This window comes from Saccostrea cucullata, unplaced genomic scaffold, assembly GCF_032062105.1.
Source record: "Saccostrea cucullata isolate Sc308-1 unplaced genomic scaffold, CSIRO_AGI_Scuc_v1 ctg127, whole genome shotgun sequence".
Classification (NCBI taxonomy): Eukaryota; Metazoa; Mollusca; class Bivalvia; order Ostreida; family Ostreidae; genus Saccostrea; species Saccostrea cuccullata.
Genome location: NW_026940370.1, coordinates 266120 through 338208, shown reverse-complemented (window position 1 = coordinate 338208; position 72089 = coordinate 266120). Strand labels below are relative to the sequence as shown.

The window sequence follows — 72089 nt, the reverse complement described above, 5'->3', positions numbered from 1 at the left end:
GGCACCTGATCTCACCTCTGTATGCTGCTCCTGCTTTGTACAGTTTGAATTGATCATGTTATGACACCTTATCAGTACAATATATACCCTCTATTCAATAACATTCCAAAATCATTTTTTGTACTAAGTGTTTTTATCATCTTTTAGTGTAAATGGACGTAAAATATCATTAAATAACGGTAATTACATTAATGAATTTTAAAAATATGTCAATTCGTAGTATATTTGTTAAAATATGTATCAGGGATTAAACAAATTAAAACCAATTTACTTTACCTTTGTAATGTCATTGATCTTGGTTCAAACTGCGAGTTTTGAGATTTGCAAAATGATTTCCCCATCAAAAGAAGATTGTTTGATATGTTGTTTTCTATTTCTTTCTTATTTTTCATGAAAGGCACTTCGACGACACCAGACTTCAACCCTGATTTACAAAAAAAAAAATTAAGATTATTGAAGCAATATTAAATAATATTGAAGCAATATTAAATAAAATTGATATGAATTTTTATATTTTGTAAAAATGTTCAGGTAACTTTTCTTTCTCAAAGCAAGAATAAAACATCGAACATTACGACTAATATTTGAAACTTGATGTACACTGTATATTTTTAAATAAATCTTGGAATTACAATGAACTTTTTTTTATCTGAAAAAGACGATTCTTTTTTTAGACAGTTAATGCTTCATTTTTTGTGATTCCATTTCTTTTACCTGAAAAATCTGATTCTCTTTTTCTTCTGCGTTCCCAAATACACGTGTATCCACCATCTTCATTATAGCAAATTGATTTAGCAGGACACACATTCATTTTACATTCATTTCGGTCATTCTCGCATTGCATACCTATGTAACCACCATGACAGCGGCATTCGAAAGTAGATTGATTCATAAAACAAGTTCCATTGTTTTGGCATGGACCTGAAAGACACTGATCAAACTTTTCACACACTTTTCCTAAATACCCCGGCTTGCAAGAACAGAGAAATGAATCCTTTCCACTCTGACAAGTTCCATTATTACGACAAGGTAAATTGAAGCAGTAGTTGTACTCTTCACAATTTCTCCCCTTCCATTCTCTTGGACAATCACAACTGTATGATGTATTTTTGTTATTGCAAATACCGTTATTTAAACACGGTAGTGTGTGGCAGTAGTCTTGTGTTTCACAGTTTTTGCCAACCCAACCTTGTGGACATGTACAGATATAAGAACCCAACTGATTTTGACAAATACCACCGTTTAAACAAGGATAATCAAAGCAATAGTCAAACAGTTCACAACGTTCTCCATACCAGTTGATGGGACATGTACAATGAAAGGAAGAGTTTCCGTTTCTACAAGTACCATTGTTTTCGCAAACAACTGTTTCACAGTAGTTTTTCTCCTCACAAAAGGTTCCTTTCCAACCAGCCTGACATTCACAGTAGTATCCAGCTCCGTTTTCGACACATTTTGCATTGTTTTTACATGGAGAACTTTTGCAAGCATGATATTCACAAGTGTAGGCGTTTTTAGTATTAATACAGATCTGGAGTGATCCACATGGATTGTCTTTGCAAAAATTTCGTTGACCGCAATTAATGCCTGTCCAGTCCTGTGAACAATTACATTTGGGGCCAGTGTCTGAATCAACGCACTGTCCACCATTAAGGCACCTATATGTAGAACAATCTTTGCATTCAAAACCATTTATTTGGTTTACACAAGTAGTGTTTTTTGGGCAAGGATTTGTTAAGCACTCATCGATATCAACGTCACAGGTCTTGCCACTCCATCCTGCTGGACACATGCAGTAGAAAGACCCATATATATTTAAACAAGACGCACCGTTTTTGCAAGGTGAACTTGTCTTGCATTCGTCGACATCAATATCACAGTGTCGACCTGTAAAGCGATTGTCACAAGTGCAAAAGAATGTATCTTCTACATTGAAACACGTTGCATTATTTTTACATGGTTGAAGAGAACATGAACTGATGTGATTTTCACAGTGACGCCCTGTCCAATTTGGAGAACACAAACATCTATAATCACCATAAGTGTTCACACAAGTTCCATGAGATCCGCACACAAAGTACTGACATTCATTGACATCTTTGTCGCACAGCTCTCCATAGAAGAACGAAGAGCACGAGCAAGTATATCCATCTACGCCATCGAGACATGTACCATTGTTATGACATGGGTTGGAAGCGCATTCATTTATATCGACATCACATTCCGAACCAGAAAACCCATTATCACAGTTACAAGTGAATCCACCGTTACTATTTATACAAAAACCGTGACCGTGGCAAGGGTTTTGTTTCTGGCATTCATTTATATCCGTCTGACACGTTTTTCCTTCCCATCCTTTGGCACATCTGCACGCTCCTGTTGCTTGTAAATCAGATTTGTACGAAATTAACGATGAATTTGATTTTGAAAACGGTTTATGTAAGGTCACCTGACATTGTCCTCCATTGGTACAGTTCAAAGTATTACAAGGATCTATGATATTACAATCATGTCCTATCCAGCCAGAATCACAGTCACAAGAAAACAAAGCATTCTTGCTGGCGTGGCAATATCCATGAAGACAAGTGTTGTTTTCGCAGACATATGTTTCACAATTTTTACCCGTCCACTGTGGATCACACTTACAAGAATAGGTATCTGCCAAATTTTGACAGGTTCCCATTGAACCACAAGGTAAGTCATAACAGTAATCTTTGATTGTGCAATTTTCTCCCATCCAACCTGATAAGCAAGAACACGAAACTTGCGATCCGACTTGAAAACAGTGAGCATGGTCTCCACATGGCTGCCTAGTAACACAAAGATTTTCGATCTCGCAGTGGAGTCCTGTCCACTCTTTTGGACATAAACACGTAGAACTGTTGAAATGGTTATGGCATGTTCCGTTGTTGAGGCATTGTTCAGTGAGACAATGGTCAACATTTTCACACAATAAACCATAAAAACCCTTTCTACATGTGCATGTAAAATTAAGCGCATTATTTTGACACAAAGCACCATGTTTGCAAAGAGAATTAGCGCAGTGATCAATATCGATGCACAAAGTACCTGTCCATCCGGAGAAACAAGAGCAGTTGTAACCAGTGTTTGTATCAATACAGTTCCCATGACTTCCACATGGATGACTTAAGCAGTGATCAATTCGATCACATTTGTCTCCAGCTAACCCATATGGACATACACAAGTATAGCCCTTCGCATCTTCTTTACATACATGTGGGGCAACACAAGACGATGCTTTGCAAAACTTAATAGATTCACAAAATTCCCCAGAAAATCCATTATCACACACGCAAACAAAATCATTATTCCCGGTAAAACATTTCCCGTGATTAGAACAAGTTATATTATGGCAATAGTTGTAAGACTGACATTCCAAACCCGACCATCCAGCATCACATTTACAAGTAAAATCCTGATAATTTGATTCTACTACCCTGTGACACACACCATGACCGTTACATGTTTGTTTAAAGCACACATCTTTTGTTTCACAATTTGGTCCAAGAAATCCGGAGTTGCATTCGCAAGTGTAATTATGAGGGTTGTTTATACAACGGCCATTAAAAGAGCAATTTTGATGAAAACAATAATCAACTAATTCACAGCTAATGCCTGTAAAACCATCAAAGCAAGTGCAGGTGAACTTTGTTCCATTATTGCTACAAACACCCTGCAAGCATGGACTGAACTTGCAATAATCAATTAATTCACAGTTTTTTCCGTAGTATCCATCTTGGCATTGACATGTATAATCATTATGGTTGCTTTGACATGTGCCTTTGTTGGAACACGTCTGGTTGTAACAATAGTCTATTTCGTCACAACTCTTACCCTTGAAACCGTCGTTGCATTTGCAAATAAATCCTGTTCCATTTCTACTGCATATACCATTAAGGCAAGGGTTAAATTGACAATAATCGATGAATTCACAGTTTTTTCCTTCATATCCTCTTTGGCATACACAAAAATAATCGGAACTATTTCTTACACATGCGCCATGACCATTGCAAGATTGTTGAAAGCAATGATCTATATTCTCGCAATTTCTTCCCATGAATCCTCTGTCACATTGGCAGTAATAACCATTTCGTGTTACGTTACAGGTACCGTGGCCACTACATGAATGCCCATTACATGGATCTAAAACATCACAGTTCTTCCCAATAAAACCATTTGTGCAGGAACATACATAGTCTAATCCAGTGTTGGAGCAATTGTTAGCGTTTGCACAAGGGTTATACAAGCAAAAGTCCACAACTTCACAATTCTGGCCAGTGTATCCCTTTGCACAATGACATTTGTAGCCGTGACCGGTTGATGAGCAGGTTGCGTGATGTTTACATGGATCGGAGGCACAAAAATCGCGCAAGGAGCAATCAGTTCCAGTAAATCCTCTATTACAAGTACAGACAGCGTGTCCGTCCTTGACCTGACAGGTTCCATGGTGATGACACGTGCCTGCTTTACAGTGTGAGGATGTCAATGTTTCACAGTCTTTTCCAGTCATTCCGCTTTTACATAAACATTCATAACTTCCAATTTTGTTTTGACATATGCCACCATTGCAATTTTGAAATAAGCATTCGTCTTCATCAAGTTGACATCTAATTCCGTATACTGAGGGCGGACAAGTACAATGAAAACTACCAACTGTGTTCGAGCAATTCCCATGGCTACAAAATGCAGGTATATTGCATTCGTTTATATCCTGATCACAGTTTACACCATTCCAACCTTCAGAAAAAATGACAGGAACATTTTCAAAGTTTTAATTGTTTGGCCTTGACTTAACATAAGTTACATACGTTTTACAATCTTACCCATTTTACAGTAGGTATGACCGTTGACGACACACTTTTTTGGATTTCCGGGACAATGTACAGAGCAGTCAGATCCATAATAACCTTCAGAACAGTATGCTTTGTAGGTTATCTGGATACTGAAACAATTTTTTTTTTAAATATTCAGCTTCATTTTAGGTGCATTGCACTTAATAAATACATTTTAGTGACATTAAAATTATCAAAATATGCAACTTTTTCGATATATATCTTTTCTAGATATATTATTGATTTGTACTAACCTAAAACTGTTTTTGTCGATGAAAAAAGTAGCTTGTAGTTTTCTCTGACGCCAAAATTGAGACAACATATTGTCACCAATATGGAGGTCATGATCCGTGAATTCTGATTTCAACAAAAGGGATAGAGTTGAAGACTGTATGTCATACACTTCCAAAGAAAGTCGATCATGATATTTATCCTGTGTTAGGAAAACCAGACGGGCATCAACAAAAGTTTCTTATTTAAATATTGGTAAAAAAAGTGACTCTTTTTTTTTATTCTGCAGAGATACATTTACCTGTTACATGTTCCAGATTTTTTAAGTGTTTGACCTATGTAAAATTGTCATATTGCACTGCTTATCTAAGTTTGTCACAAGACATGATTTATTGTGAAAAATATAAAAATATATTTATTTTTTTTTAATTTTCAAAATACATGTCCATGTATTTCCATACTATATTTAGATTTGACATCCTATCTTAAATGTTCAACAAGGTCAAATTTACATGATTTAGACTTACAAGTAAAAGTGTCTTTGAAGTAAATGCGATTTTGTATACGTTTTTTCTTGATAAAAAATATTTCTATGTTTGATATTTTCCCTTTTTGGATTCTCTCAAAGATTTCCACAGTATTTGAAAATAAAACGTTGCAAGTATGAAATGGTATAACACAACAATAATGCATATTACTGAAACTTACAAGGGTTGTTCGTCAAGTTCGTGGACAACATTGATAATTACTGACAAACATTACAAAAGAGATTCACATTCATACCCGGAGCACTTAAATGAAAATTCTTAACGTTACCCGACGTAAAAAGCTTAATACGAGTACATGTAACTTTTCTCAACATAGTCACCGTTTAACTCAATATGTTGCATATGTCGCTTTAACCAGTCATAAAAATGTGCACAAAATGTCCAGGCTTCATACTTGAAATAATACTTACATATGTAACAAATTAATGCCTGTTTCATATCCTGCAAAGCATCCAACCTCTGTCCGCGTAACAGCGATTCTATTTACGGAAATACGACAAAGTCTAGTCACGTTACAGAATTCATTTTATACAGCTCTATAAGCTCGGAAAGATCATCTTCCTTCACTCACGCCATCCTGTAAAATGTTCCTTCCGTCCAAAGATATTATATGTCACTTAAATACTAATGAACGGCTTCTTTTACTATGTTTTCCCGATTGTTTATAGAATTAAAGGGTCTCTGTAGGTGTTTTTCCGATGTCTACGCAGAATTTTATCACTGCTCACTGCTCCAACTATCCCGAAACGTACCTTTTTTGAGCAATTCCGATCCTGTCTTAATTTTTTCTAACTTTGATTGCTCAGCCATTTTGAAATTTTGAACGTTCATATTTTACAGGTTTGACGTGATAACTTATGTCATCCTCATAATGTAAAAGTCATCCAGATTTCCGCGGAATTTTATAAAATACAAATGAAATTTTTAAAGTGATTAATAATTTTTAATTAAAATTTTGCCGTGCTCCGGGTCTCCATTCCAAGTCTAACTATGAAGCCATAATTGTAATTAAACATTTGAAATTGAATACAATTTTACATTTTTCAATTCTCATTTAGTAAAGGATGAGGTATATTCTAATAATGAATATCAATGACACAAGTTTTTATTCAATTTTTAGCTTGTCCAAGAACTTTACGGACAACCCTCGTACAAGAGAAAAATCGTTAATGCATCCTTTAAGTTGAAGTATTACATGTAATACTATCCTCTTTTCTTCGTTTTCTTTGATTTATGTAATGCTGATTTTAATTCAACAGAAGCTGTTATTGACATAGCAGGGTCAGAATGTATCCTCAACTTTGAAGTTGACTACTTCAAAAATAAACGATGACAATGGCTTATTTCCCTATAAATCTGTTATATGTGAGTTTTTAATACTAGTCTCGCATAAAGGTGGACAATTTTCTCCCTCAATTAACATAAGTATGATTCCTTCATTCTGCCATCATTCTGCACTAATATTAGTAGAATTGTTTTTAATAAATGTGAAAGGGGGCATTATCCATAATCAGTATTCTGTACGTTATCAAAGTTCAAACACTTTGAGAGTAGACTATTCAATCTCATACAATCATCTTCTGTTCGCAGTATTTAAAATATGTTATCTAACTAGTAATGTATATACAATAGCATCTATAATTTAGAATTTCTGAACATAAAAAACATTTTTGTGCTTAGTTAAGGAACTAATATGTCACTTCTTACCCAGCTGTCTACTTCAAGCAGAATAGGATTAGTGGTGTTTCCAATCACGGAACCGTAAATGACGTCATTCCTTTCCAAGTGAAGAGTCGTGGTAACATCATCAAGGCATTGCTTTGAGGAATCTCTGCAAAATGATGGAACCATGATTAAATGTCTCCCTTCATATTCACCCTATCGTCCTTTATTTAACCATTTTCTTTTTGTTTTCTTTTTAACCATAGTTTTCTTTTTCGTCCCCCTCTTTGTCTTCTTGTCTTTTCTAATCAACTCCTCTTAAATACCATTTATTTGAACCCTATTCCTGCACCTACATGCATCCCAACATTAGCAATATATAAAAACAAGAGGCCCATGGGCCACATCGCTCACATGAGAAGCTTTGACCACTACGTTCTTTACCAGATTACCCCCTTGCAATACATATTGTGACCCCACCCTACCTAACTGATCAAAATTTAGACAATTTGAAATCTACACTACCATAGGATGCTTTGATTCAACATTGTAAAACTTTGATTCCCCATTGTGGCCCCGCCCAACCCCTGGGGGTCATGATTAGAACAATTTAGAATCTACACTACCCTGGGATGCTTCCACTTAAGTTTCAACTTTTCTGGCACAGTGGTTCTTGAGAAGAAAATTTTCAAAGATTTTTTATACATATTTCTATGTAAAATTTTGATTCCCCATTGTGGCCCCGCCCAACCCCCGGGGGTCATGATTTGAATAATTTAGAATTGACACTACCCAAGGATGCTTCCACATAAGTTTCAGCTTTTCTAGCCCCGTGGTTTTTGAGTAGAAGATTTTCAAAGATTTTTCCTATATATTGCTATGTAAAACTTTGATTCCCATGATTGTGGCCCCGCCCAACCCCGAGGGTCATGATTTTAACAATTTAGAATCTTTACTATCCCAGCATGCTTCCACATAAGTTTCAGCTTTTCTGGCTCAGTGGTTCTTGAGTAGAAAATTTTCAAAGATTTTTCCTATATATTTCTATGTAAAACTTTGATTCCCCATTGTGGCCCCGCCCTACCCCCCGGGGTCATGATTTGAACAATTTAGAATCTATACTCCCTCAGGATGCTTTCACATAAGTTTCAGCTTTTCTGGCCCCGTGGTTCTTGAGCAGAAGATTTTCAAAGATTTTTCCCATATATTTCTATGTAAAACTTTGATTCCCCACTGTGGCCCCTTCCTACCCCCGGGGGTCATGATTTTAACAATTTAAAATTTGCACTAGGATGCTACCATGTAAGTTTCAGCCTTTCTGGCCCAGTGGTTCTTGAGTAGAAGATTTTCAAAGATTTTTCCTATATATTTCTATGTAAAACTTTGATTCCCCATTGTGGCCCCATCCTACCCCCGGGGGTCATGATTTTAACAATTTAGAATTTGCACTACCCCAGGATGCTTCCACATAAGTTTCAGCTTTTCTGGCCCAGTGGTTCTTGAGAAGAAGATTTTTTAATGACCCCACCCATTTTTTGTCTTTTCTTGATTATCTCCCCATGTGAGAGGACTTGGCCCTTCATTTTAACAATTTAAATTTCCCTTCACCCAGGGATGCTTTGTACAAAGTTTGGTCATAATTGGCCCATTGGTTCTTGAGATGAAGTCGAAAATGTGAAAAGTTTACAGACGGACAGACAGACAGACGGACAGACGACGGACAAAATGTGATCAGAAAAGCTCACTTGAGCCTTCGGCTCAGGTGAGCTAAAAAAAATTGCCAAACTTTGCCAAAATGTGAGAAAATTATTTGTTCAATAATTAATTTAGATATGTTATTTTTATTGTAAATAAAATTGGTAAAATTATATATTGATCTTATTTCTGACTGAACATGAATGCACAGGATTACACCAAAGTTGTACCATTTGAAAAAGTGCATTTTGCAACAAGAAGCCAACGGGCCTTATAGGTCACCTGAGCATCATGCAACAACTTTCAAATGATTGAATTTGGTTCATGTTTCAAGCTAGATGCTATGGCATTCACAATTCTAAAAGAGGCACCATTACTAATCATAACGATACACTTAGCAATTGTTTAGTGTTGTTTACTTAATACCCATATGCAGGGTAGAGGAACAAAAAATGCATTTCAACTAATCAGTACTATTCAGCAATAATCATAAGTGCCCCTACCACACATGACCCCCCCCCCCCCCGACCTTAGGTATACATATTGCACAATGTTTGAAAAGGCACACTTGCTTATAAAGTTTTTTTGATTAATACCGAGGAGCAGATTTCAAACAATTCATTTTCATTATATAAGTAGAGCCCCCCCCCCCCCTATTCGGTATTCCCTCACCCAGGCCTTGAAATTTACAATTCTGGAAGAAGAGCCCTTGCACATCATAACTATTTAGGCAGTTCATCTGCTTATTACCCAGGAGTAGAGAAATAGATTTTCATGGATGTAAAGTATTTTCACTATATACTCATTATAGAGCTGCGCCCTAACACCATAACCCCTGACCATGGGGCCATAAAAATCACAATTTTGGTAGAAGCATTCTTGCTCATCATAACTATGAACTTAAGTTAATTTATTTAATACCTAGAAGCAGAGAAGAGAATTTTCAAAGAAATAATGTATTTTCACTACATAATTAATAGAGCCCCTCCCTTATACCAGAACCCCTGACCCTGGGGCCATAAAATTCACAATTTTGGTGAGACACTCCTGCTCATCATAATTATTTACTTAGTTAGTTTATTTAATACCTAGGAGCAGAGAAGAAGATTTTCAAAGATTTAATGCATTTTCACTATATAATCAATAGAGCCCCGCCCTATCACCAGAACCCCTGACCCTGGGGCCTTAAACTTCACAATTTTGGTAGAGACACTCTTGCTCATGATAACTTTTTACTTAGTTGGTTTATTTAATACAGAAGAAGCAGAGAAGATTTTCAAAGAATAAATGCATTTTCACTATATAATCAATATAGCCCCGCCCTAACACCAGAACCCCTGACCCTGAGGCCATAAAATTCACAATTTTAGTAGAGGCACTCTAGCTCATCATTACTATGTACTTAATTAGTTTATTTAATACTCAGGAGCAGAGAAGAAGATTTTCAAAGAATTAATGTATTTTCACTATATAATCAATAGAGCCCCGCCGTAACGCCAGAACCCCTGACCCTGGGGCCGTGAGTTTCACAATTTTGGTAGAGGACCCAATGCTAATTACAATCATATCAACAGTTTGACTGCTTGATGTCCAGGAGTAAAGAAGAAGATTTTTAAAGATTTCACTAATTTTAGTTGTTTTGGCCCCCACCCCCACCCCCAGGCCCCAGGGGGGCAGGGACCATGAAATTCACAATTTTTGTTTCCCTTCACCCACAAATGCTATATGCCAAAATTGGTTGAAATTGGTTCAGTGGTTCCAGAGAAGAAGCTGAAAATGTTGAAATGTTAACGTACGACGAACGACGACGGACGAAAACGGATAGCAATAGGTCACCTGAGTTTACACAGGTTGACCTAAAAACTTAATCAGAATTTTGAATATTTGGAAATTTCACATATAAATCACTGATAAATACAAACTTTAGGCATAGCTTGAACAATGGTTTACAGAGATCTGGACAAGGACTTGTTCTGGCACCCTGGCAACATCCCCCGCCATGAAGAAAGTTATTAGGACTTTTAACTTCGTCTACATGAATGAAGAACGTTATCTTCCCATTGGTACACTATACAGAAAAAGAAAATAAAAACCCTCTTTTGTTAAACAGAGTGTAACGACGACAGTATTTCAAACTTTTGTAGATTGAAATACATACAGAAGGATCTTCATGTAAAATAGTCTTCTCCAGAAAAGAAAAACCTTGATTAGTCAATTCTTTGGGTTGTATAAATTCAATTTTCCTCAAATCATTACCCCTGATTAAAGCGTTGGGCCTTAATAGGGCATAACAATTCTATGTAGTATATGAAACCTCTTTTTAAATTTCTAAGATCTTGAAGAGAAAAGCATTGCTTATCATATCTATTTTGGTGCTTATCATATCTATTTTGGAGCATCCTTATGTAGTTTTAGTTTCAGATCATTACTCCTTGGGTTAGGGTTGAACCAGAAAATGTATTAAAAAATTTACATATTAATACCAGTTAAAACTCGTTATTTCGTACTCGATGGGACCAAGCAAAAAAACGTCGAGATATATGATGATATGAGATATCGAGGGTACAGCACTTGAGGAATCAGTGGTAGGCACTTCCAAATCACTTCATCATATCCATGATATTCGAGATATATCGGTGTTCGAGATACCGGAGTTCAACTGAACATGTATATAGATTTTATAGAAAAATTTTATTTGAACAGGTAAGTTTTCATCAATCATATTAATCTAAAGGAGTCTTAGGTAAATAGATTCAGTTTGTTCTAATCAATATCCCCTTGGGTAAGGCGAGCTACAATACGCTCAAGGGATAAAATTTACTTAAGTTAGCCCATTTTTACCCTCACTACATGTGGATATCTTTCGTCTTATTTTCATTTCAAATAGGATGTTATTTGCTAAAAGAAAACTATGGTGAATTAATTTTATGTTATTTGAATATGTTTATTTACAGCGATTCTCAAGTGCAAACTTTTGGTTTAGAAAAAATTGTTAACTTATTTATTACAAAGGAATCCACACTATACAATACATAATAAGTGAAATTTTCAAATGAAATTAAACTTGAAATTTATTCTCTTCTTCATTTAAACCTGACTAAATCTTAAAAGTTTTTGTTTTTTGTTTGTTTTTGTCGTTTTGTTTTGTTTTTAGTATAAAGATAAAAGTATTGAATTGAGGAAATATATAGTAGAATAGAAACATGAGAAAGAAGCACAACAATAAACACAAATACATGACATAATAATTTTCCCTCCCATAAAATGCCAAAGAGTGTATAAATTTTCAATATTGTTTTAAAATTCTTACCGAAGTCAAAGCGACGGAAATCCATATTAATCTTATTAACTCGTTCATTGTAGTTATTTGACCTGCACACTGGATTCATATTATTAAGAATAGATAACAATCAATATACAACTGTGCCGATTATCATAACAAATCAACCTATTTGATATCACTGTAGTCATTACCTCTTGAACTAATATTTCAAATTTTCAACATTAAATCATCAATATACGATCAGTCTCAAATCATTTTTTTTTTATTCTTAAATTTCCCGTATACCCTCTATTGATCGAACTGCAAGCAGCTTTACCAAGCACAATATTATTTGTATAGTATGAACAGTACTAGTATTTTTAATAGTATTTCAAATACAAATCCATCACCTATCTTAAACATTGTTATCGTATGCTCTAGGTACACTGTAAAACTGATAGATACTAAAATAATGAAGATAAAGACAGTTCATTAAACCAGAAAGAAAAGAATATGAGGTTTTCATCCGTATTTGTCTTCCTTACCATTGCAGTATGGATCAATTTAGTTCAGGTAATATTCTATTTTTTTCAAGTTTCTTTTATTCATCTTGAGAAATTTTTTTTTTCCGGAATTTGTGAAAATTTATCTCGATGAAGACCTCAAAGGACGCGATAGATTTTTGAAAGGATTTAATATATTTGAAATCTGCAAAGAGAAACATAAGAATTTCGTACCTAAAATCATACTAAAAACAGTCATCAATACAATAGTACGAAAATCGTTTCACATTGTTTAAGATTCAATTTCACTCTGAAGCCTTTAATCTGGATAAAGTCCTCTTAATAAATGAAAGGTGGTCAATCAGCCAGAGACGAATGTAAAATTCCATTTGTAAGTATTATTAAAAGAAAAATACAGAGCCCTAAAATTATACATTTTATCACTTTCACTAATTGACAAGATATATGTTACATATATTATTTCATAAAGTTAACACTAGCAATAACAATGGTAAGTACATTAAATCTATGGGATGGAATTACATAGAATGGGGTAAGATAATCTGAAAGGAAAACGGTTAGTGGCCTTTAGATAGCTTAATGCGACCCGCAAGGTATACATCAAAGCAAGTCCCTGGGAATCATTTCCAATCCCTGTAACTGGAAACAAATAAAATGGCTTTAAATAAAATTAACACTAAATCTTTACGGTCATTATTGCATTGTGACAAATTCAATGGTTTAAGGAGTCAATCACCTACCCTCACCTCCGAGGTTTCTCTTTGAAAGTACACATATCTAAAAAAAATACTGAGTATTTAATAATTTCCCCTTGTAACCATACATTATCCTGTTCTTTGTGTCACCATGTATATGATGGTATGAGGGATATGACATCTGAAGGTTATCGCCTATCCCTGAATCTAAAATGTTCACAATATGACTTGCAAAAAAATGCATCAATGATAATCTGCTTGATTTTTCATTCATGAATATCTAGGGTCAACCCATCCTCCTAGAATTAGACAAAATCATTCCCATCTTTAAACCTTGTGTATAATTCTGTGAATTTCTTCAAAATTTTAATGACAAAATAAAGTACTAATGTATACAAAGTACATAAACAAGCTAGGGCTGGGAAGGGGGAGGAGTGAAATCAAAGTATAAAAAAGGTATTTTTTTATAACCCGTGTCTAATATCTCACATTATCCGTAATTTAGCTTTTTAGGTTTTGCACAGTGCTTTATGTTAAAACATAGGATTATTTCTCTCACCTTCTCCTTTTCTTTTTCTGACATCTACTTGGGCCAAAAATTATAGTGGAATTATGACATTTTTTTATTTGACAAACTTTTATGGATTTTACACTTATACTGCAGGTAGAATGATTTTCCTCCCAGTACAGGTATATAAAAAATACGTTGCCCACGGTCTTGTCTTTGATTTACATCTTATTACAAAATGACACAGCAGGACGTCTTTTCTCATTGTTACAAGTTTACATGGAACTCAAGAACATGTAAGTTCACTGACTCAAATCCCTTAAAAAATACTTCACTGTTATTTTTTTTTATATTTGAAAACTACTTACTATGGACTTACTTGTAGTAGAAAGGCTCATAAACCTATCAGGGTATTCTTATCATACAAAGACCTAAACCAAAAATATGGAACCGAGGTAAATTATTGACAAACAAGTTGATGAAACAAGAATATCAGCAGTCTCGTTTAAAGAAATCATTTCGTAAGTTCTATGGTCGATACAATGAACTTGTCAGCAAAATACAATTCATCATTGAGTCAAATGCTGACTGACATTTTTCATACCAATTGTTAGTCCATTAAATATATACATTGAATTGACGACGGATTTTCCGTTATTTCCCAATCATGACAAAGAGCACACGACTGGTGTGACCGTTCGACAGGGTAGGCTCACTCCTCCATGGCACCTGATCTCACATCTGATGTTATGGAGGCCGGTGTTTGCTCTGCTACTGTTTTGTGTTGTTTTTTTTTGTGGACTTTTGGTATACTGTCTCCATATGTTTCATCTATATTTATGAAAGTAAACTGAATGTATAACGCTGCATGAAAATTACAGCTAAATCTGTCATGGATATTAAAGGAAAGGTAACAACCTCTAATGATAAAATGCCTTTAAATAATTGAAATATCAGTAACCGTTGCAATTTCAGTGCTCAATGCCATAAATTATAGCATTAATAGTTGACATTCTCAACCGCTTATGCCAAAAAAACCCATTAATGAAAGCATATAACTGTTGAAACGAACGCGGTAATTTATAGCATAAAGGTAACCAATGCACCTAAGTTTTTTTTCAAGAAAATACCTATATACCAAGCCTTATCTAAGTTTTGTGATATCGTTCCTCAGTACGGTTTAACAAAACCTTTACATTGTGAAGATGACCGTGTCCTTGTAAGAAAAAAATACTTATATGTTCTTCCAAGATCGTCCACCCGAGACAGATAAATTTTTCCTTCCCAGAAAAAAAGTTGACAAGAATAAAAAAGAAAATCTAGCAAAATTAAAAAAAAACTGTTTTCGGGGTGGGATGAAAATGGGTTTTACCTATGAATTAAGGTCAGATTAATAATTTTTCTTCCCAGAGAAAGACAAATTGTTCATTTCCAAGGATAGATTAAATCTGCCAGTCCCCTTCGCCTCCCTTCAGAATCAATTAGTCATTCTATGATACACTTAATAAAATTTCTAAGTGTTCACTCTAATAAATGTATTTATTTAAAAACTACAAGATTAGAATAGTATAATATTAAATTTTCAAAGTATTATAACCATTGAGTCATCTCTACAATTGTTGAAAGAAAATCATCACTGATGAGAGCTAATGTCCCGTGTCGGAACTTAAAAACAATAAATCTGTACTTTGCGCTACGTGTTTTGTGTAATCAGCTTCTTTTTGTGACCATTATCAATTCTTAACAAGTGGTATATCTAAAAAAAACAAAACATGAGTAAAATGGCAATTTATGGAGGAAGGAGGGCCATTGGAATGTTGATATCTGGATCATCCTTAGCGACACGTTTTATTCACTTTTATTTTAATTTTTATTTTGATATTACTTTTAAAAATAGATAACAAGTATAAAAAAAATGTTTTAAACACATTTGAGCAATTCTTTTTTATCATCAAATTATCACAATCTGAGAGCTTTAGATAAAATTTTAATCAAACTGGATGTGATCGAGATCTTCGTCTGAGGCCAATGTTTTGCGTCAAAAACAGCTTTATGGATTGTTATTCATGGTCCTAAATCACTTTAGAAACATTTTAATCAGCACCTTCAGTGGTACAAAATGGCACCAAATTGTTTCTTATCCTTTTTTTCATACCAATTGTTAGTCCATTATATATATATATACTGACACGGCGGGTGTGACCGGTCGTCAGGGGATGCTCACTCCTCCATGGCACCTGATCCCACCTCTGATGTTTCGGGGGTCCGTGTTTGCTCTGCTCTTATTTTGCATTGTTTTATGGACTTTGAGATTGAATTCTGTTCGTTATCTCCATATCCTTCTCAAACAGTCTGAATCATTCGTAGAGAGGTGCACTTACGTGTGAGACGCCCAAAGAGGCTCTAAATGTTGACCAAAAAGCATCTGTTTGAAGCACTGGCATGCCAAATCCTTGGATCTGAATCCCATTAACATATGGAACTTCTAAAAGGATTGTCAAAGCTTCCCCTCCTTCACACAATCAACTATGAATTTTTGTAAAGATTCATGCTGTAAGTGTTGCACCAGATACATCAACCTCCTATTCAAAGGGTACATGGTATCCATGAGAAAAGAATGTCTCACAGTAATTAGACCGAGTGGAGGTCTTATTCTATAGCGATTATTTTGTGTGAATTTTCAATTTGAGGGTACATCATGTTCTTGACACTTGGCTTTAAAGTCGTACAGGATACTTACATGAAATTTTCGCAACACTAAAGTGAAATATTGCATCTGTCACAGAGCAATCGCCCGATTTTAGTTAATTAATTGTAAATGAGTGAGTGATAGGTTGCAGGTGCGCAGCGCAGGCGTTGTAGCCCTGTTTCCCAAGAGTGTAATTTTAGTTAGTTAGAGAGAAAGCGAGTGGACAAGCATGGATTTATAATTTGTTTATTTGTCATTTCTGTTATCGTTGTTTATTGTGCGTGATAGAGTTCTGAGAGATGAAAGTGAGCACTAGATTGATTTGTGTGAGAAAGTGGGCCCTGGGAACATGAGTGAGAGAGAGGAGAACAAGTCTGAAAGTCCACGAGTGTGGACGTGTTTTTGTATTGTGAACATTGTGATTTCTTATAAATATATCTTGTGTTGTAATTATGTAAATAAACGATGTAAATAAAAACAATCGTCATTATTAAACCAGTGCCGGTGACGGGAAGGACCCCCGTCACATATTATGGTGGCCAGCGGTCGGATTAGATTATCTTAACTATGTCAACATATACTTTGGAAAATTAACTCTTGGTCAAATACTGTGAAGATGCCACGGAAGAAGAGACAGGAGCCAATTGAGGATGTTATTCCCGAAGCCGTGCCTGAAGTTAGACAGTCGTCCAACCTGATAAAGCCTACCCCATTTTACGGTAAACTCGACGAGGACTTTGATTCGTGGATTAAGAACTTCGATCGGATATCCAGAGCTAATTTCTGGACCGAACCAAGAAAATGCATAACGATACCTGCATTCCTCCGAGATCAAGCTGCAGATTATTATGAATCTTTAGACGACGATGTGAAAGATGACTATCGTTCTGTTTGTGACGCTCTGCGGGAAAGATTTATTCCTAAAGAACTCCAATCACTGTATTATTCCAACTTGTTCGGATACAAACAGGCAGAGATGCAAACCGTAGAAGATTATGCGGCGAACATAACGAAGCTTGCTACACGTGCCTATATGGACATGCCTGGGAGGCAAAAGGAAACCCTCACTAAAGAGCATTTCGTGCAAGGATTGCGGCCCGAAATCAAGAGGTATGTGCTACTTTCTAACCCTAAGACGTTTGAGGAAGCTTTTAGGCATGCGAAGAGGGAAGAGTGTAACAACCTCCTGGCAGATGCCCCGATGGCCAGAGGAAATGTGGCATCTATGTCGTACGCTCCTACGAGAACGGAAGAGCTGGAGAAGTCACTCGCAGACCTGACCGCCAAGGTGTCAGTAATGGCGACTGAAATCGGTAGATTCGCATCTAAACAGCAATTTGTTCCTCCGTCTCGAGGACAAAGCCGTGGAGGAAGCCGAGGAGGAAGAGGCCGAGGATTCGGATTCCGCCCCAGACCGGACCGAAATCTTAGGACTACGGACGGGAGACCAATCTGCAACAAATGTCGTAGAGTAGGACACATAGCAGTCCGTTGCAATGAGCAACAAAGAAGCGCCATTTCGGAAAACTAAAGTCCGCCCTTTTGTGTGCAGGTAAAGGGCTAGAGGATCTAAAATACCCTCCTAGAGACAGCCGGTTACGTAAAATAGAAGAGGATAATTCTTCCGGAAGTAGTGAAAAAAATGTTGAAATTGTGAAAAATGTATGTGAAAATATTGTTTCTTGTCAGTTAAATCCTAAATTTTGTACCGCCAAAATTATAGGATATGTGAATGAAAAATGTGCTGCGATGTTGGTCGACACCGGATCTAGTGTCACGATTATAAATGAAGCATTCGCAAACCAGAGTGGTATGGTGTCGGCAACGGGCAACCGTGTCGATATTGTTGGGAAGTGTGACTTTAGGTTAAGAATTGGTGAACAAACCGATGTTGTATATAATGCATTTGTTGCTCGTGATTTCCCGTATGATTGTATTTTAGGTTTGGACATTTTGAAGGACTGTGCATGTTTTATTGATGTTGCAAATGATTCTGTGTATATAAATGATGAATGTATCTCATTTATTTCTGATGCAAGTTCGACTGGCGAAAGTGTGCAAGATGCATGTAATTACAAGAACTTGAATGGGATTGAAATAAGTGAGAGTGATGAGTCTGGTGAGCAAGGTATAGATGATTTCTATGTATCAGGTGATTTAGGTGAAACGGAACGCAAGTCTATTACTAAGGTATTAGATAAGTATAGAAAAGTGTTTGCTTTCAGTGATAATGAATTAGGGAAGACAGATTTAGTTGAACATTCTATAGATACAGGGGACAGTAAACCTATTCACTTGAGGCCTTACAGGATTCCTCACAGCCAGCGGAAGTTACTGGAATCTCAAATAGAAACAATGTGCGCTAACGGAATTGTGCGGCCGTCTAAGAGTCCTTACTCCGCCCCAATTGTTTTGGTGCCGAAGAAAGATGGCGATTCGAAAATTCGGGGTTAAAGCTAAAAGCGAAGAAGTGTTACTTCGGAAAAACGGAGGTCACGTTCCTTGGACACAAAGTCTCAGCTGACGGAATATCGCCTGACACGGAGAAAGTAAAGTCAATTCACAACTTTCCGAGGCCAACAAATGTGAGCGAACTTAGAAGCTTTCTGGGACTCATCTCTTACTACCGTAAGTTTGTAAAAGATTTTGCAAGTAAGGCTGCTCCCTTACACAAGCTCTTAAGGAAAGGTGTCGAATTCATTTAGGACAATAACTGCGAAAGTGCTTTTGAATTCTTCAAGTCGGCTTTGACCAGCTTTCCTATTCTTAGATATCCAGATTTTTCACTTCCGTTTATCCTGTACACGGATGCATGTGACACTGGTGTAGGTGCAGTATTAGCCCAGGAAGGTCCAGATGGCGAGCGGACAATAGCGTACGCGAGTAGGAGTCTAAAACCAAATGAACAGAACTATGCAGTTATCGAAAAAGAGGCATTAGCCATTGTGTGGAGTGTGAAATACTTTAGACACTATCTATTCGGCCGGAAATTTACTGTGATAACTGACCACAACCCATTACGGTGGCTTATGGACATTAAGAATCCAGCAGGACGCCTTGCGCGATGGTCGTTAACTCTTCAAGAGTATGACATAACCATAAAACATCGACCTGGAAAGGTTCATCAAAACGCAGACGCCTTATCTCGAATTCCTGCCGAATCCCCTATAGCAGCCACCTGTGCTAAGGCAGACGCAGATGTGATACCAAAAAGGTCATATCAGGACATCCGCGACCGTCAGAAAAATGACCCTCTCCTAGCCGCTATCATCAATTACTTAGAGAAGGGAGAGTTGCCTGAATTATCTTCAAAGGCCCGTGAAACTGTAATTTTATCCGGTGATTATGAACTCGGACATAATGGTCTGCTATATCATCTTTGGCAGCCTGGATCTCATAGACGACGTCAAGCTATTAGACGCCAAATAGCTGTTCCAAGGAGCCTGATAGATGAAGTCATGTATGCCTGTCACGACGACCTGACAGCAGGACATCTCTCCTTCCAGAAAACGTATGACAAAGTCCAAGAGAGATTTCATTGGAAGGGTATGTATTCAGATGTAGAGTTTTGGTGTAGATCATGCGTAGACTGTGCTACCAAGAAATCACCGAAAAACAGACCAAAGTGCCCATTGAACCCGCTACCGGCAGTTAACGGACCATTCGACAGAGTAGCTGTAGATGTCCTTGGACCATTCCCGCCAACCTACAAGTCCAATAAGTACATTATTGTGTTCAGTGACTACCTAACTCGATGGCCTGAAGTATTTGCCGTAAACAATGCAGATGCAGAAACGACTGCGCGACTTTTTGTAGAGGAAATAGTGTGTCGTCATGGAGCGCCTAGAGAGCTACTATCAGATAATGGCAAGAACTTTAGATCAAACCTAATAAAGGAAATATGCAAATTAACAAATACCAGGAAAACGTTCACTACTGCCTACCACCCGGAGACCAATGGCCTAGTGGAACGCTTCAATGGAACACTCACAACGATGTTGTCAATGTATGTGTCCGGGCATCAGCGTGACTGGGACACATTTATACCATACATACTGTTTGCATATAGGACCGCCATTCACGAGTCTACAAAAGAGTCACCCTTCTACCTAATGCACTTGCGAGATCCTGTTCTACCAGTGGAATCTGCGCTCTGTCCGCCAACATTTTCTTACGCTGTAGCAGACGACTATAAGGAAGAGGCAAAAGTCCGTCTTCAAGAGGCCTACACGCTTGTCAAAGAAAACTTACAAAAATGTCAACAAAACCAGAAGGAACATCATGACCGTGCAGCGAAAGAGACTCATTATATTAAAGGTGACAAAATATGGTTATTCACGCCAACGACTAAACCTGGACTCTCTTAAACTTACTCACAATTGGCACGGACCATACGAGATCATCGAGCGATTATCTAATGTTACCTACAGACTACAGGACCCTGATCACAAATCAAAAACTTTGACAGCGCATGCTAACAGGATGAAGCCGTATCTTGATCCATATGACCGCCCTGATCACGACTACATCCCGGACGAGGACGTTGAATACGAGGACGAGACGGCCGATGACAACGGTCCCATTGTCAAAGTATTAGATATGATGCGGTCTAGAAACGACTCCAAGCGGTTGGAGAAACGTTATTTTGTACAGTTTCAGAACGGACACACCCAGTGGTTAGGTGAAAATGAAATCAAAGACTTTAGGATTGTACAAGATTTTATACAGTCAAAGAAATAAATAATTGAAGTGTATATACGTAGGTTGTGTATATAATGTATTTCAAATTCTAAAATGAACGTTTGTTTAAAAAAAAATGTTAAGATAAAAAACAAAAATTTAAGAAAAAAAAGGTAAAACATGAAATGTGTATGCATGTTAAACTATTTTGTTATTTCTGTGTGTAAGTAAGGTCTTTTTATCTATGAATGTGTGATTCTTGTAAGCGATATCAAATTGTCATTATCAGTCTACTACATGTAATGTTATTAGTGTGTCGGGACGCCACACTTAAGAGGGGAGGTATGTCACAGAGCAATCGCCCGATTTTAGTTAATTAATTGTAAATGAGTGAGTGATAGGTTGCAGGTGCGCAGCGCAGGCGTTGTAGCCCTGTTTCCCAAGAGTGTAATTTTAGTTAGAGAGAAAGCGAGTGGACAAGCATGGATTTATAATTTGTTTATTTGTCATTTCTGTTAAAGTTGTTTATTGTGCGTGATAGAGTTCTGAGAGATGAAAGTGAGCACTAGATTGATTTGTGTGAAAAAGTGGGCCCTGGGAACATGAGTGAGAGAGAGGAGAACAAGTCTGAAAGTCCACGAGTGTGGACGTGTTTTTGTATTGTGAACATTGTGATTTCTTATAAATATATCTTGTGTTGTAATTATGTAAATAAACGATGTAAATAAAAACAATCTTCATTAATTATTAGTGCCAGTGACAGGGAGGACCCCCGTCACACATCATTAACCATGAATTAAAGGAATTATTTACTGTATGTACGGAAGCCCATTTAGGACCTATCGAAAAATATTTTTGAATCTGATATAACGAATTGTCGAATTTGTTATAACAAATTTAATTCGTTAAAACAATTTCTTTGAATTCTTTATAATGAATTTAATCTGTTTTAACAAATTTGTTGATTTTGTTATAACAAATTCTTTTATTTGCTTTAACGAATTAAATTTGTTAAAACGAATTCATAAATTTGTTATAACAAATTAGATTCGTTTAAACAAATTCCAAAGTTTGTTATAATGAATTAAATTCGTTTAATCAAATTCAATAATCAGGGCCTATAGAAAAAATATATATGAATTCGATATAACGATTTGTCGAATTCGTTTTAACAAAATACGTTATAACAAATTATGGAATTCGTTTAAACGAATTCAATTCGTTATAACAAGTTTTGGAATCTGTTAAAACGAGTTTAATTCGTATTAACACATTTTTGAATTCGTTATAACGAAATCAACAAATTTGTTATAACAGATTGAAATCATAATAACGAATTCAAATAAATTTTTATAACGAATTAAAGTCGATATAACAAATTCGACAATTCGTTATATCGGATTCAAAAATATTTTTCGATAGGTCCTAAATGGGCTTCCGTATGTATGCATCTGTTCTTTATAACTTAAAAAATATTAGGTGAACACTTAGAAGTTTGGTTCAGCATAATCATTTACTGCTAATTTTGTAAACAAACAAAATCTACAAGGGGTCATTTTTTCTCTTATGATATGCAGATTTTAGGCAGATTGCAAGTTGATGTCTATGGAAGCCCATTTTGGACCTATCGAAAAATATTTTTTGAATCCGATATAACGAATTGTCGAATTTGTTATAACGAATTTAATTCGTTATAACAATTTCTTTGAATTCGTTATAATGAATTTAATCTGTTATAACAAATTTGTTGATTTCGTCATAATAAATTCACAAATTTGTTAAAACGAATTAAACTCGTTATAACGAATTGAATTCAATTAAACGAATTCCATAATTTGTTATAACGAATTAAATTCGTTAAAACGAATTCGACAAATCGTAATATCGAATTCATATGTATTTTTCTATAGACCCTGATTACTGAATTCGAACAAACGAATTTAATTCGTTATAACAAACTTTGGTATTTGTTTTAACACATTTAATTTGTGATAACAAACTTAAGAATCTGTTTAAACGAATTTAATTTGTTATAACACATTTTTGAATTCGTTTTAACGAATTTAATTCGTTATAACAAATTAAAAAATTTGTTATACTGAATTCAACAAATTTGTTATAACAGATTAAAATCGTTATAACAATTCATAGAAATTGTTATAACGAATTAAATTCGTTATAACAAATTCAACAATTCGGATTCAATAATATTTTTCGATAGGTCCATAAATGGGCTTCCGTAGATGTCACTTTTTCTGCAGACAAAATAGTCATTTTACGACGTAGGAAAATACACAGCTTATGATCATTATTCGCTTTTACACTGGCCCCGAGTATACCAATCAACTCATTTCTGCAGCTAACAATCATATCGCTTATCTGCATGTTCATACCCACGTACCATGTGTTTGGACTTCCGTACGATTTCATGTGATTTAACTTAATTTCTAGAATTCGTCATAACAAAATCAAAAATTTGTTATAACGAATTATATTCGTTTAAACGACTTCAAAAATTTGTTATAACAACATTAAATTCGTATTAACAAATTATTAAGTTTGTTACAGCGAAATAAATATATTTAATCAAATTCAAAAATCAAGGTTTATAGAAAATATTATAACAATTTGTCGAATTTATGTAACGAAATCAATACGTGATAACAAGTTTTACAATTCGTTAAAACAAGTTTAATTCTAATAAACAAATTTGTTAAAACAAATTCGACAAATTTTGTTATAACAGATTAAATTCATTATAACGAATTTAAATAAATTATTATAACTAATTTAATTCGTTATTACAAATTCTTCAATTCGTAATATCGAATTTTAAAAATATACAGAAGCTACGGAAGCCTATTTAGGACCAATAAAAATTTTCTTTTGAATTCGATATCACGAATTGTCGAATTCATTAGAACGAATTTAAGTCGTTATAACATTTTTTTGAATTCGGTTATATCATTGAAAAACTGGAACAAATATTATACTATAATGATTTTACGTTTTCAGGTTACAACTGGAAAGATAACTTTCTCAGTTTACATAGACGAAGTGAAGAGTCCCGGTAATAAACTTCACGGAGGAGAATGCTGTCAGGGAGTGGCGGGTACCCAGTGTACCAAGTTGTGTAAACCTGTACTCACCTTATGTCTGAAGTAGGTGATGTTTGACTTTTCCGACTTTGGTATCATTTCAACATGTCCACACAGATTTTAATGATTATTTTTTTTTATTTCTACAGAAACGGAAGTCACTCCTGTGTGTCAAGTTTTAGCACAACAATAGACATGAAACGACAAGACGTCTTTTATGGTTCTAAAGTCGGGAATACAACGAAACCACAGTTTTTAGAAGTTGATTCATGGGTATCATTACTTTAATACAAATTGTTTGTCTGTTTTAAAGTTATATAAGATTTTTTTTTAATTTCTCAAATAGTTTGGTACATCCTATAACTGTTAAGATTCCATTCTTATTAATTCAGGAAAAGTATATGGACAAGATAAGTACCGAAGTACGAGATTTACAACACTCCTCCTCACCACTCATCTACGAGACAGAATTCTCGGACTACAATCTACAAATAGGAGACAACATACTTTCACAGACCTGGCGACAAAAGAAATTGGCGGCTCATTATTTTAGGGATAAAAATTCTTTTTTGTACGTTGGTTTTATTCGCATCATGAATTATAAAAGCTCGAATGGCGATTTTCAAACTAATATATACATGTATAATCGAACTTTAATCTCTCTCTCTCTCTCTCTCTCTTCTAAAATATTTAGCAATTACTTAAAGTATTATTATTTTGCTCCAAAAATTGAATAGAAATATAACTAGAAATAAGAAGGTCTTCCGTCCCGTGTCATCAGGGAGCTAGGCTGATTCCTCACAAACATTTATGCTGTGCATTCCCTGAATCACCTTCATGTATGAAATGGAATAATTTTATCTAAAAATGTTTATATTGTGAAGATATCGCGAACGAAAAATAAGAGACGCCAATTTAAAGGGAGGGAGGGAGGTGGTCAGTGTTCAATAAAGCTTTGTGTGTAATTTCTCACATTTAATTAGAGAAATTCTCTTGTAATAAATAAGATTACATAAGATTTTTTTAAATTTAATAACTGTTTAAGGATTATATACGATGACTTGATTTATTCTAAAATTTTACTGATTTTATGCCTTAATTTGATTATTCTTCCTCCCCGAGTGAGCACCACGCGCGCATAAGAAATTATTTCCGAGACACCCCTGTTCTGGTGTCGATCGACATAGCCCCTTCCTTCTTTAAAGATAAATCTTATATTAGAACCCAAAATAAAAATACAAAATAAACATTCCCCAGATTGAATTCGGGTCGCCCGCGTGAAAATTTGAGCGAGCTTACCATCACGTTATCGAAGGCTATCGCCTTAAATTTAATATTGAAAATGGTAAATAAATTTTTAACAAATTACATATATAGCATTCGGATAAGAAGCTCTATTTAACCTATAAATATTATTTTAAAAAATACATTGAAATAATAAAGAACAAGAAAGTTCAATTACTGTACATGTGACAACTGCGAAAACACATAGATTTTTTTTTATCACAAATCCACAAATCACATTCTATCGATCATACCTGAAAGTTTCAGATTCCTGCCTTTAAGGATGACGCTTACTCAGGTTTCAGTAATCAGAAAGGAAATTTTATAAAGTATAATATGCTAAATAAAAAATTGTTCTAAATGGATGAAATAACCAAGTTTTATCTCAATATCAATTAAAAAATTTATTTTATTATTTGAAGAAAATATACAGGAACAAAAATCAATGTATGGTAATGCAGAGGAAATTCGGACTAAATATTTTAAATCTTTCGTTTTTATCAAATTTTTTATTTGATGCAATATTAATCACAAAGTAAAGATTACACGTAATTTTATACATCATTTTGCAAATATTTTGTGTGTTAAAGCTCAAGAATAATTGAATGCTATGAAATAAAGAAATTCAAAAATATGTATTAAAAAAACATTCTAGACTACCTATCCCAATCATTTCATCATTGATCCCAAATAATATTAATACCATGAGCAGAAGGACAACAAAAGTAACCTGGGGCTATAAATAATTTAGAGTTCTTATCTTTCAAATTTTTGTAATATTCGAATTAAAATGGGAAAAAATATAATTATGACAGAGGAAATTCGGACGGTAATAATTATTACGTTTTTTGGCCCAAACAATAATCATTTCTTTATATGAAGCAACGCTATTCCATTGCTATAATATTTCATTCTTTGAATATTTTTTGTTGCTTGAAATATTTTGTGAGTGAAGAAAAAACTGGTCATAGTGTAAAAAATTTAGGTATTTCCCAAGAAATACTCAGGTGCCACCAGCATGAAATGTAGGTCATTGACATAGTTATTTGAAATTGAAATTCAACACAATAAGCATAGGTGTACAATGTGCAATAGGTGGTTTTTCGTTCTTATCAGTGGAAATTTTAGTCATCTGAGTTTAGTTTAAAATATATTTTATTCATTTAATGAAATGGATTGAACAGCAGGCATAAATGCCTATGATCGTTCTCTCTCATCTGAGTAAAGGTATACCTTAAGGGTTTCTGAGAACATTCACGTACTAGATTTTAAATATTTAAAAAATATTAAAGGAAAAGGTGTCAAATTTTGCGAGATACCGGTATTTTCTATTCATTTTTTTCAACCCTTCCGCGCTTCTGCACCTTATTTGTGCTAGAAAGTTTTGAATACCCATTGACAATTTACAAACTTTCTTCCAACGTTACTGAAAATAAATATTTCATGTTATTAAGGAGGAAATTCTAGGGCAAGCCGACCCTCTGCAAAACAGACCATGGAAAAGTGAACTGCCTATATAGACAGTTATTAGGCAGTTCTTTAGCAGTTTTAGAAATTTTTGGTAGTTTTCAAACAGTTTCAAGCAGTTTGGTTTTTACTGCTCTTTAGTAACTGCTAGGGCTTTGGGAGTAAACAGTTTTCCTTAACAGTTTTTAAGCAGTTATCAGTTTCCCTAGCAGTTATATCTTAGCTGCATATGCTTGAGGACAAGACAGTTTTCCTGAGCAGTTTTAATTTGTTGGCAGTTGAAAGCAGTTTCCTTGTATAATTTGATTGGGTTCAAGAGAAATTTTAAGGTTGGGCTCAATGTTCCAACAAATATAATCAACAGGAACCTAACAACTGTTCGCCAAAATTGAATTCTTGGCTGCCATGTTGTATTGTTGGACAAAAGGCTATTAGACAATATAGAGGGAGCCTGCTGGCCACAAAGCTTTAGATTTATTGAAATAATGATGTAGACATTTAACAATTGGTAAGTACAATATATATGTGGCCTTGAATGAATAATGATATAGTTTAATATTTTTCTTAAGAAAACATTGTAACGGTCCAGTGATTTAAACTGACAGATTGGTTTTATACAGAGTTATTGATCCTGATTATTGTTGACATTTGTAGGAGCTAAAGTTGAGATGAGTTTTGTATATATAAACCTAGTTATTAGATTTTTCTATAGACTTTGCCGTTTACGGAAAATGTAACGAGAGATTCTCCAATATTTTCCAACTTGTCCAACATTTTCCAACTTTTACGTCATGTTATTGTATAAAAGAGGGAGATTCGAGGAATTTTTGCTCTTCTGCTAGGTTGATTTGTATAGAGAAGAAGTGTTTTAGGGGTAAGGAGTTAGTATGGGTTGGGCGTTTTGAATTTAGATTCAATAATGACTTTTTAGTTTTATTTTAAGAAGAGCCAGGGTTATTTTAGGAACTTTTGGAATATTTGTGGAGTTCTATAGGAAGTTTTGATCAAGTTTTAGTGAATTTTAACTGAGAAATTGGACTTGGTTGAAATTTGCTATTTGTTTGAATTTTTGGTAAATTGCTGATAAAATTTAGATCGAATTACTCGAAATTGTTATGGCAATATTTCAGCCATATTTTGGCAGCTAGGGTTTCATTTTAAAATTGTACGTTTGCATGGTTTGTGTACCAGTTTCAGCATCATGCTATTGCTTTGAATATTCATTAGACACAACCATAAATGAAAATATATTAAAAGTTCTGAAGCAGTTATTTGCAGTTTCAAGCAGTTTTTTTTAAACTCATTTAAATATTTCGCTGAAAATAACTGCTTCAGAACTGGTTGAAATCTGGGAAGGCTAAGAAAAACTGCCTTGAACTGCCTATATTCATGAATAATTAATGAACTTGTCTGATTGACATGGAAGGCAAAGGAACTGCTAATAAACTGCTTAAAAAATAAAACTTGTAAGGCTTAGTAACTGCCGACAAACTGCCTTCCACTTTGACATGGGAGAGAAAAAATTCATATCTCACGACCGGAAGCGGGATCATGAACAACAAAAATTTCCGACAAGGCTCAGATTAAATTTTGATGAAAATCGCCATTTTCGAAAATTTGCGTACACAGTGTTGGTAATTAAAATAATAATAATATGGAAAGAAAGCGAATGATTACAATAAGGTCTTCCGTTGGAGACTGAAGGCCTTAGATAGATGCTTTTTTTATGCGCAAGATCTTTATAATAGAAAACAAATGGAATATAATTAAGGAAGTCGGAAAACCTTAATAATAATAAGAAGTAGAAACAGAAGAATCACTTTAGTGTTTTCCGTGAGGACGGAAACTTGTCTTAGACCCTATTTTTAAAAAATTACCCCATCTCTTATTTCAGTATCCAGATAACGTACAAGGCGTACTGTTCTGAGGGTTACTATGGACCAGACTGTACAGCTCATTGTCCTGGTAATCCACAGAAGTGTGTCGTCAACGGTATTACCTACTGTAAAATGGGTAAGATAAAAACACTTACATTAAAGTATTGCAAGCATTGAATTCTATGCATGCAAAAAATTCAACAGTGTAATATCATGAAAAAGATTTTTGAAATATAGTACTAAAAGTGAGCATTTTGGGCAGGATAATTTACTCTAAATTTCTATTCTGAAAGTTGTGAACAACAATATAATTAGAAATATGTGATTTAACTATAATAATAATATGCAGCTGTTGATGGGGTATAAGGTCAAGAAATGGTTTTTTGACCTGAAAGTCAAAATGTCTGAAGCTGCAGTCCAAGGGTGGGCAGATTTTTCCCAACAGAAATATTACATTGCTTTTTTGAATGCACTGTGTGATGGATGACTAAAATAATTACACTAAATGGTGCTTCATTGAATTCAAAGTCTTATCAAACTTGCAATTAAATGATTTTAGCGATCAGGGAGTTCATAAATGCCAATTCCGAAACTTTTTATTTGACTATATGTTTTGTAGGATGGCATGGACAAAACTGTGATCAGGACATCGATGAATGTGCTAATCGACAGTTTTGTGGACACGGTAACTGTACGAACACAGCTGGTAGTTTCCATTGTAAATGTCCTTCGTCCGTTACCGGTCTAAAATGTCAGCTTGATGAGGATGAATGTCTTCTGAAACCTTGTAATGGAGGAGAGTGTGTCAACAAGATCGGGAGTTACACGTGCCTATGTAAAACTGGAACCACGGGTAAAGACTGTGAATCGTTGACTGCTCACCAATGTCACGGTAATACGTGTAATAATCACGGGCAGTGTCATGTAAAGCATGGTATGGCCGTGTGTACGTGTAACAATGGATACACCGGCCCTGATTGTTCCATAAGAAATACATGTGCTAACAACCTTTGTAAGAATGGTGCTACATGTGTGATAACTGGAACAAATTACACCTGCCATTGTGCTATCGGCTTCATGGGGGTTCTTTGTGAAAAAGTTGATTATTGTGCATCGGATCCCTGCAAAAATTCTGGATCTTGCACAAATACTGCGTCTGGATATTCTTGTTCGTGCACTGATCATTTCATGGGACTGAACTGTAGCATGTACGATTATTGTTTTGACCAGAACTGCAATCACCGAGGACAATGTCAAAATAAACAAAACGGTTACACTTGTCAGTGTAGGACTGAATACATTGGCAAGAACTGTGAACAGAATAATTATTGTCATAGTAATCCATGCAGACACGGAAATTGCTCAAACTCACCCACTAACTATACTTGTACCTGCAAAAGTGGATTTACCGGAATAAACTGTGACCAAGTTGATTACTGTAACGGAAAAAACTGTAACGGACATGGTCAATGTCAGAACGGGCAGCATAGTTATACTTGTATCTGTAATCCCGGTTTTCTAGGACGTAACTGCGAATACGATTATTGTTACAATAATACCTGCAAAAATGATGCTACCTGTCATAGTGGAAAATCGTCATATACATGTTCGTGTAAACCTGGTTATAAAGGAACTCATTGTGAAACACGTGATTACTGTCACGGACAGACATGTAGTGGTCATGGAAAATGTAATAACGGACGAAGTAAATTCACTTGTGCATGCCAACCAGGTTTTCTAGGATATATCTGTGAACTGAAAGATTATTGTCATAGTAATCACTGCAGACATGGAAATTGTAATAATACAAACACGGGATATAGTTGTTCTTGTAATGGAGGGTATATAGGAAGGAATTGTGATGTAATTGATCATTGTTATAAAAAGCAGTGCTCAAATCATGGTACCTGTCAAATCACATGGAATTCTTACTCTTGTACCTGTAATAGTGGATTCATGGGTAGAGACTGTCAGACACGGAATTATTGTTATAACCAACATTGTTCTAACCATGGATCTTGTCAAAACGAGCATAGTTCTTACACGTGTCAATGCAGGGCTGGATACCTAGGTAAAGACTGTGAACAAACGTACTGTTCTCATCACCAATGTCGCAATGGAGCCTCTTGTGTTAACGGACATTCTAACTATACGTGTAAATGTGCTCCAGGGTATATAGGATCGTACTGTCAATCACGTGATTACTGTTTCCACCAGAACTGTAGTGGACATGGAACCTGTCAGAACGGTCTACATAACTACACTTGTATATGTAATCGTGATATCGACATTTATTTTGGTAAAAATTGCGAGTCAAGTCAATGCCTTGCCCATTCCTGCCAGAATAATGCAACATGTCAATACAATATATCTGACAACACAATTTTATGTGTATGTCCTTCGGGGTTTTATGGAGCGCGATGTGAAATGTGTTTGGGACTCGCGTGTAATTCTCTTTCTACCACATTATCTTCTCTGAAATCATCCACATATGACACTTCTCTTCAAAAGACAACTATTTTGAAAGAAAATGGTTGTACCGTGTCTACTTGTAATAATCACGGCAAGTGCTATCCAGAACACAATTATCGCGGTTATCTTTGTGAGTGTGATGAAGCATGGTCTGGCTCAAACTGTCATTATTTTGATTATTGCCATAATGTGACCTGTTCTAGGCACGGAACGTGTTACCGTGGACAGAATGATTTCCTGTGCCTCTGCGAAGAAGGACATTTCGGGAAAACGTGCAATATTACTCACTTTTGTAAAACTGACTCTTGTGCAATTCCATACATTTGTAAAGAAAGCAGTGATGGGTATTTATGTGAGTGTCCAGATGAATTAACTGGCTCCCATTGTGAGATTGTGAATTACTGCTATAATAATCCTTGCGGAGGGCATGGTTTATGCAATATTACGGACTCTGGATTCATATGCAGTTGCAGTAATGGTTGGGTGGGTAAGAATTGCACTGAAGTAGATCATTGTTATGAAGAGCCTTGTGGTAAGCATGGACAGTGCATAAATGATTTTCAAAACTTCAAGTGTCTCTGCAATCCGGGTTACACTGGAAGTCAGTGCAATGTTACAGACTTCTGCTTCTGGAATCCATGCCAAAATAATGGAACATGTATGATGGCGTTCAATAATTATATGTGTAATTGTTCGAATATGTGGTCCGGGTATAACTGTTCACAGAGAAATATTTGTTTCTTGGACAACCCTTGCAACATGAATGGAAACTGTTTTCAAAATGAGTCTAGATTGACTTGTTCTTGTTTCTCGGGTTGGACTGGTCGTTCGTGTAATATTTCAGACCATTGTTATAATGCAACATGTGGAGCACATGGCACTTGTCATAATAATCCTAATTCCTATCATTGTATTTGTGATCCTCAATGGACGGGACATGATTGTCAGATAAATGCTTGTGAAAATATATCATGCAGTTATCATGGAACCTGTTCAGCATTGAATACAAGCTACCATTGTGAATGCACAGAAGGTTGGGTGGGAGAAGATTGTGACATCCCAGACCCTTGTCAAAATTATACTTGTGAAAACGGCGGGATATGTTATCCCGATCTAAAGGCCAAATCAGTTGCTTCAGATCCCTTATCTTTATTCGAGTTGCGAAATCAAACCAATAGTAATGTCACAGCAGTAGCGAGATGTAAATGTCCAAAAGAATGGGAGGGAAATCGATGCGAAAGAGATGTTAACGAATGTTTAGATAAAAAGGCTTGTAACGAATATGGATACTGTATAAACACTATTGGGAATCATACTTGTGTTTGTGAGCATGGCTGGAGTGGATTGACTTGCGAAGAGAATATTGACGAATGTCTATCAAATCCTTGTGAAAATAATGGAACGTGCATCGATGGTATAAATACATTTACTTGTTCATGTTCCGAATTCTGGGAAGGTGATTCATGTCAGAAAGATGTTGACGAATGTAGATATTTTCCGTGCGGAGTACATGGAGCGTGCATTAACTCCCAAGGGAACTATACATGTCATTGCGTAGAATCCTGGACAGGGAGACACTGTGAAAGACATATAAAATCCTGCATTTCAGACCCTTGTAAAAACAATGCCACGTGCATCGACCTGGAGGAAACGTTTTACTGTACCTGCGACGGGGGGTTCACTGGGCGTCACTGTGACGCTGATATTGATGAATGTGTATCTTCTCCCTGTAAAAATGGCGCAACTTGTGTTAATACATACGGGTCTTTTTATTGTGTTTGTCCTTTACAATGGACTGGAACTGATTGTCAGCAGGATGTCGACGAGTGTTTGCTTGATCTCTGTCCCCAAAACACAACATGCATAAACAAAATCAACGGTTATCATTGTGTTGATTGCTCTTCTCTTGAATGCCTAAATGGGGGCCAGTGTTTTGATACCGCAACTGGTCCACAGTGCAAATGCTTTATAAACTGGACAGGTCCTAACTGTCAGCAACGAAATTATTGCTTCAACAATCCCTGTAGTTCCTCAGAAATATGCATTAACACACCCACGGCCTATGCTTGCGAGTATCATCCATGTAAAAGTTCTCCATGCTATAATAATGGAAAATGTATAGAAAATGGAATGGACTACATCTGTAATTGCTCTATAGGGTGGACGGGACCAGTATGTAAAGACAGAAATTACTGCGCATTCACTAATTGTTTGAATAATGGTACTTGTTCAAATACAAACACATCTTCTGTGTGCCACTGTAAAGATGAATGGTTCGGTGAACACTGTGAGAATTACAACTACTGTGATTCCTCGCCATGCTTTCATGATGGAATATGTCGCAACGAGAAAGTGAATTTTACATGTGAATGCCCACAAGGCTGGGTAGGAACTCAATGTGAAAAACAGGACTATTGCTACAATACGCCATGCTTGAACAGCGGGCTGTGTATAAACCTTAATTCATCATATGCATGTTCCTGTCCAGCGCAATGGACTGGAAATAAATGTCAGTCATATAACTACTGTCATACCATTCCATGCAACAACAGTGGACTTTGTATGAATAATGATTCAGGATATCATTGTTCATGTAATCGTGGCTTCATTGGTAAAAACTGTGATATCATTGATTATTGTACATCCAATCCTTGTTTGAATAATGGAACTTGTGCCTCGGAGCCATACGGATTTCTTTGTCACTGCCATGCAGGATTCGTCGGGAAAACATGTGAACGTGATATGGACGAGTGTGCTTTTGATTTGTGCCCTGCAAGATCCACATGCTATAATAATGATGGCGGATATACGTGTGTTTGGAATGATCGACGAAGAAGGGCAATCTTGTGGAAAGGTAAATACATGTATTAACATCTGCTGTAAATGTAATGGTGTGTTGGTATCCAGATTATAAAAATATTAGGCGCACATACAAAATTCACCTAAGGAGAAAATGAACGGGTACAAGTGCATGTGTCACAGTTACGAAATGATTTTAATGGTACATTTATATTCTGTTTCAGTTTTTTCTTACAGAATGAATAGGTGATTGATTGATTGTATGTTGTTTAACGTCCCTCTCGAGAATTTTTCACTCAAATGGAGACGCCACCACTTGCCGGTGGAGAGCTACAAATTTTGTCCTATATTCGGCACTCAGGGCCACCGAGCAGTGAGGGATGTTTTTAGTACCAGCACCTACTGCGACACGGGACTTCGGTTTATACAGTCTCATCCAAAGGACCTTCACGTCCCACAGTGGGATTCGAACCCGCATCGAAAGGATCTACTCCTTACTTCGGGGCTCTAGAGCAGGCGTTCTAACCACTGATCCTGAATAAGTGAAGATAACAGTGGCCGGTATAAAAAAAACAAACTATACAAATCTGTGACTAGGGCATAAATATGGAACCCTAAAAAGAACAAAAGTGGGATCAGATACCTAAGAGGAGTAAGTGTCTCTTGTTGACGGTCGTATGAATTGATCAAGTAGTAAATCAAATTTAGTATTAAAACAATTGGCATCAGAACTCTTTGCAGTCTTATTTTGCCCACTGCTGTAGATCACTTAATTTTCGCGACACCTTATTTTCGGGAGATAGTCATTCACTCTTTATTAGCGAGAAAAATTTTCACGTACTGTGGTCATTTCTCTATATGAACTTAAGAATTCTTTTATACGCGAAATGAAATTTTCGCGAGCATACCGTCTCTCGTAATTACGCCAAAATAAAGTGCTCACGAATAAAAAGTGATTTACAGTATATAATAACTAATTGATTCCCCAGGATCCTTTCCATTAAATTCAATTTAGTATTTCATTATGCCCTTGCTTGAAAAGCAGGAGTACATAGCGATGTGGATATCCGGTCTTCTGTCCGTCTAGCTGTACGTCCGTTACTCATTCGGATACCCGTCTCTTATCCGCAACTCCTCCTATACCTCTGAATAGATATCTAATAATGTTTATGACATTTTACTTTTTGATCTGACACTTAATTTGGGTCTGCCATATGGCAAAATATGAACTTTAAAATTACAATCATATGGGAGGCGGGGGATAACATTTTGTGAGCTCAGTGCTCACAGTTCATCTGGTACTTTTATTGAAATGATACTCCTTTCTGGCAATGAAAACAAGATTTACAAATGCACGACAATGTAAGCAACAATTCTGTATATTCTTTGCAGACAATATTTAATTCCTTAACAAAAATATTGAAACTTTAACAGGAAGACAGATCCACAGTGTAAAAGTACCGTATTCAGTCAATATCACGAAGCTAGAGGACAACCCTTCTGTTCTGAAATCGTTAGTTTCAAAAGACATCTGTAGAAATCCAGGTGTAACAATTCTTCCACTGAGTTTACAAATATTTCCGAGGTATATATAAATATATATACTAAGGTTTTATGAATTGTTTTCAGTTTATTTTATAGATTTCTCCTCTAAAAACAGAAAAATGATGTTTTATATGTTACATTAAAGTCTTAGAATTCAGAGAATTTAAAACTAACAATAACAATCTAGATTGTAATTTTATTTCAAATTTTGATATTTTATTGTAATTTATGATGTGGTAAATATAACATTACAATAATCACTAAACTTTTGCTTAGAACTGTTATTCTCTTTTTTATTTCATAGTGAATGGACGGCTTTGCTGAATTTTCAAGCATATTGTCAGCCTTAACTGTTGCTGAAATCTAGGAAAGAGGACATCTACTTGTACATCCGGCGGGCAACGTCAAGTGTGCAAGAATATCTTGCTAATGCTAATAATTTTATTCCTCGTATTCTGGAAGTTTTCTGTACTTTATTAAAACCCATTTTACTCCATTTGTCCCTGTTACATGTATATACTGCATGTGTAAAAGAAATAAAATTTATAATTTGAAAAACATTTATAATCTTTTTCAATCGAGAATATTTTTATTATAAATTTTCTGTGAAATTTATCAAATGGAATTTTTTGAACTTGGATACAGGCTAAGCGGTAGTCTATTCACCCTAAGAATGAATGAAATATATGGAAACAACGAACAGCATTCAAGCTCAAAAGTCTGTCAAACAATAAATATCGGAAGCAGAGCAAACACGAAACTCTATTGGATCAGATGACATGGAGGAGTGAGCATCTCCTGTCGACCTGTCAAAACCGCTGTGAGCTTCTTTTCATGATCTGCTCTCGGCAGAAGTGAAAGTTGCAGGTCCATCGGATGAGACCTAAAAAACCGAGGTCTCGTGTCACGGCAGACGTTGGTACGATAAAGATCCCTCACTGCTCAATGGCCCTGAGTGCCGAGTAAAGGTCAAAATTTGAAGCCCTTCACCGGTATAGGGTGACGTCTCTACATAAGTGAAAAATTATCGAATAGGACGTAAACAACATACAATCAATCGATCTTCTCATGATTCGGATATAACGGGAAATTTAATTTAATGTTTAAATAATTGAATAACAATTATTATGAAAAAGGTTAGGCAGCATTTGACTCAATGATTTTGATGGTTGTATTTTCTTATCATTGTATCGACAAATAAACTTGAGATTGATTGATTGATTGTATATTGTTTAACGTCCCTCTTGAGAATTTTTCACTCATATGAAGACGTCACTGTATGCCTGTGAAGGGCTTCAAATTTTGACCTTTACTCGGCATTCAGGGCCATTGAGCAGTGAGGGATCTTTATCGTGCCAACGCCTGCCGCTGACACGGGGCCTCGGTTTTTAAAGGTACTTGGACACAGATTTGAAGTTAATATTTTCTCATTTTTTCTGTATAATATCTTAAATTATATATTTTAATAGCATTTCACACAAAAATTAATTAAAAATCTTATTTCATTTAAAAGTTATTGAAACTTTAAATTTTTTGGCGGGTTTGATTGACACATCCTTTCACTTTCACAAATTTTAACCTTATTCTTAATCCTAAGGAAAAGTGGCAATTTTGATGTGTATTAATGAGAAATATTAAAACTTTTATCAAGAAAATTAATTTTATTCAGAGTAGAAATGTTAGAAAGCAAAACACCTTCACAAGTATCGTCATTCCGAACTAAGAGATGCGTACAGAGATTAGCAAATCGAGCACACTCGTGTTATGTACACAGTTTTTGTAAACAGGGCTCGAGTTCTGTTATTGTTTATATTTAGAATTCACCGGGTGCGTTCAATCGTCACAGTCTGCTTACCACAACTGCACGGACTGACAATATATTGTGTGTTTGTTTTGCTTTCGAACATGTCTACTCTGAATTTTCTGGATTATAGTATTAATATTTTTCATTTATATAAAACGAGATTGCCACTTTTCCTAAGGATTAAGAATAAGATTAAATTTGTGAGAGTGCAAGGATATGTCAATCAACTCACGACCTCCTGATCACGGAGCGAGCGCTCTACCGACTGAGCTACCGTGAACAGTAATAAACTATAAACTTCAAAAGAGACTGCTGATATCCTTGTTTTTATCATCTTATTTTTCGAAAGTTTTTCCCGTTTTAGGAATTGTTCTTACGTAGAGCATGCACTTGGTATCGAATCAATTGAGAGACATAAACCCCAAATGCAGGTGATAAGGATACGTTGCTACGTAAGTAAGGAAAGTTGACGAATGAGAAGTTGAATTCATCATGTTTATTAAAAAGATTTGTTAAGTTACCATTATCGTCCTTCTCTTGTAAAATACTAGTATCTAAATATGAAACAAATGTGTCAGACTCTGTGGTACCTTTTATTTCAAGCTCACTTGGATATATCGGCGCGAAATTTGAATGGAAATAACAATTGTTTATAGATAATGTGTCAATATCATCGAGTTGAAGCCAACAGCAAGTACATGTATTTTCTTTTTCTCGTGTAGAAGTTTTTGATTATATTAAATTATATGAATACCAAAAAAGGTCTACAATAACAAAACTGACCCGAGACCCTGATATATTATAATTGAAATAACAAAGCCAAAAAATGTACAGAGGGAATAAATTTGGTTGGTATATATCTTTGTTGATTTTATGACGTGACCAACCCACTATATTTCCTTTGAAATTCATACAAGATGAGACCGTTCCTTCAGACGAGACGGTATAAATCGCAGTGGGTGCTGGCACGAAAAATATCCCTCACTGCTCAATGGCCCTAAGTGTCGAGTATAGGACAAAAATCTGCAGTTCTTCACCTAAGTGGTGGCGTCTCCATATGAGTGAAAAATTCTCGAGATGGACTCTAACAACAAACGAACAAAGAAACAGTACTCAATTTAGTAAAAGATACTGAAACATGCACTCTATAACACTGGGACCCTGCCTATTTCAAATTGTTTATGCTTTTATTTTTTCATTTAAGATACAATTTGTGTAGACAAACTGCAAAACTTTAAAAAAAAAAAGTTTGTCAATTATTAAAATAACTACGGGTCACCTAGCTGATTAATTCTACCATTTATAAATAAAGTGCCACGCCACAGCATGATACGCCCGTCAAAAAATTACAATTACAATGTATCTTAAACAGTTAAAAGTGCAGGAAAATCATGTCAACCTTGATTTTAAGATTTCAGTAATTTTTACACACCTTAAAAAATTTGTTTATCCATCTCTTGTTGTGTAGGCATTAATTATAACAAACATTGCATCATTCATAGTGTACAATACTAATTTAGTATTAATCATACACTAAAACATCACTTTGTTTTAATTACATTTCACCAATATTGAAAGATCTTTATCTGGACTAGCCATCAAGAACTCTTAATTAACACAAACAACTATGAGGCCATTTCTTTTTGCCCAACTCCCAAGAGATAAATTAAGATAAAGGCTGCATCAGATCTAGAGATGCTCTTAGCTCCTGACAATAAACTCATTAATTTCTCTCTTATTTGACATGCAAATTTCTGCTTTCAAAATTCTTCTTGACCAGTGCTTGATAATTATGCCCATAGGACAAACTGAATTCCTATCAAAGAATAAACATTTGTTACAGATTGCTGTAAAGTATGTAATGAAAAAATAAGTTTTTACTTAATCTAACATTTTTTAATAAGGATACAACTATATTTTTTACATCTTTTAGGATTATGAAATTTAGAATTTAAAAGACTTAGTTTTTTTTTTTTAAAAATCACTTTAATTAAAGGTCACGGCGACCTTGAAATAGGCCGTGACACACCTTCTACTTTAGATGTATACTTTTGCCAAGTTTGAAAGATTTGGGTCTAATAGTTTTCTAGTTATGAGCCGGACAGGATTTTTTCACATTTGGCCATAGCATCTTTGTTGCAAATATATAAAAATTGAAATATAATTTTTTTTCAATGAACACTTATATAATTAGTTTCAATCATATTATACAATAATAATTTAGTTTTAATGATACACTAAAACATCAATTTGTTTTAAATACATTACACCAATTGAAAGATCTTTGTCTGGACAAGCCATCAAGAACTCTTAGTTAACACAAACAACTATGAGGCCATTTCTTTTTGCCCAACTCCCAAGAGATAAATTAAGATAAAGGCTGCAACAGATCTAGAGATGCTCTTAGCTCCTGACAATAAACTCATTAATTTCTCTCTAATTTGACATGCAAATTTCTGCTATCAAAATTCTTCTTGACCAGTGCTTGATAATTATGCCCATGGGACAAACTGAATTCCTATCAAAGAATAAACATTTGTTACAGATTGCTGTAAAGTACATAGTGAAAAAATAAGTTTTTACTTAATTTAACATTTTTTTAATAAGGATACAACTATATTTTTACATTTTTTAGGATTATGAAATTTAGAATTTAAAAGACTTATTTTTTTTTTTAAATTCACTTTAATTAAAGGTCAAAATGACCTTGAAATAGGCCGTGACACACCTTCTACTTTAGATGTATACTTTTGCCAAGTTTGAAAGCTCTAGGTCTAATAGTTTTCTAGTTATGAGCCGGACAGTTTTTATCCATATTTGGCTATAGCATCTTTATTAAAGGTCAGAGCGACCTACTTTTTGTGCGCGACACACCGTCTACCCAAGAAGTATCAGTTTACAAAGTTTGATAATCCTAGGCCTAACACTATTCAAGTTATGAGCCGGACAGGAATGGATAGACGGACAGACGGACGGACGGACGGACATGAAGCCTAAAACATAATACGTCCCGTCTTAAGACGGGCGTATAATACGTAAATTTAATATTCACTAGTGGAAAACATAGGTAATCAAAGATTACGAAGCTCACCTCAACGAATGTTATCAGTTTAAGTAATGGAAATCTCACATCATATTTTCTTAATATTTAGTATTCATCCCATCAACAATATTCTTGCAAGTTGTGTTAACCCCTTACATGGCATACACATTTCTACGCGTGTAGCGTGAAAAACATGTATAGTGTTAACAAATATTCATAACTTTGTTAATACTGCAGATATCAAGGATTTCCAGTTCATTCAGATTGATCTGTTCCCAAAACTTTAACCTGGTCTCTTGTATGGAAAATATCTGTAGGTCAGATCCATCATCCAAAGCAAGTATGATAGTGTCCATCCTTAGATGCATCATCCATGCAAGTTTGGTTAAGGTAGGACTTATAGTTACTTGGGAATGAAAATGTAGGTCAGATCCAACATCCGAAGCAAGTCTGGTAGTGTCCATCCCTAGATACATCATCAGTGCAAGTTTGGTTTAGCTAGGGTTTATAGTTACTTGGGAATAAAAATGTAGGTCAGATCCAGCATCCGAAGCAAGTCTGGTAGTGTCCATCCCTAGATACATCATCCATGCTAGTTTAGTCCAAAAAGGTCTTCTAGTTACTTGGGAATGAAAATGTATGTCAGATCCAGCATCCGAAGCTAGTCTGGTAGTGTCCATCCCTAGATACATCATCCATGCAAGTTTGGTTTAGGTAGGTCTTATAGTTACTTGGGAATGAAATTGTAGATCAGATCAAGCATCCGAAGCAAGTCTGGTAGTGTCCATCCCTAGATGCATCATCTATGCATGTTTGGTTCAAATAGGGCTTATAGTTTCTGAGGAATAGACCTGCTCCAAAAACTTTAACCTGGTCACTCATCTGGAAAATGTAGGTCAGATGCATCAGCAACCAGCATTCCTAGATGCATCATCCATGCAAGTGGACCAGGTAGGGCTTATAGTTACTTGGGAATAGACCGAAGCAAGTCTGGTAGTGTCCATCCCTAGATGCATCATCCATGCAAATTTGGTCCGGGTAGGGCTTATTGTTCCTTGGGAATGGACCTGCACCAAAAACTTTAACCTGCTCCAAAAACTTTAACCTGGTCACTCATCTAGAAAATGTAGGTCAGATCCAGCATCCGAAGCAAGTCTGGTAGTGTACATCCCTAGATGCATTATCAATGCAAGTTTGGTTCAGGTAGGGCTTATAGTTACTTGGGAATGGACTTGCTCCTAAAACTTTAACCTGGGACACCGACGCCGGGGGTATAGCATAAGCTCATCTCGACTTCGTCGAGGTGAGCTAAAAAGGCTCCAATTTAATTTTTGCTGTTGTACTTTAGAACTCAAAATAAAGAAAAAATAATATTTCATCTATTTTTTTCTTATACTAACTTATTAAAAAATTGCTTTCTATGTATATAAGTATTCAACATTATTTTAATATGTGAAATACTCACCTACACTTTATAACAACTTTTAAATGTTAAATCAGTGTGAAGGTGTCGATTTTCTGGCATCAGAATTACTGAAATGATTAGATTTCGTGGCGGCTTAATTTTCGTGAAATTCGTCGGTACCCTTGATCTACGAATTAATGTTCTCCACAAACTATGGTTTCAGAGTCAACATTCATTTTGTAGTTTTTTAATGAATACACGAAATTACGTCCCCAAACACCCTTAAATGTTAAGTATTACACGAAATGGGCCCGCGCAGTTTTTATTATTCCAGGGTACTTCCCTTTTTCTTTTGCAATTAGATGACATCAAAGAACTAGTTGAAATGAATTACTAAGCTATATATGAGCTACATTTTCTGTATAGTAAGATAATGTGAATAATGAAAATGGATATATTATTATATATATTATAAATTATGTGTTTGAAATTAGGAAAAAGGGTAAAGATTTTATAAGCAGAACAATGTCATCGATAGACCACAATCTGCAAATGTTTATATTTATAGCTAGGGTGCTTCATGTTTTATTTAATAGTGAAAATATGGATTTTATATATCAATATTTCCACCTAAAAGTTAAATATTGCGCCGTTGATGTTAAAGTTACATTGAAGCTTATTTTATCTCATTTACCATATCATCCATTAAGAAGTTTGTATGTTTGCTTAAGACGTTTTATCTCGGTTTGATCACTGTACTTGCTGTTGACCAAGTACTTCTTAATGATGGCTGAGTCAATGTATACAATTCTATTACTTTTATGTATTTTTGCAACTCAGGTAAGATAGCACTTTTCATTGAAAATTAAAATTTTGAAATGTCATTAACATGATCAAAGAGGTGTACTTAAGCATTGCAAGTGCAACGCTCAGAGACATAAATTATTGCACTGATAGTTGACATATTTCTTAACCACTAATTCTAAATTGCCGTTTAATGAAAGAATTATATCATTTAGCGGTTGAGAATGTCAACTATTTATGCATGAATTTATGCGATTAAGCGTTGCATTGCAACGCTTACGTATTGATATTTTATATCATTAATTAAGCAGCTTTATCATCAGCGGTTGCTATGAGTCGTCTAAATCTGTTTCAATGATAGCAATTCCCTCCCTTTACAAGGATAAATTTTATTAAATGCAATTCAACTAAATTCAAGGAATAACTCCATTTTTATATTTATTGTATAATTGGTGATATAAGTTGAGTTATTTCATAACTACTCCAGTATATGTCTTAGATTGTACAGGGCAGGATAACCTTCTATGTACACGTACACGAAGTGCAGATCCCTGGGAATAAACTCCAGGACGGGTCCTGTTGCCAGGATGTGACTGGCAGTAACTGTACTAAGCTGTGTAAACCTGTACTCACTGTATGTCTCAGGTAAGGAAAAGAGTTATAGAGTCCTCAGTACCCCCTTGCTTGTCGTAAAAGGCTTCCTTCGGATGAGACCGTATAAACCGAGGCCCCGTGTCACAGCAGGTGTGATACGATAAAGATTCCTCCCTGCTCAAAGGCCGTAAGTGCCGAGCATAGGCCTAAATTTGCAGCCCTTCACCGGCAATGGTGACGTCTCCATATCAGTGAAATATTCTGGAGAGGGACGTTAAACAGTATATAAACAGTATACAATCAATCAATCAATTATTTACACTACTCTTTATTTACTTTTCTTTCTTTATTATTTTGCAAAAAAAAAAAAACTATATTGACAGCTGCTTTTTCAATAAAAATGGAACTCATTAATTCAATTACCTTGTCATTGGTCATTTGCAAAATTATTTTGTTAAAAACAATTTTGATTGTACACACAAGTACTCTGAAGTTGACATCAAAAAGGTGCTTGAGTTTCTGATAAACAATATGCCGTTTTTGGAGACAGGTTCTGGTAACTTTCCTTACTTATGCAGCAATATACCTTCATCACCTGCATACGGAGTTTATATAATGTGAAATCACTGATTTTCGTGGGGTTTATTTTATTTGCGTTGTTTTTTCGTGGTATAAATAGACCCACGAATTCATGTCCATCACGAAATGTAAAATATTACATTCATAACTACTAAGCAATTCTTCATCCACAAATTTAAATCCCCACAAACCAAGAGTTTTTCCTCAAACCACGAAAATATATGATTTTACAGTATCTCAGTTAATGTTATACGCAACAGCATGCTCTACGTATGAACAGTATCTAGAACGATGTAAATTATTGACAAACATTTAGTTGATGAAACAAGAATTTCAGCAGTCTCGTTTAAAGTCATAATTTCGTAATTTCATTAGTCGAAACAATGACCGTCTCAGCAAATACAATTTATCATTGAGTCAAATGCTGACTGACGTTTTTCAAACTATTTGTTAGTCCATTATACATAAACTGAATTGACGACAGATTTTTCCGTTATTTCCCAATTATGACAAGAAGCACACGGCATGTGTGACCGGCCGGCAGGGGATGCTTACTCCCCCATGGCACCTGAACCCACCTCTGATGTTTTGGCGTTTCCTCTGCTCTTATTTTGTATGTTTTATTGATTTTTGAATACTTTTCTTTATCTACATTTGCTTCATTTAAATATTTTTAAATTTTTTTGACTATAGAAATGACAGAGAAACATGTAAGGCGTCCTTTACCACGACGCTGGACATGAACCGAGATGACGTCGTCTATGGTTCCAAACTAGGCAATGCAACAAATCCGTTGTTATTCTCAGTAGACGATTGGGTAATTTCAATTTTTAATCTATCTTTTGGTAACATTCATTTTGGTATGGCATGCAAATTAAATTTTAGAGCTACATGAGACTTTCCTTTTGTATGTAGATAAAATACACAGACCAGCTGATATTTGAGGTCAGAGACATGCAGAACTCCTCATCTCCGCTCATCTTCCACACCGAGGTGAACGCCAACAGTCTCTTATTGGGACGGGACATTTTCACCCCATATTACAAATGGGAAACCTTAGTAGCGGCTCCTTATTTACATAACAATAATACCTTCAGGTATCAATTTCTTTGTCTTCGTCACCATTTGTAAGGCATTAATCTGTGACTGCATCCCATGCACCTTATCAATTTTACATGACCTTTAAGTATCTTTTTTTTCTTCATCGTCAGTTGCTAGCAATGATTAAGGACTGCTTTAATGTTCAAAATCTTAATATTGTGTTGAAGCATATTTTCCTACTATTTTCATCGTATATTTGCCAAAACTTTTCAGTACAATACCTAACACATACTGTAATTTACTTTCCATTCGCGAGAACTGAATTATCGTGTAATAAAACGAAGCAGTCTGTTTTCGAAAATAAAGATCTCGCGTATAATTGTATTATTAAAGATTATGTAGAAAAATAACCTGCAGAATTCGAGAAAAACTATGCAATATTGACATCTCGCGAAAATTAGGTGTCACAAATCTTTGGTTACCTTCATACACAGGAAAAATGTCCACATGTGTTGAACATATGTTAAACATGTGTTTAACATATATTTTTTACACGTGTAAAACACATAAAAGGAGCACACATGTATAGGGTGTTTATTTTTACACATGTTAAACATATGTTTCACATGTGTTTAACATGTGTAAAAATAAACACATTGTATATTTATACATATGAAACATGTGTTAAACATATGTTTTATATATGTTATACTTTATATGTGAATTATACGTGTATAATATTACTGTTGTACTTATTATCATTTTTATACTTTTTTCATGTCTGTCCACATATGTGAATCATATGAAAAGGGCAGCATATGTAAATCATATGTAGTTACATGTGTTCTCTTTCAATATTTATCACAAGGAAAAACACATTCTTGTACACATTTAAAAATCAGATATTTCTGCTTTAGATGAAAATCCATTACATTCCAATGATTGGGTTAAATATTTGAAAATTAATATCTTAAAATGCTTACACAACTTTTTTGATAAATTATTTTCATCAAGAGAAATAACTTATTTTTCAGTGTACTTTCTAAACAGGAAAGTATACAAACAAGTCAGTAGCATTTGTCGATACATATATTTTACATATTCTAAGTTGAGTACAATTATAAGATTTCCACAAAATGATTAAATAGTTAAACATGCATACATGTACAAATGAATAACATAATTAGTCCATGTACTTTTTTATAATTTATATGATTTGACATGAAAGTGTCCAAAGCAAAATTGAAATATCAAATATAACATTTGTCATGTATTATCTATTGTAAATTTATGAAAAATCAAGTTATTTGATATTACAGCATACAAATAAGAATGGGAATTAAATCTTTACAGGTCAAATGCAGACAAGATTGTGTACATCCTCCCAATTTCATAATTATTTCATATATTTTCTTGTTCTTTTTCTTTCTGTATCTTTCAGTTTTCTTCAGTTTCAGTTTTCTTCTCCCTCTGATCTTCCATGAGCTTGACCATTTTGAACTCTCTTTGAACTGTACCCAAAATGCAAATCCACCATTTCTCCCTTTCCTGAACAATTTCTTTGAGGCACAGAATGGTCTCTACAAAAATTTCAAAAGTAAAAATAAAACAATTCTTAAATTACAAAATCAATTCTACAAGTAATATTAAAGTTCAGCAAACAAATGTATGCCCAATTCACCCAAAGAGATATGATAAGAGCTAAAACTAATGTTATATATGCTATACTAGGTGTTTCAGTTTTGTGGAATCCTATGATGTAATTTGCAAGACAATTACACTGTTGGAAGGTATTCTTCATAATAAAGTCATAAAAAGCATTTTTTTTTTTTGATTTTGACAATTAAATTTGGAATGTTCAAACAATATTACTAATTCATATTGGCAAAAATTAAGAAGATTCTGACACAAATATCTTATTTTTGGACAAAAAATACTACAGAGAAGTAGACAGGCAGAAAAACAGACAGTGTGATTCAAACGTTGTTGGGAAGAATATAACAAAGTTTATTTAACAGTGTGTAGTTACCTTAATTAAGCTTTTAAGCAAGTCTTGGATCTTGGGATTTATTCTTATGAGACGCTGACTGTATATTGAACCTGTAAAACAAATATTCACGCAGTAGATATCTTCTAAGCAACACTAAAACTTAATTAAACTACAAAACTACAACTACAAAAAAGAGAGAGTACATGTTTGTAGGTTCTTAATAGTCTTAATTAATATCTTACATTTTACCAGAAACTATGTTCTCTAGTGTTGGAAAAAAATAATAAATGTCAGGTAATGAATACCGGTACATAATAGATGTAAATATCCAATGGATTAATTAGCTAGCTGATGTACTTTCAACAATCAACACATATGCACATGTACTTGTACCTTGAAAGTTGGATGTCACTGTTATTATTAATTTTTAACTGAAATTCAAAAATTCAATAACCCCCCTCCCCCCTGAAGTCATTTACAGTACATGTACCAGTTTCAAAGCCAGCAAATTCTATTCATACTTTCCATATTTTAAAAGTGCACTGGACTAAAACTGTTTTATAATATAGAATAAAATTATTGTAGTATTGAGTTGACTTCATTATTTATGAAGTCGTGCAAACAACAAATGTAGAATTATAAAGGAACAAAAAGAAATTACAATGTATCAAGAAATATTTTGTCAAGAAGGAGTCATTACAGATGTTAACCTTGATTTTTTATTGCAAGTATTTATTTTTACCTTTAATATTGTGAAGATGCAATCTTCTGTCAAATCTGTTATCAGCTTTAGGATCAATCGCCAGTCTTATCAGCTTTGGGCTTTTTAGACGCAACAATGTGACACTGAACTCAAGTTACTGCATGCATCTATAGGCCATAAAAACAAACACTTGTTATTAAGTTGATGAAAGAATCGACTTGACAGCCATCTCAACATATACAAGATACAAGATTTTATTAATCCAATTTGGGCCCCCGGAGGAGCAAAAAGATTTACAAATAGAAGGAGGAGGATCCAAATGATAGAACAAGCATGATGATGATATTACATATAGAGAGCAATTGTTAAAAAAAAAAACCAAAAAAAGTATATAAGAGATATACTGAATATACATACATGTATCGTATTCTAAGTTACATACAAATATATATAATTTATACATATATATATATATATAGTTAAAGGCAAGAAACTCTATATAATAATTTTTTTTTATGCTTATCACAATATCTTCAATTAAGGTAAATTACTAAGGAATCCAGCAAGTGATCAAGGATGTCTGGGTCTTCATTAGTGAGCCAATAAAATTGATTATCATAAGATAGAGACTGAAAATTTTTACATTTAAGTTTACAAATATTTATGAGTTCAAGTCTTTGTACATTAAGTGAGGACATACAAGGAGAAAATGAATTTCATTGAATCTCGTTGTGATGACAAAGTGAACAAATTCGTTCCTCTCTAGGTATTTTTTGATAACGTCCAATTTCAATTTTAAGCCTGTGAGCCGAAATTCTTAACTTTGTTAAAACTGATCTATGTTGATTGTTTGTAAGAATATCTAGATAAGATTCAAAACAAAATTTAGTCTTTATGCTGGTAAATGTAGACAATTTGCCATCTTTATGTAAATTCCTGTCTTTTTCCCATGTTAATTTATAGAAATTCAGTAATATTCTTTTCAAATTGATTTTAAATTGTGGGGTTGACATACCTAGGAAATCACTAAACACATACATAAACACCAACTGACAGTCACAATGGTTTCAAGGTTTCTACTTTCACTTTCATATCAGTACGTAACAAAAGGAAAACCAATAATGCCTTTAAAAATAGCCTAACATGTAATGTTTGTTCATTCAGAAACAAATTTATCCAAAATTACTTACCTGTATACAAATTATAAAAAAATAGTAATGCCTTTAGCCTAACATGTAACCGCTTACATTCACGGGCACTGGAAGTTAATATAAATATATAGTATGTGTATGTATAAGAAAGAAGGGTCTTTTTTATACATACACATACATTAACTTCCAGTGCCCGTGCTTACATTCAGTCAGAAACATTTTTCACCAAATTTACTTACAGATCACTATCGTTAGGTTTACGAAATGCATGACAAGTCACAATAATAAGAGTATTACATGTATATAGAAAGTTCACATACGCACCTGTAACTATAATGAAATGATATTTAAACAATATGAATTAAAAGTCTTTTAAAAAATGTTTTGAGATCACTTACCTTTCCAATACACCCAGCACGTCTGCTGCAGCAGTGACGTCAAAAATGACGTACATTTTCATCCGATAAAAGACAAAACCGGACTGGAGACAAATACGGAATAATTTCAATTTTACTCAAGAAGTAAGCCAAAAGATTTAAAATGAAAAGAAAATGAATTCATTCTTTATCAATTTTGTCTGATTAATGCATTATTACAGAAAAAAAATTGTGAAAGTTTTTTTTAGAAGGGAAAGGGGGGGGGGGGATAAACAAAGTAAAACTTTACATTCTCATGAGTAAAATTTTACTAACATTTACAAATTCTTTTGAATTAATGTACACACACATATGAGATAAAACTTAACATGTGTATATGAATACACATATATTTTATATAAATTAAACATGTATAATTCATCTGTATTTTCGCACACATATATTACATATATATAATACGTGTTATACATGTGTGGTGAAAAACATGTGTTTAACATATATATTATCTCACAAGTGTATAACATGTGTATATTATATATGTTTTACATATAAATGAAACACATATTTTACATGTGTTTATTTACACACATGTATTACATGTATAAAACATATGTTGAACACATGTGAAACCAAACATATGTTAAACACATGTGGACATTTTTCCTGTGTAATTTATCCTAACTAAGTCAGTGCCCAATGTCAACTCTTTGTCGAGAGACTCCCGGCAAATTTATTATTTTAGGGCATGTTTCTCTCATTGAAAAGCACAGAACACGTCATTGCTTATGTTTCCGTAATAATTTGATATTTTTCTACGGAAAAGATATTTGTTTTACAAAATAATGCAATCTGTCGTTAGGGCTCCTGAAGTTTTTCATGCAATTGTCAGGCCATTATTTTTTATATTAAATTGACATTCCCTTTACTCGATCATGACAAAGATCACGCGGCGGATGTTTACTTCTTCATGGCATGTGATCCCATCCCTAATGTTTTAGAGGTTTATTTTTGTTCTGCTCACGATTTGCATTGTTTTGGTAGAGTTTTAGCATTAATCGATTCTTGTTTGTTTTGTTCTCATAAATTAACTTACATTTTTCTAAGATTTCCTTACTTATGCAGCAATATACCTTCATCACCTGCATACGGAGTATACATGTATATATCTCAGTTGATTCGATGCGCAAGAGCATGCTCTAAGTATGAACAATTTCTAAAACGAGGTAAATTATTGACAAGCAAGTTGATGAAACAAGAATATCAGCAGTCTCATTTAAAGTCATCATTTCGTAAGTTCCATGGTCGATACAATGACCTTTTCAGCAAATACAATTTATCATTGAGTCAATTGCTGACTGACGTTTTTCATACCAATTGTTAGTCCATTATTTATACACTGAATTGACGACGGATTTTTTCCCGTTATTTCCTGATCGTGACAAGGAGCACACGGCGGGTGTGACCGGTCGGCAGGAGATGCTCACTCCTCCATGACACCTGATCCCACCTTTGATGTTTTGGAGGTCCGTGTTTGCTCTGCTTCTATTTTGTATTGTTATATGAACTTTGAGATTGAATACTGTTCGTTATCTCCATATCCTTCATTACAGTCATCTCAATGTCTTTTTTTCGTATAACCTCGTAAACCAAAACATATGTATCTTATTATAAGTTCTTTCGGGTTATTAATCTCTTTCAGGATAAGAGTGACGTACAAAGCGTTTTGTTCAGAGGGCTACTATGGATCAGGGTGTAGGTATTATTGTCCAGGTAACCCACAAAAGTGTGTCATCTATAGACAGACATACTGTAAAACAGGTAGGGCTTTACAATTATAATTATATTTTATTTATTATGCTACTATTTGTGAGAAAAAAAAACATCTTTTAAAATTGATATGAAGACTACATGCAGTAAGAACAAAAAGATAATATGTGAGAATAAAGGAGATGGTGATAATATTACACGAATTTGTGAAATCTAGATCCTGAACAAAAGACGAACATATACTAAACAAATTGAAGATGCAAAAGAGAACAATGTATGCAATATGGATAGTTTGAAAAAATGCTTTACATGCTTTAAAACTTGCATCTATTAAACAATTCAAATTAACTAAAAAACCCATAAAATCTAATTTGAACATATAAAAATGCAGCAGAGATATTTAGAAACTTCGGTGCAAAAAGCCATGCATTTTCTCCAGTTATGAAAATAAAACGAATTTAAATAAAATTTTATTCTTTTTAGGGTGGCATGGCACAAACTGTGATGAGGACTTCAATGAATGCGATACAGCAGATTTTTGTAGGCATGGCAACTGTACAAATACTATTGGTGGCTTCCATTGTTCCTGTCCCATTTCCTCTTCCGGTCTGAGATGCCGTTACGACGGGGATGAATGCATAATGGAACTCTGTAACGGTGGAGAGTGTGTCAATCAAGTGAGAGGTTACGAGTGTCTCTGTAAAAATGGAACCATGGGTAAAAACTGTGAGAATCTCACAGATACTCAATGCTCAAATAGCACATGTAATAATCATGGATCTTGCAGCGAACAAGACGGGAGAGCTGTGTGTTCTTGTATCCCTGGATATACCGGAGCTGACTGCTCCTTCAAAGACTTCTGTTACAACAACCTCTGTCAACACGAGTCTACTTGTGTAAACGGAAAAAGAAATTATACCTGTCACTGTCCAAAAGGCCTCATGGGTCCATATTGTAAATCTGTGGATCACTGCGCCAGTAATCCTTGTCTTAATTCAGGAATCTGTACAAACACACTGACAAAGTATCAATGTGAGTGTGTGGATTATTTTTTCGGGACAACTTGCAGCGAATACAATTACTGTGGCGGAAATTGTAGTGGAAATGGTATATGTCACGTGGTTGGGAATGGCCATAACTGTACGTGTAACCCTGGATTTCGAGGTAAGAACTGTGAATACCGGGACTACTGCGTCAACATCTCCTGTTCTAACCACGGTGATTGCTACAGTGCGAGTAATGGCTTTATTTGTTATTGTAATAGAGGGTTCGGAGGCAAAACGTGTAATCTGACAAAATATTGTAAATATAATTCCTGTTCCAGGCCATTTATTTGTAACGACTATAACAACAATAGCTATACCTGTGAGTGCCCAGTTGGCCTATATGGAAGTTCGTGTCAGTACGTTGACCGCTGCCACAAGAACCCATGTGGAACAAACGGAAAGTGTTTGTCTCAGAATGACACGTATCAGTGTACATGCAATTCTGGTTGGACTGGCTTCAACTGTTCAGAGGCTGACTTTTGCAGCCCCAACCCATGTCAAGATAATGGAAACTGCTCCTCTTCATCAAATAATTTTACTTGTTCATGTGAGACTGGGTGGGTAGGCAGAGATTGTAGTCTCCCAGACCCTTGCCAGAACCACACTTGTATAAATGGAGAAAAATGTTCGGTAGAAATTGAGCAAAAGGTTCAAGTCCATACAGGTTCCGATCCTTTCTCGTTAATAACACCATCCACAGCCATTATAGAAGTTGCAACTGCTAAATGTCATTGTCCTGGTTTGAACTGTTCAAGAAGAGATTATTGTGCCTCGTTCCCTTGTATGAACAACGGAACTTGCACAAATGCAAATACAACGTTCCTTTGTACTTGTTCAAAAAGCTGGTATGGGAAAAGTTGCAGCTTTTATGATTTCTGCAGCTCGTCGCCATGCTCAAATGGCGGTGTTTGTCGTCTTAACTCTCAACATAATGACTTCTCATGTGAATGTACGACTGGTTGGGTCGGCAAAACATGCCAAAGTCGCGATGCTTGCCTAGCAACCCCATGTGTTAACAATGGTATATGCGCCAACGTCAACAACTCGTACTTTTGCACCTGTCCTTCAGAATGGACTGGTAAAAATTGCCAATACTACAATTACTGCACCCAACATCCATGTGGGGACAATTCAACCTGTGTTAGCCATGCTAATTCGTACTCCTGTAAATGTGAACCTGGGTTCATGGGTCAGCATTGTGACATCATTGACCGGTGCCATTCCCATCCCTGTCTCCACAACGGCACGTGCATTTTGGAGCCGTACGGCTATCGCTGTCACTGTCTAGGAGGGTACACCGGGGATCAGTGTGAACGAGATTTAGATGAGTGTACGTTTGATCTTTGCCCTGCTAAATCAACATGTTACAATAAAGATGGTGGATACGAGTGTGTTTGGAATAGAAGTCGGCGGCGAAGAATTCCAGAAGGTATGAAATTTTTTCTGGAGTTTGTTTTTTTTTCTCGCACATTCTGAATTGTTTGATGCAGTAAGATGTGTTCTGGATCATATTGAAAATAATCAATTTCTGAATGTTACTGCAACAATAAAGCCTATATTTGTTTTTAGATTTGGGGAATAAATATACGGTTAATCTTTCTGTCAACATTTCCACATTTGATCTTAAGAAAGTCATCGCAGATTTCCATTCAACATTTTCGGAAGAATTTTGCTCACCATCTCAATATACAGTCTTCAAACCAATAAAAATAGTAGTCCTTTCGAGGTAAGATCGAGATACTGCTTTCGTTAATAAGGAATACATGACTTTGGAGTTCGTAACTATGTGTAATGATATACCTTTCAACAATACGACATTGGTTTAGAATCCAAAATTATTGTTTTTGTGCACATTAATTAATGTAGAGTTTGTATTCTTTTTCAGTAACAACCAGCCAATCATATTCCAATATTATGCTTCATGTCAGGGCATTATAAAACATAGTGGGATCCATGAGTTAGAGGAAAAACCGTGAACATTTAGTTTCCTATCATAATGTGTACCAAGGAGAAATCAAACTATATTAAACTATGAACTGGCTTCATTTATTTTGTAGGTCAAGGATACTAGTATATGCTCTCTGTTCCAAAACTTTCATTCCGGAGCGATATCTCAAGCTTTTGCAGTGGAATCTTATGCTTTAACTTCCAAAGGCCTAAAGTGGACCCCTGATTTCTCAAAATAAAAGGTCAAAGGTCTGCCTGCATGCCTTGCTTTAAGTGTCCATCCCCCTTTCTAGCCCCCCCCCCCCTCCTCCCTCCTCGAACCGCTCAAGCTCTTCCTTTTTTCTGAAGCTGGGGACACGGATTCCTCTGGTGACGTCCAAACATGAATGATAAATTCTCGAATGGGACGTAAAACAATATTCAATCAATCTATTCCAAATAAGCAACCTTAAATTCAAAATGATTGTTTTCTATGCCCCCGTAAACGAAGTTTCGGGGTTATGTAGTTTTTGTTGTGTCTGTCTAGCTGTCTGTCTGTTTCTCTGTCTGTTTGTCCTCAAAAACTTGAACCTTGCCATTCACTTTTGATTTGATGGAGCTGTGCCTTTCATATTTCACATATGTATTCCTTGTGACACGACCTTTCTTTGGGTACCACCAAATTTTACCTTTTGACCTTGATCTTGGAGTTTGACCCACTTTTACACAAAAATTCCAAACTTTTACTTTGGCCATATCTTTTAAACAGTAAATACTTATATACTTCATATATGTATTTTTTGTGGCAAGACCTTTCATTGAGTACCAACAACTTTGACCTTTTGACCTTGACCGTGGAGATTTCCGTACTTATGAAAAAACTTTAACCTTGGCCATAACTTTTGAATGGTAAGGGCTACGGCTTTCATACTTCACAAATGTAATCCTTGTGAAAAGACACCTCATTAGATACCAAAAACTTTGACCCTTTGACCTTGACCATGGAGTTTGACCTACTTTTTAAAAACTTTAACTTTGGCCATAACTTTTGAATGGTAAGGGCCAGCACTTTCAGACTTCCCATATGTAATCTTTGAGGCAAGGCCTTTCTTTAGAAACCAACAACCTTGACCCTTTGACTTTGAACCCAGAGTTAATCCTACCTTTAATAATGTTAAACTTGGTCAAAGCCTTTGAACAGGTGGTTCTAGGGTTTTATATTTCACATTTGTATTTCTTGTGAAAAGGCCTTACTTTAGGTACCAACATATTTGAGAAGTGCATTTGAGAAAGATTAACCTTTGCTATGTTGCCATATGAGGCAGCAGAGTTTTACAAACACATCTTGTTTTTCATTCTCTAATTACTCATTTTTATCTCAAATACATTTAACACTTTCCCTTGCTTTTCGTATTCAGTAATTTTTCAGCTTTTTACTAGTTTATTTTTTAGATTTATACTTTAGATAGGAAAAAAATAAAATGGCATTTGAAAAAAATTTACTAAATTAAACAACATTTGTAAAATATAAATACATGTACAAATATAGATATTAAAATAAATTTTGGCAGAAACATTGAAAATATAGAGTATATTTTGTTTAAATTTTGTCTTGTTTACAAAATTTGATTTTGAAAATCCTCAATCCTTCTGTAAAAGGCAAAATCGCTCTCTACAAATAAAACCAAAATACTTCAAAGTAAAAAAAAAAGACTTTCGTACCTCCTCCTCAAAAGTAAAGTGAGATTTACAATCATTAGGCATATTGTCTCCATTAGGAATACACAGGGAGTAAACTTTTATTTATGCCTGTTATATAAAATCTATTATTTATTACATACCTATTTGTGAAATCTACAAAGGATTTGACAAACTCCAATTCTTTTCCAGGATGATCTGTGATAAAATCTTTAATTTTCTCATGCTGTTCTATACCTGTCTCCATCCAAAGTTTCCTGGAACAACAAAAAAATTAATTTATTCTCCAGTCTTGATGTAAAAGCATAAACATTCTTTAGGCCACACCAATAAAATATTTTGTTCGTCGGACCGGCGCTCTCCTATTTAAACTAAACTAATTAAATAATATCAATTTAAAATTCCAGCACCATGGGAATTCTGTGCTGTTTTCTGTTCTATATCATACTTTTAATCTACTTACTCTGCAAATCAGAAAAAATATAATTGTCCGCTCGAAATTTTTCACGCCCTGCCTAAACATTTTGCCCACAAAAAAGTAATATTATTATTATTTAACCGCTAGCCCGCTCGTACTTTTTTCATCAAATGTCCGACGAACAAGAAATTAAATTGGTGTGGCCTTATCCTAAAAAAATTTAAATGTGTGTCAGACAGGCTAGGAGGGGGGTGTTCAGCAAAGCTCTTACCCTCCTTTCTTCAGTAACATGGGGGCCACAGATAACAAATGTCTGATAAAATCTAGACCATCTTCACCACCGTCTAATGCTAATTTGTCTTCATATCTGTAGCACACAAGAATAATAGAATTATTTCTTGTAAAGGCACATCAGATAAGCACTGTTAAAAGTTTACAATACTAACTTCAATATATTTAGCAATTGTTCATTTGTTGGTTGCTTTACAGAATGATGTACTTGATGAAAAAGACTATTTACTAAAACATACTTGATGTAAGCATGTTTGCTATGATTCTAAATTATGTGTTCTTGCAGATATTCATTAATAATAACTCAAGAATTCCAACACATTCATATGATTTAAAACTTAATAAATAGATGTTTCTGTCAAATGTAATCCTTGTTGACTCTTTTTTAATAAATTAATTTTTCTACCTTTTGACCTCTGGGTCAAGGTCATCAATGTCTGCAGTGGGTACATATGGAGGATTACTAATGATGAAGTCAAATGGACCCAACCCTGAGATCAGCTGAATATTCTCTGAAAGAAAAAAGAATCTTTATTTCATATTCAACTGAGTACTAATTTCATAAATCACTATATCGTAATCAAATACAGGTCAAGGTTATGACACAGTGACCAGAAGGACAGGATATTGAGCTGTAATAATTTGTGTACAAACCTTGCCTTCTGAAGTCCACATTCAGGATATTAGCTCTCCCCTGTACTTGATATCTGGTAAGATTCTCCATTGTAAGATGACAGGCAATGTCACTGATATCACAGGCCACTGCTGATATCTACAGGAATAGCATGTAAAATCTAAAATCCAAAAATCTCAAATTGAAAAATGTTTAACAAAATAAAATATTAGTTATATACAACATCAAACAAAGCTGTACAGGGATTTTTCAAAGGTTTTAAGCTCACCTCAACGAAGTTGGGGGAGCTTATGTAATACCCTCGGCGTCGGTGTCGGCGTCCCAGGTTAAGGTTAAGTTTTTTTTGGAGCAGTTTTCTTTTTAAGTACTTCTATGTCCTATATTGATTAGACATGCATGGAAGATGCTTCTAATGTGTTTCATTGTACCAGTCAAAGTTTCAGATGCTGCAATTTCAGCAAAGGAATGACCAGGTTAATATTTTTGGAGCAGGTTAACATTTTTGGTGCAGTTTTTTGGTGCAGGTCTCATTTCCAAGTAACTATAAGCCCTATGTTGACCAAACTTGCACGGATGGTACATCTAAAGATGCACATTACCAGGCTTGCTTCAGATGTTGAATCTGACCTACATTTTCTGGTTGAGTGAACAGGTTAGAGTTTTTAGTGCAGGTCTCATTTCCAAGTAACTATAAGCCCTATGTTGACCAAACTTGCATGGATGATACATCTAAGGATGTACACTACCAGGCTTGCTTCAGATGCTGAATCTGACCTACATTTTCCGGTTGAGTGAATAGGTTAATGTTTTTGGTGCAGGTCTCATTTCCAAGTAACTATAAGCCCTATGTTGACCAAACTTGCATGGATGATACATCTAAGGATGTACACTACCAGGCTTGCTTCGGATGCTGAATCTGAGCTACATTTTCTGGTTGAGTGAACAGGTTAAAGTTTTTGGTGCAGGGTTCATTTCCAAGATACAATGAGCCCTATAATGTCCAAACTTTCATGGATGGTACATCTAAGGATGCATACTACCAGACTTGTTTCGGATGCTGAATCTGACCTACATTTTCTGGATGAGTGAACAGGTTAAAGTTTTTGATGCAGGATTCATTTCCAAGGAACGATGAGCTCTTTAATGACCAAACTTGCATGGATGATACATCTAAGGTTGCATTCTACCAGGCTGGCTTCAGATGCTGAATCTGACCTACATTTTTTTCTGGATGAGTGAAGAGGTAAAATTTTTATGCAGGTTTCATTTCTAAGTAACTATTAGCCCTATGTTGTGCAAACTCGCATGGATGATACATCTTAGGATGCATACTAATGGACTTGCTGAATGGATGCTGAATTCGACATACATTTTCCAGATAATGGACCAGGTAAAAGTTATGGGTGCAGGTCTATCACCAAGAAACTATAAGGCTTAAATAAATCAAACTTGCCCAAATGATGCATCAAGGGATGAAAACTCTTAAACTTGCTTCAGATGCTGGATTTTGATCACATTTTTGTAATTAAGAACTAGTTTGAAGTTTTTATATAGGTCTATTCCAAAGTATCAGATCAAAATTGCATAAATTTTGCATTTTTGGATGTACACTTTTTGTTGGGTAATTGTGTGACTTTGCCTTACTTAAAGACAACATTTGTTGAGGTGAGCTCTGTAATCTCTGATTACCTATGTTTTTTATTCCATACACCTTAAGGTATAGAAGAATGTATGGACTCCAACCTTTTGTGTTTCCTTTCACATCATTCATTGGACCTGATAAAGAATATATTCTCTATTTAACCATATTAATTCCCTGTAATCCCAAGTTCAATCACCTGTGTTTCATACTGTTTATCATTCTACGTTGTTGTATCAAGTCATTTTATTTGCAAATTATGATAAGGAAAACTATATGCATATTACCTTATTTGCTCTGACTCAAGCTTGTATTGTGGAAATTTACATCAAGTTTGCTTTATGTAACAAATCAAATCTCATGGCTAGATAAGGAATAGCACTTTACATACCAATGGAAGCTTAGCAAGTAAACACAGAGTTACTGCTCCTGATCCACAGCCAACTTCTAGGAATTTCTGACTTGTCATGTTTTCCTCCACGTCTTGTATTACATGCTGGACCAGTTCCTTCAAAATTCACCAAGAAATTTCTAATTCCATTCCATGATACATGTATTATGATGGCCTTTAACATACCGTACAAATTTTTTATTTATACAAAATTTTATTCACAAAGTGAATGGGATTGGGCAGCAGGCAAAGCCTATTTTGGATATCTCAGTTGGTAGAGCACCTGACTGGAGATGCAGGGGTCCCAGGTTTGATTCCCGAACCAGCCTTTCATTTTCTCCTTTCCTGTTACACAAGTATACTCAGGTAGCGGGATAAAATGATTAAAGATTTAAAGTACATGGGATTATTTGTATACATGTACTTGCAGAATACACTGGTAAAAAAAATCGACAGGCATTTCAATTAATTTATCATCTCCAAATTTCTAAAAATAAATGTGTGAATAATTATTTAGTCATTCTTTATGTTTGCATTTATTTTTATCTGACAGAAATGAAAACATGAAATAATATTAATAATAATACTTCTCATACTCTGCACAAAAGCGAAAAAGCTCTTAAATAGTAACACTACAGATGAAGTAATTTAGCATCTTTGGGGAGGGGGGCACTTTTAAAACATATTTATACCTACCTCTGTTTCTGGCCTAGGAATGAGGACTGGTGGGGATAATTTAATTGTGAACTCATGGAAATCCCACTCCTGTATCACATACTGTACTGGCATTCTTCAGTTGGTAAGATTTACATGTAATGAAAACAATTTCTCAGATTAATTTTGTCAATGAATAGCATTATGCTTGCAGGTAAACACCATATTAGTTGAAAAATCAATATACATGTACATGTACTAGACACCAAGTTCATGCACCTTTGCAAACGCCTCATTGCAAGTTGTTTGATTTTATCTATCTGTGTTTCAGTTATTATCTGCTTCTTTGGAATTTGGTGAAACTGAAAAATAATATATCGATGCCTTTAATACTGATTTGGACAATGAAAGAATTATCTAACAAAAGACTGTATATTTAAAATAATTTGTGATAACTTAAAAGAAAACTTATCACAGTTTTATTCATAGACTGTGTAGTAAATGATTGGAGACATGTACTTTGCTATATAAAAAATATATATTGCCAAAATCATGATAACAAACCTATGAAACAAGTGCATACAATGTACAAAACAAAGGCCTAAGCTTTATTTCAAACTATTTTGGGTTTTTTTTTTTCTAATATTACATATGTTTGTCTTTGCCTAATGTTTACATCATAAAAATTTACTCACATTCATAAATTTACACAGAAGTCTCCACAAAACTATATCATCTTGTTTGAATACTTGAATACTTATAATCTGATCAGTGAGATTGGTAGAGACTTAAAATATTGCTCTTATTAGCTGCTGACATCTACAGCTCCAGCACAACACAAAAACATTGTTTTTTTGTAAGAAATAAACAAAAAGTTGCAAGTATTTGACTATTCATATCATATGTGTATATATAGGCTATCAAAAATACAACTCAAATCATAGATAGTTCTATAATATTGCAGCTGTTGAATATTTTTAAGCAAAAGATGAATTTTCATTTGTTTGAGTAATTGTGCACTGCCTTGTGTGCGGTGAGGTGTGGATAAGTATGATTGGTTCTCATTGTGCTGTTACCAATCAATTATCCTGTTGACCGTAACTGACCTACTTTATAATTTCATTCAAGAAGTAACTGTGTGGTCTGAGTACAAAGTCTTACAAGGAGACATAATTTGGTGAGTGATTTGTAAAAGGATAGTATTCAGAAGAATTCATAGTTGAATCACATGGGCTTGTGAAGAGAAAATAAATCAGTTAGAAAATAAATACTTTGGAGAAAAAACACTCAGAGGTACTAATTTTCTAACTGATTTATTTTCTCAACACAATTGCCCCCATGTGGTTGAATATTATCACTGCACCAAAGTGCGACTTTTTTGTACATGCAGAAAAAATAACACATCTTCGAAAAAAATTGTGCTAAGATAGCTTAATCAAGCTTTTCTTAATCACTGTTAATTAGCTCCTTCACGGTAACTGCGGTACTACTCTTTTGCAGGGCAAAATAATAATGTTTGGCGAAGTTTTTGTTGAGAGATAATTAAATGACGTATATTGAACAATTACTTTTACGTCATATTTCACCAAAATATATCATTTTGCCCTGCAAGAGAGCAGTACTGCAGTTATCGTGAAACGGTCTATTACTTTATAAAGCTAAATCTAGGCCTACAGGTCTGGTACAATCACTAGATTTAGCTACGTAGCTTGATTTACCTACATAGCTTTATTTACCTACCTGAGGTAGCTTTATTTAGCTACCAAACTGATTTATTTCTGTTAATGTCATTTTGATGCAGTGATCATTTTCAACTTTGAACTCATCTGAAAACAACTCATGAAAAAATCCCTCTTGGAAAAACGTCTTTTTCTGCGCAATTGCAATCAAAGTTCTGAAAGTTTTGGGGCTATGTATGACAGTTAGAACAGTTACTCCTTGAATGAAATGACAAAGAAGTCCAGTTCCAGTTAACACAATAATAGGTCGGTAATTATTCAGCACAATGTGAAGTAATCATACTCAGTCATGCCTCACTGAGAGGACAGTTAACCAAACAATGGAATTACATGTTTTGCTCTAAATTGTCCAAACGCAGCATTGTATAAACTATCTCTGCTTTGGATTGTTTTTTTAAGCCTCCCTAGTATAAATATCAAGAGTCATTTAATTGCGACTTTTTGTCTCTTTTTAATAAAAAGAAAACTTCTGAGAACTCACCTTGAAATAGCTAAATAAAGCTATCTGAGGTAGGTTAATAAAGCTACATAGGTAATTCTACCTACGTAGCTAAATCTAGTGATTGTACTGGACCTGGCCTACATGTATAGCTAAATCAAGAGATTGCGTTGGACATGTGGTCTAGACGAATCTCTGACACAAAAAGTGAAAAAGAAATGAATTAGCTGTCCGCTTCAACTTACCATCTTTTTGCCCAGTACATGTGCAATGATATATTCTGCAGACAAATGCGATTCCTCTTTTTCAATCCCAACATTTTGAAACTTTCTGCTCAATTCAGCACACACATTTTTTACATCACCGGGTTTTGTACAGCACAATTGATGACGATTAAAATTTCTAATGATGTGAAAATCTTTCCTTTTAAATTTCAATAACCATCGCATTATTCATGTTATTTGTTAGTTCTTGAGTTATGTGAAAGAAATAGTGAAACTGAAAGTAAATCCACGTGAAAATGAGAAATGGGAAGTCGATCAAAACTTATTCTTAAGATCATATTCAGTCCATATGTAACATATATTTTCTTTTTCTTAACAGCTTTCAGATTTGATCGCATGTGATCAACTTTGATATTTAAGATAGGCTAGTACCTTTATCTCCTTAATATCGTTTACTTCGCATTTGATCATGATGAGCGAACTAATTATAATTTGGAAACTGAAAGTAGATTTTAAAAAAAAGTCAATGGTTGACAAGTTCAGTGGAAGTTCACAAACCGGAATGATGACGTTTTCATAAAGATGATCGTACTGGACTTGATGTTATATTGAGTTTTTATCTGGAAGGAAGTATTTAACGTTTAAATTTGACCTGTGATTTTTTTAAATGCTTCTAAGGGATTTGTACTAGCTTAGTTTTAGTGGTGGAAGTTGATTAGATCAGAGACATTTGATTAGATCCAAAATTGGCAAAAAAAACCAAAAAAAAACTTGTTGAATAGGATACAGATTTGTTGCTGAGGAAGATAACATCATGTGCCATCAAATTATTTCCTAGCATTTCTAAGCCTCCCAAATCGGAACTTGAAATGGAGAAGTTTGTCGTCTGTTTATTTCTACTTTCACTCTTCCTGAGTCCATCTAGTGCGACCTGTAACGGAGAATCTGAGGAGTGTGCTGGTGGATCTAAAGAAGAGGGGTGTGGCTGCTCCGTCAGTCGAGATTCTTCAAAATACTCAGAAAAAGAACCTTCCATTGATAAAACTGAGGAACAAATTATTGACATTGATGATCTTGCGAGGACCAATGAGATGGTATTTATAGAGCGAGGGACATTTACGATGGGGACCAATGATCCCATCTTCCCTGTGGATGGAGAGAACCCAGCCAGAAAGGTGACAGTGGATTCATTTTATCTGGATAAACATGAAGTTAGCAATGCGGAGTTTCAGAGATTCGTAGAGGAAACAAATTACGTGACAGAGGTATGTGCCAACTGAAGGTCTGTATTATATTGTCTGCTTATAATGTTATATTTGGGAAGTATTTACGTTAACTTTATACTTGATGTAAATTGACTTCATCAATGAATTGCTCCCCTGTCCTTCAGTTAATGAACTTGACTTGTATGCGTAGTTTGATTTATTTAAAATAACAAAACCTATTTTCCTGTAGGCAGAAAAGTTTGGAAATTCCTTCTGTCTGGAGAAATATGTTAGTGAAGAAACTTTAAAGAATGTAACACAATCTGTAAGTAGTATTTTTCCCTCAATGTTAATCTTCTCTTTATTTGAAAAGCCATGTAAAGGGAACACAAAGAATAAGCATATTTAGTTGACAATGTGGTCATGGTGTTTTTTTTTTTCATTAATCAGAATATCATGATTGTAGGAAAAAATTATAGATTGATCAATTACTAAATAAAACATGTTTTCTATGTTCTCTGCATAGGTTGCTGCAGCCCCCTGGTGGGTTCCTGTGAATGGTGCAGATTGGAGACATCCTCAGGGGCCAGATTCATCCATTGAAGACAAGTAATCACTCAATTTTACCTGATACAGGTTTCAAAGATAATGCTGTCATTATCTAATCAGATAATCACAAAAAAAGTCTAAATGATTTAGGAATAACTGTGTTTTGGCATAATTTGATATCAATTAAGATACACAGAAAATACCCTTATTAAAGTTATATAAGTACCCGGTATTTTCTATTTACCTGTAGAATGAACCATCCAGTCGTACACGTGTCATGGAATGATGCTGTGAAATATTGTGAGTGGGCCGGGAAGAGATTACCAACTGAGGCAGAGTTTGAGCGTGCTTGTAAAGGCAATCTTCAGTCAAGGTCAAACCTTCCACTGTTCATGTCATTTTGATAAAAATTAAAATTGATTTTCATCTTATGCAAATGAAGCAAAACATGCACAGAAATCTAAGTTTTGTTTTATAAGTTTCTTCAAAGCAATCATGTAGTTTTTAAAGAACTGTATGTGTTCCAGGCTTTTCCCCTGGGGAAATAAAGAGGAACCCAAAGGGAAACATTGGATGAACATCTGGCATGGAAAGTTTCCCTCAGAAAACACGGCCAACGATGGCTACCACACCACAGCTCCTGTGAGTAAGCTTATCCATAAACAATTCATTTTATGCATAGAATTAATAAAAATAGTATTATCTTTAAGAGTTAACAAATAATGAGATCAATGTGAATTTTCATACTTTATACTCAAATTTGTAATTTTCTATCTTTATAAGATTTCTAAAATTTTATTAACGAGTTAAAAATTCTAGAAATCCATGTTTGTTCTGCGCCTGATTTGTCTTGTTTGAATGTACTTTTGAGCTTGAGAACTGTTTGTTAATTATCTTATATATTTTGTTCAATTTGATGACCCAAATGTTTTGCTCTCTCTCTTTCTCCAGGTACATCAACATTTCATTATTGTTGTTATTCTGTAAAATTTCTTTTTAAAGGTAACAGAATTTCCAGAACAAAACATTTTTGGTGTTAAGAATATTATAGGAAATGTTTGGGAGTGGACACAGGACTGGTGGGAGACCAAATTTACTCCTACACCCAAGAAAAATCCAGTAAGTTCACCTGGCTTCAAAGAAAAACCAACACCTGTTAATGATTAATATTCTCTTTCACCAAAGGATTTAACCTTACCCAATCTCTTCCTCCCAAAAAATCATATTATGTTTATCCAGGTAAAATACACTGTTACCCTCCATTCAAACCTACAGAATAAACCCTGTTTGTTAAGAACACTTAAAGGATTGTTATTTTATTTCTTACAATTTTTTTCTCTGTCTTTTTTTTTTATAAGAAAAGAAAACTAGCCTAGTTGAGAAACATACAGGATATGAAAACTTTATTATGTCCTTTGTTTATTACAGAAGGGACCAAGGATTGGAACAGATAAAGTGAAGAAAGGAGGATCCTTCATGTGTCATAAAGTAAGTTTATTTGTCAGAGCTGTTACAATTTTATTTTACACTATAGAGAAAAATTATCAATGTTTAATTAATAAACAGAAGTACGTGACTGTATTTAAAATATGTCTGACTCTGGGGGAGATATACATGTACAGTGTACATGTATCATATATAATGGCAGCAGTTATGGAGATGACATTGGAAGGCTGTATTAATTAAATGATTCCCTGAATCTTTGAATGTAATTAGCAGAAATGGTGATGATTTCTATAATCAGGTTCTTTAAATCATTGGAACGAGGGGGATTAGTTACGATTATTTCAGTGCTGTAGTATCTTTACAAAAAGATATTTATTGCTAAACAAGCTGACTTTTCAAAATTTCTGATACTGCTGCAGGCATTAAGATTTCACTGTGGATGTGATACTGTTTTTTCAGATTTACTGCTACCAACTGTAAATGTGATGGGTTTTTTTTTTTCAGAAATACTATTACCACTATAGATGTTGTCTTTTCAGAATTACTGTCAATGTTATAGATGTAATGTTGTCTTTGCAGAATTACTCTTGCCCAATACTGCTATGTTGTCTTTTCAGAATACCGTAACCGTTACCCCTGTGTTGTCTTTATTTTAGAATTAATTTTACTGCTCTGTTGTTTTTTTTACATATATGGTCACTGCTATGTGATTGATATTATCTTTTCAGAATTACTGTTACCGCTATGTTGTCTGTACAGAATTACTGTTACCGCTATGTTGTCTTTACAGAATTACTGTTACTGCTATGTTGTCTTTACAGAATTACTGTTACCGCTATGTTGTCTTTACAGAATTACTGTTACCGCTATGTTGTCTATACAGAATTACTGTTACCGCTATGTTGTCTATACAGAATTACTGTTACTGCTATGTTGTCTTTACAGAATTACTGTTACCGCTATGTTGTCTTTACAGAATTACTGTTACTGCTATGTTGTCTTTACAGAATTACTGTTACCGCTATGTTGTCTTTACAGAATTACTGTTACGGCTGTGTTGTCTTTACAGAATTACTGTTACCGCTATTTTGTCTTAACAGAATTACTTTTACCGCTAAGTTGTCTTTACAGAATTACTGTTACCACTATGTTGTCTTTACAGAATTACTTTTACCGCTATCATGTTGTCTTTACAGAATTATACTGTTAACGCTATGTTGTCTTTACAGAATTACTGTTACCGCTATGTTGTCTTTACAGAATTACTGTTACCGCTATGTTGTCTTTACATAATTACTGTTAACGCTATGTTGTTTTACATAATTACTGTTACTGCTATGTTGTCTTTACAGAATTACTGTTACAGCTATGTTGTCTTTTACAGAATTACTGTTACTGCTATCATATTGTCTTTTCAGAATTACTGTTACCGCTATGTTGTCTTTACAGAATTACTGTTACCGCTATGTTGTCTTTTACAGAATTACTGTTACCGCTATCATGTTGTCTTTTGCAGAATTACTGTTACCGCTATGTTGTCTTTAACAAAATTACTGTTACCGCTATGTTGTCTTTTACAGAATTACTGTTACCGCTATGTTGTCTTTTACAGAATTACTGTTACTGTTATCATATTATCTTTTCAGAATTACTGTTTCCGCTATGTTGTCTTTACAGAATTACTGTTACCACCATGTTGTCTTTACACAATTACTGTTACCGCTATGTTGTCTTTACAGAATTACTGTTACCACTATGTTGTCTTTACACAATTACTGTCACCACTGTGTTGTCTTTACAGAATTACTGTTACCGCTATGTTGTCTTTACAGAATTACTGTTACCGCTATAGATGTGACGCTAGGAGTCAGAATACACCAGACAGCTCTGCCATGAATTTAGGATTCCGTTGTGCCAGTGATAAACTGCCAATATACTTAGAGGACATTACAGAGGAAGTTCTAAAAGATCAGGATAACCTGCTAAAGGAAGAACTCTAGTGATGTTACAAGTGCAATAACAAAATCATTTTATAGTAACTCTGCCCTGATATACACAATGTTTTATAGCTTTTATACTTTCCAACAAATCATCTTTGAAATAAAAAGAACCAGAAAAGTTCACCAAACTATAGTTCTTTTGTTGTTTTGAACATATTTTATTGACAAGCAAAAGGATAAGAAACAAGTTCTAACAACTTACTAGTTTTTCTCCTTAACATAAACACATAGTCATGCAAAAGGTAGAAAAAAAACTTGTACAAATAAGAGTCAATAATATATCTAGTTAAATCTACAAGATTCATTTATAAATTTGTGAACAGCGGCAAAAATGCCAATGTTTACTTCAATTGAAAGATTTTCGTTGCCCCAAAGCAGTAGGTGTACATTTATGATGTCTACATCAAGTCGAAAAAGATAGTCAAAAAGATTACTTCGAGCATTAAGGTATTTTTTACAAACAAAGAAAAAATGATAAGCATCTTCCTGTTTGCCACAAGAGCAATAAGGATTATCAATAATATTACGTTTAAATAAGTCTTGGTTCAATACACAGTTGTGCCTTAATTTAGTATGAATAATGTTAGTAATACGTTTACCAAACAAAAAATATGATGGTGCTTTAGGATTATTATCACTTATAATCTTACGAAAAGAATTGACTGAGATGGTTTCCCTTGTATCTGTATTCAATAAATTCCATTTTTTAACAGCATCAGGTACAAACGATTTGTTAAATATTTCTAACCTGCCTCTTGGGATAGTTAATTGATCTTTATTTCGTGTATTGTATCTTGATGTGTGTTCTCGTTTCTTTGGTACTATATCTTGTATATATTCCGGTACATCACAATAATTAATTTTGAACATTGTAATCATTTTAGATTGGTAACGACGACTTTTCAAAGGTACCCATCCTGTTTCAAAATAGAGTGATTCTCTTGAAGCTAATATCGGAAGACCAGTACCTATTTCTAGTTCTTTTGTTGTTGGGGGGGGGGGGGGGGGATAGAGAGTTTTTAATTTTTATTTTGCATTGTTTTGTATAATTATACAAAATTACTAAATATAAGTAATTGCGAAAATTGCAGAAAAAAATGATTATCTGTAACCCACATAAGCACTTTAATGTTTTATTTTAGTGGCTTTGTGAGAGATGATTGTACGAGGGTAGTTCAAAAAGTTTGTGGACTGATGTGATAAAATTAATACAATGTAATCTATGCTTATAAAATTTTTAAGGAACATAAAACAACAAAAGTTAAAAAAAATGTTGAACATTTTATCTTGATAACTTGCATATTTATGAAATTACCTTAAAATAAAAAAAAGACATTAAATGATCCCCTGGTGCTGTCGCCATTTAGTTTCATGACGTCATTGTTTCTCCATGCCCACGTTTTCTACCTCATACACATCTTACTGAGATTCCTTGGAGTCAAAGATTTAAATTGGTCTTGTTTATTTGATCGCACAATGTCATAAACAGCTAATTTCAATGCATATAGTTTTGTAAATGGATCTATACATCATAAAAGATCCAAATTGATCATAACAGCATATTTGCTTGTTGGACTTCAACATCTATCACACATGATCAACGTCACTTCTCGACGTGACAAACTTTGAACACCTTTACTACAAATGGAAAATACCTTTGGACATTTCATTAAAAAATTTCAAAGAACTTGAAGAATGGGGTAAAAATTTCAAATTTTACGGTACAATTTTGTCATGGTACATGAGTGAATTAACGGAATTTTTGGATGACAAATGCTCATATAAAAAAAGGTTTTTCTCAGTCACACATGGATAGAAAAAACGTAATCTTCGAAGTTGTGCCGCCTGGACATACCTTTGCTTTCAAAAACATCAACAATTTATTAAAAAATAAAATTAACACTGTATAGTTTATCAAATAAATAAAAAAAAGATGATGTTTATCAAACGTTGAAAAATTCATTAATGTATCTCAAGCGGGTTCAATTTTATGGCATTAGTTCCGAACAGCTCTCATATTCATTTTTTCAAAAGGTTATTAAAGTCACTGGGTTTGTTATTAATGAATTTAAATAAAAATAGGCGATTTTAAATTCTTTCTACTTAAGTTTTGGGAATTTTTATCTGATTTGCACATCAGTAGGTCAAAAGTTTAATTCTCCTATGGTGTATATTTCATAAAGAGAAGAGAAAGAGATTCTTATTGAGCATTTGCTGGACTAGGCAAACGGATCACCTTTGTTGTCTAAAATGTTAAAAGTAGTAAGCTATGAAATGTAATTTTTATCCTGAGAAAGAGAAACTTGCATACAATGTATAAACTGAATTTCCTGATGTAGAATTTCTTCTTAGTACAGTAAAGTTATCATAGTGAGCATTACAAGCAAAGAATGATATCATTATAAGGACCCCGTTGTATGCTAGAACCATAACACATTTTTCATATACTTTTATTCTGATTTTACACGATCTAAGTACACAGAAGTTGATAGTAAAGAGTGCTGGAGTTCCCAACATTCATGCAGACTTTGGAGACAAAATCATTCAGAAAACTGTGGAATTTCATTGGGTACTAATTGCGCTCCTTTATTATCCAAACTGTTTTTTCTATTCCCATATAAATAGAATTCATGAAAAACATTTACATTATAATTAGAAGAAGAAAAATATATGCAATGACCTTCAACTGGACATTCAGATAGCCTATATTGACAACGTCTTATCAAATAGTTATTTCAATTCCTATTTTGTCTCGACATTTCCCATTTGACTTTAAATGAACTTGACACTATAGATTCTGCCACATTCGTTTTATATTCGGATATTTTACTTACCAAAGCCGAAAACGGCAATCTAAAAAGATTAAATTGTATGACAAACGAGGCACCTTTCTACTTTCCTTATTTATGTAGTCATGTTTCGCTACCACCTGTATATGATGTTTATGTCTCTCAGTTTATTTGAAACTCGAGCGCATGCTCCGAATATGATCAATTTCTAAAATGACTGAGGCTAGCTACTCGCACATAAATTGATGATACAGGGATTTCAACAACCTCGTTTTGAGTCAGCATTTCGTAAATTGTTTGGTCATTAAAATGACCTTTTTAGGAAATTCAACCTATATGTATTCCTTTGGCCATTATATTGACTCACTTGTTCATATTAATATTATTGTTTGGCCTTTGTTTTTGTACTAAAATTGATTATAGAATGTTCCGTCTTTTTGATCTATACATAGGGCCCACCGTGGGTATGATCGGACAACAAGGATTGCTTTACTCGACCTAGGCACCTGATCCCACCTCTGGATAGTCCGAAATATCTGACGTTTTCCAGGCTTTTTTTTCGATTTTGATATTTTACATGCCAGAAAAACGTGTCCCTGGCATGTAAAATATCAAAATCAGAAAAAAGCCTGGAAAACGTCAGATATTTCGAACTAATCTCTGGAATGTTTATGCTCTGTTCACAGAATTTTATTGTTGGTTTACATGCATGTTTGTTGATCGCTGTTTAGTTATCTGCATTTTTTTTTTTTACAGATTTCCTACATTTTGCATACTAGTACGTATTGTTGATCAAATACTATAATCAATAGAAAAAAACGAAAACATAGGCGAATAAAGCATTGAAATCGCTTATGCTTCGATTATTACTATTATTTTAAATATATGGAGATAACAAACTGAATTTAAGCTCAAAAGTCCAATCAAGAATACAAAATTAAAGCAAATCAAACTCGGACCTCCAAAAAATCAGAGGTGGGATCAGGTGCCATGTAGGAATGAGCATCCCCTGCCGACTGTTCACACCCGTCGTGTGCTCCTTTTTATGATCGAGAAATAATGGAAAATCCGTCGACAGTTCCGTGTGTACATTGTATATAATGGCCAAAAAATTTGTATGAAAAAAACGTCTGTCTGTATCGACCACAGAACTTACGAAAAGATTACTTTAAACGAGACTGCTGAAATTCTTGTTTCAACAATTTGTCTGTCCATAATTTACCTCGTTTTAGAAAATTGTTCATACGTAGAGCATGCTTTTGTGTATTGAATCAACTGAGAGATTTAAACTTGTGCAGGTAATGAAGGTATATTGCTACATATTAAAGTAAGGGAAGCTGATGATTGAAAAGTTAAAGTCATTACGTTTTTCATAGAGCTTTCTGTTAAATAACCATTAATGTCTTTTTCAAGTGATATACAAAAAATGTCTAAAATTATAATATGAGACAGATGTGTCGGAATCTGTTGTTTCTTTGTTTCAAGCTCACCGGGTTACATGTATATCTCGGGAGGTCAACATTACCGCTACATTTCCAAAAATTTTAACTCATTACCGCTACATTTTTTCAGATTTTCGACCGATCATTGCCGCTACATATTAAATCAGCCCAAAACAACTCATTGATAACGCTACCTATCGATTTAGCCAGGTATGGTTCGATATATGAGTTTTAATCAACAGAATTCACTCACTATGTAATCAGAATGAGTATATTTATATAAATAACTCTGCAGTCGAAATTTAATTATTTAGCGTCATCTGAACATTATGACCACAATTGAGAAGTTTGTTACAAATCGAGGGAATGCCGCCTTACTTATCGATGGTTATAAATTTAGAAAACAACATGT

General features: G+C 34.6%; 5 protein-coding genes and 1 long non-coding RNA gene across 9 annotated transcripts in view; 3 read left to right on the top strand and 3 right to left on the bottom strand.

The window, feature by feature from the left end:
* Positions 1-14053, bottom strand: part of LOC134255265 (neurogenic locus notch homolog protein 2-like) — a 14307-nt gene extending 254 nt beyond the window's left edge. The window contains exons 1-7 of the mRNA XM_062737779.1: positions 14030-14053; positions 10912-11057; positions 7340-7463; positions 5108-5286; positions 4845-4963; positions 715-4758; positions 277-424 (exon numbers count right to left, since the gene is read on the bottom strand). Of these exons, the coding sequence (XP_062593763.1) occupies positions 277-424; positions 715-4758; positions 4845-4963; positions 5108-5286; positions 7340-7463; positions 10912-11057; positions 14030-14053 (4784 nt within the window). The remainder of the gene's footprint in view (positions 1-276; positions 425-714; positions 4759-4844; positions 4964-5107; positions 5287-7339; positions 7464-10911; positions 11058-14029) is intronic.
* A 7096-nt stretch (positions 14054-21149) lies between these two features.
* Positions 21150-36369, top strand: LOC134255264 (neurogenic locus Notch protein-like). The gene is made up of 8 exons (XM_062737778.1): positions 21150-21377; positions 24363-24508; positions 24595-24718; positions 24838-25016; positions 29091-29209; positions 29693-34399; positions 35779-35929; positions 36194-36369. The coding sequence occupies exons 1-8, from the start codon at positions 21150-21152 to the stop codon at positions 36237-36239; spliced, it is 5700 nt and encodes a 1899-aa protein (XP_062593762.1). The 3' UTR covers positions 36240-36369.
* Positions 36370-42927: 6558 nt separating this feature from the next.
* On the top strand, positions 42928-54325 carry LOC134255262 (neurogenic locus notch homolog protein 2-like). Its single transcript, XM_062737777.1, has 8 exons — positions 42928-42981; positions 43445-43590; positions 44812-44935; positions 45034-45215; positions 51080-51198; positions 51631-53622; positions 53763-53919; positions 54079-54325. The coding sequence occupies exons 1-8, from the start codon at positions 42928-42930 to the stop codon at positions 54167-54169; spliced, it is 2865 nt and encodes a 954-aa protein (XP_062593761.1). The 3' UTR covers positions 54170-54325.
* On the bottom strand, positions 46624-49118 carry LOC134255233 (uncharacterized). 2 transcript variants are annotated; one of them, XR_009989477.1, is made up of 4 exons: positions 49043-49118; positions 47892-48019; positions 47189-47259; positions 46630-46739 (listed from the first exon to the last, which is right to left on the bottom strand). It is a non-coding gene; the product is annotated as an uncharacterized LOC134255233 (long non-coding RNA). The 2 variants fall into 2 exon arrangements; XR_009989476.1 differs by lacking the exon at positions 49043-49118 and having other exon boundaries at positions 46624-46739; positions 47892-48088.
* Positions 54326-55630: 1305 nt separating the features above from the next.
* LOC134255221 (MTRF1L release factor glutamine methyltransferase-like) lies at positions 55631-62506 on the bottom strand. 2 transcript variants are annotated; one of them, XM_062737734.1, is made up of 9 exons: positions 62268-62506; positions 60124-60206; positions 59887-59980; positions 59191-59307; positions 57181-57298; positions 56933-57038; positions 56507-56602; positions 55961-56074; positions 55631-55791 (listed from the first exon to the last, which is right to left on the bottom strand). In XM_062737734.1, exons 1-9 carry the CDS (start codon positions 62469-62471, stop codon positions 55761-55763), a joined length of 963 nt encoding a protein of 320 aa, XP_062593718.1. In that variant the 5' UTR covers positions 62472-62506; the 3' UTR covers positions 55631-55760. The 2 variants fall into 2 exon arrangements, with proteins under 2 accessions (XP_062593718.1, XP_062593717.1); XM_062737733.1 differs by lacking the exon at positions 55631-55791 and having other exon boundaries at positions 55830-56074.
* A 299-nt stretch (positions 62507-62805) lies between these two features.
* Positions 62806-67574, top strand: LOC134255218 (formylglycine-generating enzyme-like). 2 transcript variants are annotated; one of them, XM_062737729.1, is made up of 8 exons: positions 62806-63511; positions 63702-63776; positions 63978-64060; positions 64251-64373; positions 64528-64642; positions 65003-65119; positions 65429-65488; positions 66175-66558. In XM_062737729.1, the coding sequence occupies exons 1-8, from the start codon at positions 63116-63118 to the stop codon at positions 66541-66543; spliced, it is 1338 nt and encodes a 445-aa protein (XP_062593713.1). In that variant the 5' UTR covers positions 62806-63115; the 3' UTR covers positions 66544-66558. The 2 variants fall into 2 exon arrangements, with proteins under 2 accessions (XP_062593713.1, XP_062593714.1); XM_062737730.1 differs by lacking the exon at positions 66175-66558 and adding an exon at positions 67279-67574 and having other exon boundaries at positions 62816-63511.
* Positions 67575-72089: the final 4515 nt, after the last annotated feature.

Bases quoted from the DNA above. Each gene is read 5' to 3' on its own strand.
- LOC134255264 (XM_062737778.1), top strand. From the start codon at position 21,150: ATGAAGCCGTATCTTGATCCATATGACCGCCCTGATCACGACTACATC. The intron at 21,378-24,362 runs GTACAAGATTTT...TTACGTTTTCAG, and splicing joins AAATCAAAGACTTTAGGATT to GTTACAACTGGAAAGATAAC. The intron at 24,719-24,837 runs GTATCATTACTT...TTATTAATTCAG, and splicing joins TTTTAGAAGTTGATTCATGG to GAAAAGTATATGGACAAGAT.
- LOC134255262 (XM_062737777.1), top strand. From the start codon at position 42,928: ATGGCTGAGTCAATGTATACAATTCTATTACTTTTATGTATTTTTGCA. The intron at 42,982-43,444 runs GTAAGATAGCAC...TATATGTCTTAG, and splicing joins TATGTATTTTTGCAACTCAG to ATTGTACAGGGCAGGATAAC. The intron at 51,199-51,630 runs GTAGGGCTTTAC...TATTCTTTTTAG, and splicing joins ACAGACATACTGTAAAACAG to GGTGGCATGGCACAAACTGT.
- LOC134255221 (XM_062737733.1), bottom strand. From the start codon at position 62,471: ATGCGATGGTTATTGAAATTTAAAAGGAAAGATTTTCACATCATTAGA. The intron at 59,981-60,123 runs GTGCATGAACTT...TACCAACTGAAG, and splicing joins GCAATGAGGCGTTTGCAAAG to AATGCCAGTACAGTATGTGA. The intron at 59,308-59,886 runs GTAGGTATAAAT...TGAATTTTGAAG, and splicing joins TTCCTAGGCCAGAAACAGAG to GAACTGGTCCAGCATGTAAT.
- LOC134255218 (XM_062737729.1), top strand. From the start codon at position 63,116: ATGGAGAAGTTTGTCGTCTGTTTATTTCTACTTTCACTCTTCCTGAGT. The intron at 63,777-63,977 runs GTAAGTAGTATT...TTCTCTGCATAG, and splicing joins TAAAGAATGTAACACAATCT to GTTGCTGCAGCCCCCTGGTG. The intron at 64,374-64,527 runs GTCAAACCTTCC...TATGTGTTCCAG, and splicing joins AAAGGCAATCTTCAGTCAAG to GCTTTTCCCCTGGGGAAATA.